Source organism: Prionailurus viverrinus, chromosome B4 (genome assembly GCF_022837055.1).
Source record: "Prionailurus viverrinus isolate Anna chromosome B4, UM_Priviv_1.0, whole genome shotgun sequence".
NCBI classification, from domain to species: domain Eukaryota; kingdom Metazoa; phylum Chordata; class Mammalia; order Carnivora; family Felidae; genus Prionailurus; species Prionailurus viverrinus.
The window spans coordinates 77678211-77747054 of NC_062567.1; the positions used below are offsets into that span (position 1 = coordinate 77678211).

General features: G+C 53.5%; 2 protein-coding genes across 5 annotated transcripts; both read right to left on the bottom strand.

Moving 5' to 3' along the window:
* Window positions 1-685: 685 nt before the first annotated feature.
* ZNF385A (zinc finger protein 385A) lies at window positions 686-21742 on the bottom strand. 4 transcript variants are annotated; one of them, XM_047866033.1, is made up of 8 exons: window positions 21598-21742; window positions 14813-14949; window positions 6961-7071; window positions 5170-5332; window positions 3049-3291; window positions 2519-2688; window positions 2199-2294; window positions 686-2051 (listed from the first exon to the last, which is right to left on the bottom strand). In XM_047866033.1, the coding sequence occupies exons 1-8, from the start codon at window positions 21605-21607 to the stop codon at window positions 1821-1823; spliced, it is 1161 nt and encodes a 386-aa protein (XP_047721989.1). In that variant the 5' UTR covers window positions 21608-21742; the 3' UTR covers window positions 686-1820. The 4 variants fall into 4 exon arrangements, with proteins under 4 accessions (XP_047721989.1, XP_047721990.1, XP_047721992.1 ...); XM_047866034.1 differs by lacking the exon at window positions 21598-21742 and adding an exon at window positions 16048-16138; XM_047866036.1 differs by lacking the exon at window positions 21598-21742 and having other exon boundaries at window positions 6961-7084; window positions 14813-14950.
* Window positions 21743-25371: 3629 nt separating this feature from the next.
* On the bottom strand, window positions 25372-47958 carry ITGA5 (integrin subunit alpha 5). Its single transcript, XM_047866032.1, has 30 exons — window positions 47483-47958; window positions 40969-41099; window positions 39262-39374; window positions 39006-39126; window positions 38767-38828; window positions 38632-38677; window positions 38242-38367; window positions 37965-38009; window positions 37784-37827; window positions 35629-35685; window positions 35397-35449; window positions 34881-35089; window positions 34374-34565; window positions 34101-34146; window positions 33833-33934; window positions 33588-33643; window positions 33294-33448; window positions 32822-32959; window positions 32621-32688; window positions 32089-32239; window positions 31911-32003; window positions 31685-31764; window positions 31487-31567; window positions 31273-31378; window positions 30688-30840; window positions 29438-29524; window positions 29245-29358; window positions 28291-28392; window positions 27573-27695; window positions 25372-26471 (listed from the first exon to the last, which is right to left on the bottom strand). The coding sequence occupies exons 1-30, from the start codon at window positions 47857-47859 to the stop codon at window positions 26388-26390; spliced, it is 3315 nt and encodes a 1104-aa protein (XP_047721988.1). The 5' UTR covers window positions 47860-47958; the 3' UTR covers window positions 25372-26387.
* Between the last annotated feature and the right edge of the window lie 20886 nt (window positions 47959-68844).

The window sequence follows — 68844 nt, forward strand, 5'->3', positions numbered from 1 at the left end:
CATACCTGCATATCTGTAAATGGCATAGCCTCAGTTCTTTAGTCTTGGAACATGAAGTCTCAATGAACTTTTAAGAGACCCAAAGCTGTTCATTTTGCATATGGGGAAACTGAGGTCCAGAGAGGGGAAGGACTAACTCAAGGTCACTATATGGGGCCCAGCAGTGCCTAGAGCTCAGATGCCTAGTCCCTGTCCCAGCGTCTTCCCATGCCTTGCGTGTTCCTGGCGTGGGTTTCCCATCAGAGGCACAAAAGCCCGGATTCTTTCCTTTGTCTGAGGCTGGATCTAGACTTGTTTTCCAGAATCTCGAGACACATGTGCCACAGGAGCGTCTTAGCCTAGGGGAGACTCCGTTTCCATGTCGTTGGCGCCGCCTGGTGGTGGAGTCGTGGAGAATTCTCAACTGCCGCGGCTACCGTCCGGCTACAGTCTTGAGACCTGGACTGGAAATGATTCCCCAGCGCCCAAGTTTACATTAGATCTGGGCGGGAGTGGGGGTGAGTGATATTGGGAGCCTCTGCTCGCCTTGCACAGGCTTTGGATCTTGCCTTCTCCCACCCTTGTCTTTCCGGACCCCTCCTTCAGGCCCCCTTTCCCGTGTACCCTTACCCTTCACCATGCAGACAGATCTCCGGTTGAATAGCTCCCATATCGGCGGGCAAAGATTGAGAGTCTGAGTCTGGGGGACGGAGGGCAACGAATCCAGACTTTATTGTCGGGAAGAAGGAAAAGGGAAGACGTGGGTGGGGGGCCGGGGTTGCTACATTGTCAAGCAGAAAGAGTTGATGGGGACGGGAAGGCCAGTGGGGGCCCGTCCCTCTCCCGTGTCGGCTGCTAGAAGGGCTGACGATACGGAAACCACAGAGGGGTGGGGTGGGGGGAGGGAGGTCACGCCCCCGCCCGAGTTGTGCAGTGGAGGTGTCTGGTGGGAGGGACAGCCATGAGGTCTAGGAGCTGGGACGGGGAAGGCTACAGACTCAGCGAATCCTGCGGAAAGGGGAGGGGCGGGGGCGAGGCTTCTATTGCTTTTTGCTCACAGTTTTGCGGAAGGCGAGGCGGGGGTGGGCTCGGACTGGACACCCCTTGCCCCCCTCGGTACCCCTTGGGCGATGGGTGCTGGTGAAAAGAATGGAATCCAGACTGGGGAGGAAGAAGGTGAGGGAAGGGTCTGTAGGGGCATCTACTTGGTCCCACCCAAGTGCCAGAGATGCCCCCAAGTGCTGCCCCCTATGATGGGCCCAGCTAGACCTGGGGCTGGGGCATGGTGCGGGGCGGGCACAGTGAGGTTGCAGGCGGTAAAACCAAAGTGCTTCTGAGGGACCCAGGATCCCGCCTGCTCCCCTCCCCCTGCGGAGGATGGGGGTGTTCACGGAAGCGCTTCAGTTTGGGGGCAGGGGCCGGAGTTCCAGAGTCCGCTTATTGCCAAGAAAAATCCATTTCTGCCCCCCGGACTCCGACCATGGCTTGTGAACCCCGTTTTGTGCTAGGTTTGGGGGGGAAGGGCTGAATGGACATGGCTTTTGGGAGGGGGGGTGTCTCCAAGGGGGCTCGGGGGTGAGACGGCCCCCCCTTTTCTAGGGGAGAGGGAAGGGCAGGGGGCGGGGTTCCCTGAGATCTGGGGTGTTCCCCCCCTTCTGAAGCCCCCCTCCCCCGCTACCCCTCCCCTTTCCTGGAACCCCGTACCTCGGGGTGGGGGGGAAGGAGAGAGAGAGATCATTCAGGGAGTGCCGGGAGTAGGGGCAGGCTTGGAGCCCGGAGGCCTGGGTCCCGGCTGGAGGTGGGGGGGGAGGTGTTGAATGGGAGGGGGTTCGGGGTTCAGGTCAGTAGGGGGAGAAGAGGATGGGTCCGTGCGCAGTTCGGATGGGCCCGGGTGCCGGGTGGAGCAGGGGGTGGGTGATCGGCGGTCCCTGGAGAAGAGGTGCGGCTGGGGCCGGGCGCAGGGACAGCGGGGAGCCTGCTGCCGCTGCCATCACCGCAGCCACCGCTAGGGGGCTGGGTAGCAGGCCTCCTGCCAGGGACTTGGGCAGCTCCTTGGAGAAAGTCAGAGTGCCCTGCAGCGGGGAGAGGGGCGGGGAAAGGGAGACCGAGGAGTCATTCTGCGGCCCGCAAACCCCACCCCTCCCCGTGCCGACCCGCGTCCCCTTCTCCTCCCAGCTCCGGTCCCCCAATTGCCGAATTCTCCAGCGCCCAGGCCTCACCGCCAGCTCCCCCGCGCCTCTAGGTTTCTTGTGACGGCTCAGCAGCGGGTTGGGCTTCCCGGCCACGCCGTCTCGGTGCCGCCGGCTGGAAATGTGCTGCGGGGTGGGGGTGGGGGTGGGGGTGGGTAGGGAGGAGCAGTGGGTAAGGGGCTGTGAGCCACCCGGAAAGGAGTAACCGACGAGCCGGTAGGCACACCCAAAACACCTGGCCCCGCCCCTTCTGTGGTCCCAAGGAAAGGACCTGAGAGAAGCGCCCTCACCCAAGCTCCCTGTTTGTGAGTAGAGCTCCCTAGAATTCCCAGGAAAGGCCTTGGACCCACCTGTTTCAGTTGGACCTCCGAGTTGACCTTGACATTGCAGATCTCACAGTGGAAGGTTCGGTCCTGGGCAGGGGCCTCTGGTTCCCCAGGAGTGGGGGGCCCCAGACGAGGGTAAGCTTTGATGGGGCCCAGCCCACTTCTGGCCTCCAGAATTGTCTTGTGCTTAGTACCTGGGGCCCGCAGAGGACAGAAGGTAAGGGGTGGAGGAAAACTTCTCCAGGCCTCCTCGGCAGCAAATAACCCACGTTCCCAATTAAAATAGGGGGAAGCATCAAGTGTGTGTGTGTGTGGGGGGGGGGGGTTCCAATCCCCTTGGGACACCCCCAAACACAAGGTAGGTCAGGGGAGAGTCACAGGTCGAGGAGTTAAGCAGACGGGGAACTGAAGAAGTAAGTGGGAGATGATTAGGGAGGGAGATAGGCTGGTAAGTCTTGGAGGGGCCCGGATGTTGGAAGCCAGGGGCGTTAGAGGTGGGGAGCAGGAGTGGGCTGAGGATACGGGAATAGGGGTCGGGGTGGGAGAGTCCTTACCTTTGTTATGAGCCTCAAGCTGGGACAGGGAGTTCACTGCCACCTTGCACAGGGCACAGTAGAGCAGCCGCTTGGCCTTTTCCTCCTCTTCCTTGCTGCCTCCAGGCAGGGAAGCTGGGGCTGGAGTGCCCCCTTCGCCCTTGGTTGTACCCTGACCAGTCTCCGGAATGCTGGGAGGGGATGGGGAGCCAGGCTGTTTCTCTGGGGATCCTGGGGCTGGACCCAGTCCATTCTCCATGGAGACTGTTGTGGGGGGAGAAACATAGGGGTCACCTCAGATGGTTTTTGGAGGAGATTCTTTATGTGGAGGAAACCCACCCCCATTTCCTGGAGGGCAAGGGCCCAGGAGTCCCCACCCTGTGACAACATGCATGCTCTCATGCCCTGGGCCCGAGCCAGATGTGGTCTAGCTGCTGCAGGCTGGGTGTGAGCCTCCAGTGCCTGGCCCATTCTCGAGAAGCTGGGAATGGTTGAGGGGTCCAGCCGCAGTGGCTTCCCCTTCAGGTTGAAGCTGGCAGCCAGCCTAGCCCTGGGGAGAGGCATGGAACAAGGATTCACCCCTCAGTGCCTGCCAGCCAGCCTGGGCTTCCTGCCTGGCCAGCCCCTTCCCAGAGTCCTGCCCAGTCCCCAGGGAGGCATGCCAGAGAGCTCTAGGAAGGGGCAGAGGCAGCGTGAGGAGAGGTCGAGAGAGACAGTCGCAGACACGGCAAAAGGGAAACAGAAACAGCAGAACTGGAGAGGGAACAGGGATGCAGGCTGCTCTATAATTCATGGCTTGATTAAAGATGCACAGGCCCCAGGCCTCAGCGCTGGGTTCTGGCCTCTGTACAGGGGAAACTCTAGCACTCCCATTCTTGCTCCAGCAGCCGATCCAGTTTCCGGGTTGTGAGACCGCAGGCAGTGGGGGTGGGGCACTGGCAGAAAGGGACCTCCTGACCCCTGCACGTGTCCCTTTGCTTGTCCATCCTGTGATCTTTCCCTTTATTTCTCTTACTCGTTTGACATCCTTGACCTCCATTCCGATCCAGATAGCACACCCACGTCTCAAACTGGACAGGGCTTGGTGGTTTACAAAAGTAAGGCAGGTATCATTATCTCCTTAGAGATATCCTGTCGGAACTAACTAAATGAGGTAATATGCATAAAGCACCCAGAACATGAAATGTTATCTACCACCACCACTATCAGAGTCATCCCCATTTTGCAGAGATGTTGCCAAGTTAAAAAAAGGTGACCAGGCTAAGAGCAGCCAGAGCACAATTAGAACTCAGCTCACCTGCCTGCCCTATCTGTGCATCCCTGAGGGACGTATGTGTATGTGTGTGTGTGTGTGTGTGTGTGTGCGCGCGCGTTGACAGTGGGATCCTGGTTCCCAAGCTGCTGATGTGGATGCCTGGTTCTCATTCTATTTGGGGTGGGGCAGAAAGGACAGGCAAGGATAAGGAGGAAATGGGGATGTTCAGTCTTTCTGGAGTTGATCATGACTGATATCTGATGTGGCAATCCCAGCATGAGGGGGGCTCATATCCTCCTGTCTTGATATTCCTTCCTTCCAATTTCTTGGCTGGGAGTAGGACTGAAGATGGCCACCAGCCATGAGGGAGAAAGTCTCAGAGTTGCTTTTTGTAAACCTGGGAAAGACCTCCAAGATCTTAAGGTCTCACTCCCAGGACGCAGACTGGGCCAGAGAGGTCAAAAGATCAACCAAGATCATCCGGGGTGTTGCTTGAGTGTCCTGAGCTCTCAGTCTCCCCAAGGGGAAGCCCAGTGGGCAGGCCCTCAGATATCCTGATTCCCTCCCTGTCCCTCTCCCCAAGATGAAGAGGCCTCTCCCTAGATTTGATGGTTCCCTTTTTCTTGAGGAAGTTTGCCAGGTGGCCTCACCCTAGCCCCTCTCTGAGTCACTGGGCGGTGGGGAGGACAGACAGTGGGGACTCTGTTGAGAGGAGCTGGGGCGGGAGTACGGGTGACAGGATGGAAATTTTGTATCACTGTGTTTGGTTCCAGGACTCACCTTGGGTAGGGGTGGGGGGGTGGGGGTTGAGGAAGAGAGAGATGAGAGCAGAGATTTCTGGGAAGCGGGCAAAGAACAGAGACTAATGTCGGGGTATTCAGACACACCTGGACGGGGGGCTACGCCATCCCCATTTGGGGGGGTGCTGCCTGGGGGAGCTGGGTCTCCAGGTTCCCGGACGCCAGGCTCCCTGCCTCGGGTCTTGGCAGCCTCGATGCCTTTGACTCTTCGGGCGTGGCGATTACCCTTGTAGTGTGCCTCAGCCTGGCTCTTTAGGGATGAAAGAAAAAAAGGGAATCTGAGATCACCTTTCATCCGACCATGCTCCCCACAGAGTTCCTTCAGGTCCTCGGGGTGGTCTCAGGAGGCTGCAGTGAATCTCTTACTATACCAGTGGGATGTAAAGCCATGCCGAGGAGCCCTGGTTTTTCCTGGGGCTCAGACTAGCTTCTCAACCTTGAGTCGCTGGGAACCTGGATCCTCACCTAGCCCAGACTCCACCCTACCACCACACCCAGGGCCTGGCTGCTGACTCAGGCTTCTCACCTAGTTCTGGGTGAGGGAGGGTTACCCCAACCTATAATAGAATTTTAAATGGGAGGGGACCAGCAATCCAGCCAGCTAGCAGTCTCTTGGCCCCCTGGCCTTCTATGCGTGTGTCGTGTCTCCCGGCCTCTGGATCCAGGCTGCACTGCTTCTACACTCAGGCTAAGAGTCCCAAGAGCCCTGAGGCCTGGGCCCTACCCTGACTACTCCCCCCTGGTTCTCATTTTTCCTGAAGCCTCTGTGGACACCCTGGAGGACCCTGGCCCCAAGCCCAGCTCTGGAGATAGAGACAGCAGCAGAGACAGCTGTCAAAACAGAGCCACTTGGTGGGGGAGGGAAGTGGAGGGCTGCCTACTATTGGCCCCCTGCCCCTCTAGTCCTCCACCCTCCACCAGGGAGTGGAGCCAGGGTTGGGAGAGGGGATGCCTGGGGTTGAGGTAACCGAGAGGCCTAAAGCTGGGTTGGTCCTGGTTCCACCCCCACCCCCACGTGCACCTCCTGCCTAGAACATACAGTTCTGGAGCCACAAGGTCACCTGGACAGGGATAGAGTAGAAATAAAAAGTATGGATAGGTAGGGAAAGAAAATTGATACCCCAGGGGTGAGGCAGTGGTGTGCGGAGCCTGGCAGCATGGTGGGTGTGTGCGTGCGCGCGCGCGCGCGCGCGCGTGTGTGGACTGGGTAGAGAAACAGAACGTGCTTTATTTCCCCCTACTCAGCAGAATGAGGCTCTGCTGTTTTTCTCCAAAAGCTCTCAGAACCTGCACCCCACAAAGTCTCCTCTAGGCCCACACAGAAGTCCCGAGGGAGCCTCACAAGGAGGACAGGACAGCTGGGAGGCGGGACACCTAGGTTCTGCGTTTTGGGTGGCTTCTCTCCATGGAAAGTCCCCCATGGGAAAGGACAGACAGAGGAGGAAGCCAGGTTAGAGTGAAGTGGGTGGACCAGGGGAGGAGTTTAGCAGAGGCCCCGGAGGGCACAGGCTCTGCAGGGGAGTCAATGACCTAACTCAGCCCAGTGCCCAAGGACCAGTGGGCCAGAGGCCACTCTTGCACCCAGACATGATGGCCACCTGTGCTCTAGGAAATTCTGAGCCAGGGATGCCTCAAGTCCCCAAGGGAGGGAAGGGTCAACCTGAGAGGACTGGCCGACTTCACGTTGAAATTACAGCCATCGCTTGTCCCTCTCAAGTGCCTTCCATCCGCCCCTGCCCCTCCTACAGTGTCCCCATTCCCTGCTCTTCCTGATATCCCCTTTATCTCTGCCCCCCGCCCAAGCTCCTCTGCCCTCTACTCTCCCGAGATCTCCAGGCTACTGCTGCCCCACCCATTTGGAGCAGCAAGGCTTCTTACCTGCGAATTGAAGCGGATCTGACAGACATTACAGGAAATGATGGGCCGCTTGGTCTTGAGCAAGGGTCCCCCAAAAGTGTGGGAGAGCACAGCCTTCTGCACAGGGTCCATCTGCGGAGGCAGGCTGGGGTGAGCCAGGAACCCCAGCACAAGCTTATGTCCATCATCCCCCACATTGGTTGCAGCTGGGTTGAACCAAAGGGCTCAGAGCCTCGTCCCTATCCCTCAGTTTGCCTGAGGGTTCTGAGCCTCAGTCCCCTGATCCCCTCCAAGCCCAATCCTCACCCTACTAGAAGGGCCTTGAGAGACCAACTGGCCCAGTGCCCCCATCTGACAGAATAGAAGTGGTTGGCCCAAGGTCACACGACCAGTTAATAGCAAAACTGGTACTTGAACTTGGGCTGCTGTCTCAGTTCATCATACCATGAAGATCCAACTCTGCCTTTTTGATGTACAGCTCGGCCAACCCACCAAAGGCCCACTGATGGGAAGTCCCAAAGCACCCTAGATCCTATGGCCTTCAGCTGAGGCCTCTGAACTCTTTGGACCCACTCCGGGGCAAGATGTCTACCAAGCCAAGCGTTTGGTCCCAGGGGACAGACATTCCCAGCTTCCCATCTCTGGGCCCCAGGTTGCCCTAACATACTCCCTAGATCTCTTTAAGGCAGCAGGTCTAAAGGGAGTAAAAGAACTCAGGAGAGAGTACATGGCTGTAGTGAATAATGGGGGTTGGGGAGGGGGGCAGGACCTAAGAAGCTGGGCTGGCCTGAGGCAGTGGAGAGATCTTCTGAACTCTTCCTCCCTTGATCACAGGGCTTCTGGGGCAGAGCTGTGGGGCTGGGCGTGATTAGGAACAGTCTTGCCCCCACCCTGGGTCAGCAGATGTCTTTGCAGTCTCCTGCCAAGAGTTCACATGAGGAAGGGAGAGGATGGGAGTTTCTCTCTGAGGCCTTCAGCTATCAAGGGATGAAGCCAGGGGCCTAGAGGCATGAAAACTGCCTCCCTGCACAGTCCTCCTCCCTTCTGGCCCCCTAGGCAGCCAGGGAGAGGCGAGACTGGAATGCACCCGAGGCTGAAGAAGATTGGGTGATGGCTGGGACCTCTCATAAAAACAGAACGAAATTAGAACTGAAGCCTGGTCTTCCCGGTGGAAGGATCAAGTGAAAAATAGTTTCTGGGACCCGAGGGGTCCTTAGCTCCTCAGCTGCGGCCCTCCCCTATGCTCAGGTCTTCATGGTTCCCAGTAAGACACTGGTGAGAGACAGGCATGTGAAGCAGGGAGAAGAAGGTGGCTGGAATCTGGAAAGTCCACAGATCCTGGCTCTCCCCAGTAGTCTCACTGTCTGGTTGGAAGGGGGCTTTAGCACCCCTGTGACATGGGCTGCCTCATTTGGTAGATGCAGAGGCGGGAGCCATGACCAAGTTCAGATGACTCGTCTGGCTGACAAGTGTCCATCTCTTGGCTTGCCCTTGGCTGGAAGCAGCCCCTTTCAGTAGCTCACTTTTCACCTCCTGGAAGCCTAGGTCCTATTCAAAGAAAAGCCAAACAGGGGAAGAAGGGGTGTGACTGCGGGTGTCTGGGCAGGCTGTGATCAATCTGTGCATGGGTGGAGTGTGAAGGAGTGTCATGTGCTGTGTGCACATCATTTATGTATCAACATTTCTGTGTCGGGGGCTTTGCCGATGCCATGAATGGTCAGGTTGTGCAATCTTCAGCTGTGTGTTTATCTGTGTGAATGTATGATGTGTTTGGCAGAAATAAAGACAGACCAAGTTGGAGACAGGCTTTAATCAGAAAGGGGAGACAGATGCCTGCTCTCAGCTCCCAGTCTCCAGGTGTCAGTCCTCCCTATGCAGAGACACCCCCCTCCCCCTGCCCCAGGGTTCTCCTCAGCCCCTGGACTTCCTCATATGCTGGGTGGGGAATGGAATTCAGCCCAAACAGAAACCCAATCTAGGCCAGGAAACCTAAGTCGATGACAGCACTAGGGAGAGAGGAGTGGGATGGAGAGGGGACAGCAGGGGCCAGGGTTCTGTCTCTGCCCCACCCATCACCCCAGCCTGCTTCCCACAGTGCCCTGAGGACGACCTGTGGGCTGACCATGCCTACATACATCCCAGGAGAATGGTCCCTGCCCCACCTGGGTCCCTCTTCCAGAGTGAAAGCCTTTTCTCTTGCATACACCCCTCCTCAGGTTTAAGTCCATAAACACCAACCAGGGGTTGGGGAGTGGTGAGAAAGAGGGTATCAACCCAGTGCGCCATGGGTCCTTCCCACCCTCTCCTCCAGGAACTGAGGAGACACCAGGCTGAAGGTGAGGGCTCCTGGGCCCAATCCCTGTGCAGGTGGAACGTGAGCCACTGAAGTGCCGCTCCAGGCCAAGGTCAAGAGGCCCTGGTGACCTAGATGAGGGCTCTCTGGGGAGGGGTGGAGGCCAACATCTCCCACAGCCCATCCCACTCCAGAGCCCCTACCCTGGGATCTTGGCCTAGACACTGCCTGGAAAGGGCCACAAAACATTCCTCTCCCACCTGCCCTCCAACAGCAGACATGAAGGGGAATCGCTCCCTAAAGCTGGGGCAAAATGAATCAGGAAGGGCAAGGGGGAGGGAAGGGAGGAAACCAGATCAGGAACAGGAGAGGGGGCCATGATTATATTTCCTTCCATTGCCCTTTATCTGATGGAAACCGCTGCCCCATGTTTGACCACCCCACTTCACCATCCTCCCCCCCACCCCCAAATAAAGGTGAAAAGAGAAGGAGGGTGCAATCTCGGGGATGGGAAGACCAGAGGGACAGGAAGGATTGAAATAGGAAAGAGAGTGAGCCAGGGGGTGTCTAAAGAGCAGGTGGAAGCTGGTGGGGGAGGGATGCTGGGAAAAGGAAAGATGCCGGGATGGGATAAGAAGGATCTAAGCGGCGTGGTAATTTGAGGGTACATGTAAGACCTGATGGGAAGTCTGAAGATTTGGGGGACTCCAAGGATCTGAGAAGCAGAGGTGGGGGTATCCAGTATGGTGGCAGTAGTCTGGGGGTGCCAGCTGGGATCCAGAGATTGGCAGGGACCGCGCCAGTTATGGGGGATGGGCCAAATAACCCGAGGACCGGGCGAAAGGAGAGGTAGCCCGCCCGCCAGGGGCGGGCGGGGATAGGGTGGGGGGGCGCTGCGGCAGCGGCGGGAGCCAGGGAGAGAGGAGGGGCCGGGTGGCTTACCCTGCGGGACCCCGGGGGCCGCGACTCCATGGCCCGGGGTGGCGGACCCGGGCGGGGCACCCGAGCCTGGCCGGGCCGGGCAGGCCGGGGACGCGGCGCTCGTTGCCCGGGTGGCTCGGGGCTGTGCGGCCGGGCCGGCCCGAGAAGGGGAGGCGGTGCCGGCCGGGACCGGAGCCCGCCCCGGAGGCGGGGCCGAGGGCGGGCCGCGGACGGGGGCGGGGCTAGGGAGCCTGAGCAGGAGGAAGGGGGGCTAGGGTGAAAAGAGGAGAGGAGAGGAGAGGGTGTCCGTATCCGGATACTCGTTCCAGGGTGGTAGACCTTGTCCTGGTGAGGGGCTGCTCGGTCCGGCGATCGGGCATTGACCAGGTGACCTCGGCTTCCTCCACTGAGGATTCTTGCTGGGTCCCTTGTCCCCACCAATCCTAATGAACGGCTCTATTTCTCTAGCTCGGACATTTCTCCTTTCTTCCATCCCTTCCACCCTGGCCCTCGCTCCCTTGTTGACAACCCCTTTTCTGAGCCCCCAGACTCGTGTTCCCTCTGCACACGGCCCCTGTGCCCTTTTTACATGTCACTTCCCTTACTAGGGATGGGAAATCGAGCCCAGGTACCTAGGTGTCAGGCACTGCTCTCTCAGTGATTCCTCTGAAAGGTGGAGCTGGGAGGCGCCCAGAGCAGAAGCGACCTCATACTGGGGACAACGTCCCTAACCTCTTCTTCCTATCCCCTCCCCTCGCCCGCCACCTGCTGGACAGCTAGGTTCCCAAAGAGCTTATGTTTCGTGCACTTGCTGCCCTCTGGCGGTCAAGTAGGAGCAGCACTGGGGGCTCAGGGACAGGAGGGCAGAGCCGCTCCCTCCCCCAGACACCTCCTCATCCTCTCCGAATAGGTCTTAGGATTCCCGCTCTATCATCTCTGGTTCTCACCCTCTCCCATTCCGTCTAGGACAGAGAGATGAGTGAAGCAGCGGACTGAGTGTAGAGAGAGGCTGTCTTTAGGAGACAATGAGAGACGTCCAAGGGCAGAGGAAAGCATAATACAGGGAAGGGTCTAAGGGGTAGGAACTGCCCCAGTAGGAGAGAGATCTGGAGGTATTGTATTAGTCCAGAATCCATTAGCCATGAATAATACCACCACCACCACCACCACCACCACCTATTGACTGAGCCCTTGGAATGTGCCAGCCTCTGTACTGAGCTCTTTGCATGGATTATCTAATTTAATCTTCACAACCACTATTCAGAATAAGTACTATTATTATCTTCATTTTATAGACGAGGGAACTGAGGTTTAGAGAGGTTAAATAATTTGCCCAAGGTCATAAGCTAGTAAGTGGCTGAACTGGGATTTGAATTTAAACCTGGGCAGCCTGACTCCAAAGCCATGTACTTAACTGCTGCACAGTACTGCCAAAGGTCTGTCTGCAGCTTTTCTGCAGTCCTCACTCCCCTGCAGAATTTGACACTATTGATGCAGCCCGCCACACTCTCTCCCTTGGCTTCTCCAACTCTACAGGCACCAGGCTGCGTCCCTACCCCCCTCCAGTGGCTCCCCCACATCCTTTGCTGGAGCCTCCTCCTATTCCTACTACCTAATTCTGCTTATTCCAAAAGGCTGAGTCTTGGCCTTTCTCTCTCTGGTCCTCTCTTAAATAAAAATAATAGCAATGACATAATAATAATCATAGCCGCCAGCACCAGACATCCACTTTGTGCTAGCTATTCTGATTATGTAATACGATTCTCGCAACAGCCTTGTGAGTCGGTACTATTACTATCTGGTAAAATTCGGGTTTAGAGTAGTGAAGCCATTTGCCTAAGGTCACACAGCCAGTGCTCTCGGAATGTCAATTCAAATCCTGCCAGTCAGATGCCAGAGCTGGTGCTGCTCAACACCCTGCCGCACTCTCCGAGCTTATCAGGGCTCATGGCTTTAAATAGCTAGTCCTCACTAGAGGCAGTCGAGCCATGAACCCTGGGGGAGTGAGAAACCCTGAACTACCCATGCGAATTGCCTGGCTTTGTGACCTTGGGCAAGTCACTTAACCTCTCTAGGTCTGTGTTTCCTCATCTATAAAATGGGGGAAATGATGAGAGACCTAAGGGCAAGCGTCAATGAGGCGTGTAGATGGGGGAAGTATTCCCAGCACCTTCTGCTCCAGTCGAACTGAATCAATTGGACCCCCTCAAGTGCTCTTTTCTAGCTCTTATTCATGCTATTTGCTTCAGTCTGGAATGTTCTCTAAGGTCCCTTTTAAAATCCTACTAATAATTCTTCAAAGCCCAAATCCTATGTCACCTGCTCCGGGTTGAATCCCTTTTTCCTCTGTTCTCCTTTTCCTGCTCAGCTCTGGTTGGTCCCTTAGGCACCACCTCATTCAGCAAGTCTCTCCTGACACCCCTTTGGACTCCCATACAAGCTAAATGCCTCTGACGCAGCTCTTTTCACCCTACAGGGTAACTGTTAACTTGTTATCTTTCCTACTAAACATGAGCTCCCCAGGGGCACAGGCTGAGTCCTGTGTCCCTGACACCTGGTACAGTGCCCAGCACATAGTAGGTGCTCAAAAATTTTTTTGTTCACTTGAACCATCATTGGTTTCTCTGTCACAATATTTTTAAAAATTTTTTTTTTCAACGTTTATTTATTTTTGGGACAGAGAGAGACAGAGCATGAACGGGGAGGGGCAGAGAGAGAGGGAGACACAGAATCGGAAACAGGCTCCAGGCTCTGAGCCATCAGCCCAGAGCCCGACGCGGGGCTCGAACTCACGGACCGCGAGATCGTGACCTGGCTGAAGTCGGACGCTTAACCGACTGCGCCACCCAGGCGCCCCTTCTCTGTCACAATATTTATAACTCTGCCTCTGTTTTGCGTTCTAGATTGCTGCATACATTTCTATATTTCTCCCCTGAATAGAAGCTCCTTCCAGACTGGACCGTATCAGCAGTGCCCGGGGGGCTCAGTCGGTTAAGCATCGGATTCTTGATTTCAGCTCAGCTCATGATCTCCTGGGTTCTTGAATTTGAGCCCCGCATCGGGCTCTCCAGCTGTGAGCACGGAGCCCACTTGGGATCCTCTATTCCCCTCTGTCTCTGCCCCTCCTCTGCTTGTGCTCTCTCTCTCTCTCTCAAAGGTAAACATTAAAAAAAACCCCAAAAACCCACAAACTCTTAAAATTGAACTGTATTGTGTTTACCCTCACGTCTCTATTTTATCTAAAACAGTGCCTTGCTTATAGTCAGTACTCCATTTTCTCATCTGTAAAATGGATTAAACAATAGCTACCCTATAGGGTTGCTATAAAGACTAAGATATGAAGGATACTTTGTAAACTCCAGAGTGTAGTGCAGATGTTGGTTTGGATTCTTTGGGAGGAGTTTGGAGGAAGCAGCTGTGGTATAAAGAGAACTCCATTTGGAGTCAGATGCTACGGGTTCAAATCATACCTTAGGCACATACTATGTCAGCGTAGATAAGTTACTAATCCCTCCCGAGGGAAACAGGAATAACAACGTCTACTTTGTTGGGTTGAGGTGAAGACGAAATGAGATCAGGTATAGAAATATCTATGGCAGTGCCTGCTGCATGGTTGATACTCAGTACACGTTTGCAGCTGAATATGGTTTGATGGTGGGTTATTTGCGTGGACTAAAGCCGACTTCCCCTGAACCTTTAGCTCTAGCCCACTTTCTAGGACCCAAATTCCAACTGCCTGCTGGACGTTTTTGGCTCAATGTCCCACTGGTTCACCAACTCGCCATGTCCTAAAGTGAGCTTCACAGCTTCACCCCAGACCAGCTTCTTTCTCTAAACTCCTGCCTCTGTCGAGGTGACTTCTCCCTCCTAGCCACAGACGTTTGAATCTTGGAGTCAGCCTTGATTCATCCTCTCTCTTCTCCCCTACCCCCAAATATCAGTTGGTCACCATGGCCTGGGAATATTTCCTTGGAAACAAACCCCTTGCCCTTCCCCCTTCCTATATACTCACACTGCCACTACCACTGGCCTGGTGTGGCCCTCCAGGCTGCCCTTCAGGCCCACCTTGGTGGGACAGCCTCCTCCAGCCTCTGCTCCCTTTCATCCAGCTGTCCCAATCACCTTCCTCAAACACTGCTCTGACAAAGTCATTTTGCTGCTTAACAATGGATAATGGCTCCCTATTTCATACTGTATTAAATCTAGACAACTTTGCCAGGCCTCTAAGCCCTACCCCACTGATCCTCCCCACCCAACTGTGGGTTCCAGAGAGCTAGAATTTACAAACAGGCAGGCTTGTGACCCTGCTTATCCCTTCCTTCTGGATTCGGCACCTGTCACCCCTCCCACCTCCCTGCAGTCACTATCACCCATCTGGGTCTCATTGCTTCTCTAGATGGTGGACTCAGTGAGCTGATTCATATAAAACATGTAGCACAGGGTCTGGCTCAGCAAATAGGAGCTATTATTGTTATTGTTGCTAATAGTATACCAGATAGCCAACAACGCTTGTAACTGACTAGAGACTAGAAGTCCGGGGAGATGGGGTCCTAAGGAAAGATAAGGAAGTAGATAGGAGAAGCAGGGAGGGGTGAGTCAGAGTGAAGGAAGGAGCTGGGGTCTCAGGAGGGTAAGGTGGGCAAGCAGGCTGCTACTCACAGTGTTGTAGTTGCCGAAGAGGCCCAGGGTGGGGGCTGGCTCCAGTGGGAAGGGCAGGATCTGCTTGAGGTCCAGTGGGGGCTGCATGATGGGGGGCTGCCGAAGCAGAGGGAGGGGCCCTGCCCGGCTCAGGCTGCCTGAAGGGCAGAGAAAACATTACGTGGGGCAGGAAGATTGAAGCTTGGGAGCCCCACCCAAACCTGTCTGTCCCACTCCCCGGCTGGGGCCCCCACACTCAGAAGTGTGACCCCCATGTGCACACACACTTCCCCTGCTTGCTAGCTCCGGAGCAATGGAGCACGGTGCCCTATGGGCCCAGGGGAGAGTGCAGACCAGCCCTTCCCTTCTGGGTGGTTTTCACTTCCCCCTTCTCCAGCCTCCCTCCCCCAAGACCTTTAGGCATTTTACAAACCCAGGAAGAGGACAGACCTTCTCTGCTGGATCAGCAGGACTCAGGGAGCCCCACGGCTCTGGCCACTCCCTTCTTCTGGTTTTGTTTTTCCCCAAGGAATCCCAAAGGTGAGGTCTCACCCCAGGGGGGACAGGGTCAGGTGGGTGATTCCTCCCACTGCCCAGAGGGGAATGTTGAGGTCTCGATTTGGAAGAGGGCCGCTGAGTCTCTCAGGCTGCCCAAAGAACTGTGATCTGTCCTGGCTGTTCTTAGTTAATTGTTGACATCTCTGGGGGTAGGTGATAAGTGAGTGGCGTTTGCCCTGGGAGGTGGACTGCCTGGGCCCATTCTCAGAGCCCCTTCTCCCAACCTTCCTGTCTCCCCCCAAACCCCCTTGTCTCCCTGAGAGTGTTCAGCTCCAGCACCACAGGAGGAACCGCCACCCGGGCCTCTGGAAGGGGAATGCCTGGGTCTGACCCCAAGGGGAAATGAAAGTCCAGGCCAGCCACTCCACTACCCACCCTCCCCTGAAACTTTTTCTCCTCCCCTCAGAGCCATGGGAGGAACCTTGCCAGGCTTCAGTGGGAGGAGGCCAAAGGCCCTGAGGACCCCTCTGGGCTTCCGCTAGCCCAGCTCCCTTCTGTGACCTCGCTGTCCACCAGTCAGGGAATCCTGGCTGCCCTTCCCTGCTCTAACAACCCCCTGCCAGCAACAGGGGTTCCCAGGAACAAAGGCAAAGCCAGGAGGCTGCAAGTTTGGCCCCGTCCTCCCTTGACCTTACTGGGGCAGAGGCTACCCCAGGATCCTTCCCTGCTCCCTCCACAGAGACTGCCCCTTTGCATACCTTCAGTTTCTGGTGCCTGCTGCCCCCAGGCAGTGGCCTGGCCCCGGCCCCCCAGGGGCCTGGGCCTGACAGCGTCCCCTTCCCTTGGTTCTGCCCCCTGCCCCCTCCCTTGCCAGCCCCCTCCCCCCCAAGTCCAGTCAGTAGAATCAGCCAATCAGAGTCCTGGAAAAGTGGGGCAGAGGGGAGGGCGGGGGAGCAGGGATTAGGGAATCGGAGGCGAGAGGGAGGGGGTGGGGAGGGCTCAGGCACAGCTGGGGGCAGGGAGCTGGTCCAGAAAGGTCTGGAGGGGTCTGGCTCTTCTGCCAGGGTGGGTGGCCAGGGTCCCCGAGGTCAAGCTTGGGCTCTAGAGGGCTAAGGGTTTGAAGGAAAGGGCAGGATGCTTGGCTTTGGCTCTTGGGCAGCTGGAGGTCTGTACACCCTGTGTCCATTCCCTCCTCTGCCATCTCAGAGTTAAGATGGGGTAGGGGGAGAGCAGAGAGAGAGAGAGAGAGAGAGAAGAGACAGACAAAAGTGAGTGAGAGAGAATGGGGAAAAAATGACAGAAGCCGGAGTAAGTGATTGAGAAAAGGGACAGAGATACTGAGAGAGAAAAGAATAGTGAACAATGGAGAGATGGAAGACAGTGAAATGAGAGAGAAAAAAAGAGACTGCAGAAAAGCTGGACACAGGGCTAGACCCCAGGGTGGAAAGACTGACAGAGAGCAGAGAGCAAGGAAGGGAGCGAGAAGAGAGGGACAGATGGTCTGAGGGGCAGTTTGACCACCTCCCCTTCCTGGTCTGTCCCCTCAGGGCTCCTCCCCCCATGCACAACACCCCCCCCCCCCTCCACCCCAAGCCTGGCACACCAGACCAGGGCAGCCTTAACGAGCCCCGGGCAGCATCAGGAATGGTGAGAGAAACCTGAGCGCTCCCAGAGTCCCCGGCACCCAGCACCCACCCCTAGCAGCTGGTTTGGGGCTGGCACTTGCCCCGCCCCAGAGCAGCCCAGCTCCTTGACCCTTTTCCCAGCTCTAGATTCTCTTAAGCCCCCATTCCCTCAAGCCCCCATCTCAGAAGAGACAGATGAGTTCTGGAAAAGGGAATAGAAGAAAATACGTATTGTGGAGCCGCTATGTGCCAGGTAATGAGTTCTGAGTATTATCACATTTAATCTCTGAGGCAGCTATGATTCTATGGGGGTAGCTGATACTATTTTTCCCACTTGACGTGCGTGGAAACTGAGGCTCAGAGGAGTTAAAAACTTTGGCTCATGTCACATAGCCTGTAAGTATCAGAGCTGGGAGCTAAATCAAGATCTGCTGCAAATTCTTTCACTGCTACATAACCCCCGAGGACTCTAGTGTCACTCAGAAGGGATGGAGGTCCCAGCACAGACTTCCATCTTGTTCAAGGAGAGGAAGGTCCCTGCATCTTCCTGGGGTTGGAGGAAAACAAACAGCAGTGATTCAGTGCCCTATGGCTAGCAACTCCTCTCCTCCAGAACAAGAACCCAGGAGGGAAAGGGGTGGGGGGGAAGGGGGAGGGAGGATGGAGTGAGGCAAGGAAGCAAGGTGGGTAACTGGACATTCGTGTGTCTCCCCATTTTTGGGTCTACTGAGCTATGAGACGAGAAGGGCAGATGGCAGCTCACGGGCCGAGTGGGCAGAAGCAGAGCTCTCTCGTTTCAGGTAAGCCCAAGCCTCAGTCCCTTCTCCCTTTTTCTGACAATACTAATAGTTGCCACTTGTTTTTTTAACGTTTATTTTTGAGAGACAGAGAGAGACAGAGCGTGAGTGGGGGAGGGGCAGAGAGAGAGGGAGACACAGAATTCGAAGCAGGTTCCAGGCTCTGAGCTGTCAGCACAGAGCCCACGAACCGCGAGATTATGACCTGAGCCAAAGTCGGACGCTTACCCGACTGAGCCACCCGGGCGCTCCATAATAGTTGCCACTTTTTGAAGGCTCTTTACATGCCAGTCACTGGACATACACCGTCTCCCTGAGGTTGTCTTCACTGCTCAGAAGCTGGGGAACTAGCTCATTTGGCAAATGAGAACAATAGTACTGCCTCAAGGAGTTGTTGAGAGGATTGAATCTATGTAAATTGCTGGCATGCCACAAAGGGAGCTAAATAAACGTTTGTTAAATGAATGAGTCCTCTTCTTATCAATGAGGACAATCAGCTTTGAGAGGGGGAATTACTTGACCAAGGTCACACAGCTAGTGAGGGATGTGAACCTGTCTGTCTGGCTCCAGAGACAGGGTTTTCAAGCACTACACTTTTGTGGGTAGACTAGGGATGGGGTATTGGAGGGAAAGGCAGGTACATAGTAAGGTCTGGGGAAGCAGGAAATCCAGGGTTTCTGACATCTGACTAGGTGAGGTCTTCGGGCAGGTTTGGAGGGGGTAGGAGATCGAACTGGAGTATGTGCATGCGTGTGTGTGTGTACACATGCATGCACGTGTTCTTGCATGGCACACAAGTCAGGCAGGGCAGGGAGGAGCTGGGGCCTGGCTGGGGCAGGCCACTCCAGAGGGAAGCTCATTAGAGTAATTACCTCCAGCAGATAGAGCCCCACCCAGCTCTGTGGGGGAATTGCCAAATGCTTTATTAAAGACAGTTCCCAATGCACTTTAGAGGGGATGAACTCTCAGACCCTTGGATGGATGTCCATCTGTCTCTTTCTAGGTCCTACCTAGCCCTAGGCCCTTTGATCCCACTCACACCGAGCCACAACCAAGCCACATCCAACTCCTTCCATCCCACTGAAGTCTGGTCTTTTTCTTCTTCCCTTTCCCAGAAATTTTGGCCAGGTCAGAGTCTCAGCCCCTTGGCTGCCTTAGGTCAGGTCTGGGGCCTCGAGCCCTTGTAGTAAAGAAGGGGAGTGTCTGCCTTGAGCTAGCTCAGGGAGGGGTCCTGTCTGGTAAGAACAGGAGCCAGGAGAGGTGTTAGGGTAGGGCTGTGGGTTAGTGCTGGTCTTGGAGGTTGGGCCAGGATGAGAGTGAGACGAGATATATGGTTGGCGTTAGGGTTGCAAGTTGTATTAGGGCCCTAACCCCAGGTGGTGAAAAGCCTGGATCAGCACTGGGTTAAGATGGGGGGATTAGACTCTGGAGCCAAGGGAGGAACTGGATTGGAGACTGGACCGGGATCTCATCTCTAATCCATCTCTTTTTCTCTTCAGGCCTTTTGGCCTCTTCTCCCTCCCCAGCAGTGCCTGAAACTGGGGAATGAGGGGAGAGCCTTGAACTCCTGCGTCTTGGGTTCTTGACCAAATCCCATGTTTCTGTTCCTTTCTGCCTTGATTTCCCTCATCTGGACAGGAGGCAGGTTGAGGGCTGGAAAGGCTTTGAAGTCAAAGATTAAAGGAACAAGGGGATGATTATGAACAACTACTTAAAACATCATCCTTAATAACCCCTGGGTGGATGTAGGTGGGGGCGGGGCCTAAAGGGAGGAGGTGGCCAGGAAGGGAAGAGAGGGAAGATTCCTGGGAAATCTTCCCAACCTGACAAGACAGGGCCTTCTTCAATGCCCCCTCTCCCCATGGGACCCAGTTGGAGAGGACAGTAAGAAAGGCCCAGAACAAGGAACGGAGCCCAGAACCACCATCTGCTTAAACCTGGGCCCACAGTCTAGATCTTAAGCAGGTAGGCCGGGCCCCACCTGCTGGTCAGGGCCACCACGTACATGGACTCAATGGGCCTCAGTATTTGGAAGCTGAAAGCCTACAATGGCATGGGCTGGGGTGGGGGGGTGGGGGGGAGGGGGGTGGGCAAGGCCTGAGCCCTGGCTGGCAGTTTCCTCCCTCTCTCCTTTCCTCACAGAGGGCTAACATGCGTGTGGGCCAGCAGGCTTCCCACCCCTCTGTAGGTGGGCACAAGGAGGGAGTTAACTACAGTGTCCTATCCCATATCGGGCAGATGCGGTGGGGGTCCAGTTGGCAGACCCAGGCATTTTTCCTGTGGTGGGGTCTTGGTCAGGCTTGAGCAGGTCTCGGAGGTCGCCTTTAGAGCCCACTGACCAGGGGAAGTGTGGCTCACACTGGTTTATTCCGGAAAAGCACGATGCTGCCTCTGGGGCCCGTGCCCAGGGTGGAGCCTGCGTCCAGGGTGGGGCCAACATGCAGGGATTGCACACGTTGGAAGAATGTGGGTCCTGTGCTTTGGGGACCTGAGTCCCAGATGTGATGGTGAGGGTCACTTTAGGCTGGGGATAGTCTTCATAGTTGGGTGGGGAGTCTCTTCTTTGCTGGAGATACTCATGGGAAGGAGGCAGGCACCAGTCATTCACGCCTCTGTTCCCTCATTCACTGAATAGGTATAGTGGAGTGTTAGGTGGAGCGGGCAGACGTAACATGGTGAAGGAGTGAGGAGGTACAGGAGGAGGAGAGAAAGAGAGAGAGGAAGGAGGGCAGAAGGGGAGAAAGACCACTAGTGGGAAGTCAACAGGGATCAGACGAAAGAAGGGAAGCCAAAGAGCAAACTGCAGAGGGACCCAGCAGAGGCCGGGCAAGCCCTCCATTGGGAGGCAGGGAGACCACAGGTGTCTGGGCCCGGTTGTGGGGGGGCATCTCCCACCATAAACAGGGCCCAGGAACCGGCCCAACCAGGGCAGAGGTCAGAGGTCACAGGACACAGCAGGCCGGCCTACTATTGTGGAGGCAGGGGCCTGGAGCCCCTGGAGCTGAGGAGGAGTCCAGACGCACAGCTAGTCCCTCTCCTCCCCCACCCAGGGGCTCCCTGGCGATGTAGGTCATGAGGATGGGGTGGCTGTGGCTGAAGGGTTGTCAGAGTCCCGCGGGGGCTCCCCTCCCCCATCCTTACTCTTTCCATTGCCCCTTGTCTCCTGGCGCCCCTGGCCCAAGGCAGGGGTGGGGGTGGGGGAAGAAGGAAGAAGAAGGAAGCTGGGAAGGAAGGGCCCAGGCAACCAGAGCAAGGAGAGAGCGGGGCAGGTCCCGGCGTGTTGGGGCAGGATGGCTGCGGAGACAGGATCCGAGCCGCAGGGGCCCCGGGAAGGACAGTTTCCCACCCCTGCTTCTACCCAGCCCCCTTATCTCCAGCCCTCAGGTTCCCACCTCCCACCACACACACCTCGAAGCTACACCCACCATCTTCTCCCCGCCCGCCCCCCACTTCCTCCTTTCCCTCTTATCCTGGGCCCAGAAGGATGTCGGAGTGTCTGAGCTAAGGGTGGGGGAGGGAGAGTGTGTGCGGGGACGGGTCAGAACCTTTCCCTCAACTCCACTAGGCCAGGACCAGCCCTCTCCCCCAGCCTCTCGTAGACCGTCATATAATATTCATGAGCCTCATGAATACGCAATATCCTCATTATGGGGCGGGGGTCTCACTCGGCTCTGCTCTCTCTTTCACCACTCCCTAAATTACCCGGGGAGACGGCAGCGTGGGGAAGAGGGGAAGAGGGGACCCCCAGATGTGGAGCCAGATGAAGGGGGAGGGGGAGCCGGTCGCTGACGGGCGGCCGCAGTCACCGCGGTGCCGGGAGGTTGGGGGGGTGACCTACTGAGAGGGACCCAGGAGCCCGGAGCCCAGAGCCGCAGAGGCCACTCACCGAGGATCATGCTGGGGACCCAGGCGCCCGGGGTTCCGCGTCGCTCTGTCCCGGGGGCCGTTCTGGCCGGGCTGGGGGTACAGGGGGAGGAGTCGGGGGAGGAGCAGAGGCCGGCCCAGGCGGAGCGGGGGCGGAGCCCGCAGCAGGTGAAGACGGGAGGAGGGGGAACCCGGGCGCCCTGGGCTCCATGAGGGGGCGTCTTGACGGTTCCTCGCCCCTTCCTCTCCTACTGGCTGCCCCTGGGTCTCCTGGATTTACCGTGTCACTGCAGCCAGGGCCGGGGGAACAAGACATCTACAAGACGGTGTGAGGTGACGGAGGAAGCTGGGAACTAAGATGCCTGGGTTCCTGGGAAGGGCTGAGTCTGAGGGCAGGAAGTCTGGTCGTGGGCTGATATAGGGTGGGGGATGCCTCAGTCCTCTGGGGAGGGATGGAGCCTGGGATGGGTGTGACACCTGGGTCCTCTCCGGAGTGACAGGCTGGGCAGGGTCGGGGTGGGGGGAGTGCAGAGGATGTTAAGGTCCTTTGTTTCTTTGACTTTGGAGCAGGATGCCTGGGGGCTGGGTTTCAGGGATGAAATGTGGGGCTGAAGATGGGTCCCAGGTTGATCTCTGTCTGGGGTTCAAATGCCTAGGTCCTCAGGGAAGGTCTGCATGAAGAGAGTTGCAATCAATGCACTCAAAGAGGTGGAAAAAGAAGCTTGCCACTGAGATGATTTATTAGGGCCATCAGAAGATGATGGAGGATCCAGAATTGAGGCTCAACCCTGTAGAGAGGACCTGAATTGGGGTGGGGATGGGAGCACCCATCAGGCATCAGGGTCTGAACCCAGGGCATTCACCAAGGTGAGTGTGGATTGTAGAGGACTAGTGTGTGTGGTGAGGTGGAGGGGAGGATGGAGAATAGGGACGAATGTATGGGCTGGGGAGTGTCGGGGGGGGGGGCAGTACAGGACACTGGATGTATTTTAAGGACCAACAGGGGACTCGATTAAAGGTGGACAACTGGGACCCCAGCATGAGGCTGGAGTCTGGGAGTCTGTGAAGTGTCTGGAGAAGATGCAGCTGCCACAGCCTGGACCTGTCTGTACCTGCCCCTAGAGGGAGGGCGGCAGGAGGACTTCCCAGAATGCCACACGGCCAGCTTCAGGCCAGCCCCCGCGCCAGAGGGAAAGGAGGTGTAACTGGGAAGTAGAACGCTTGGGATATAAGGAGGGTGGAGGCAGGGAGGAAGAGGTTGGTAGAAGGGTGTTGAGACTGGAGTCTTGGAACAGTCAGGGAAGGGGACTGGGGACTGGCATTCCTGAGTTCAGCAGGGAAGTTGGGACTAGATGGCTAATTAAGGTACAAGAACTTCAAATTCCTGATTCTGAGCTTCAGCAGTCTCTTGCCTTTACCCCACTGATCTGGTTTGACAGAAAGATGTTCCAGCTCAAGGGCAAGAGAACGCTGGGAATTCCAATGCCTTGGTCTTGTTCTGATCCAGAGGCCGAGATTTCAGGGGACTGTGGCCTTGCTGCCCAACTGTGGCCTTGGGGGAGAATGTAGGGTCTCTGAGCCAATCAGAGGAGGTCTTGTTCCTCCAGCTCCAACCTGCCACCATGTTGTTCAACTCTAGTGTCACAAAGCCTGCTTCTCCCCAGGCCCTGTTATCTAGCCTCCCCCCACCCCACCCCTCACACCTTTCCTTTTCTCTTCCCATTCTTTCTCCTCCTTGGTGAACTCAGAAAAAAACAGAGTCAGCATCAGGTGTGGTTGATTGGTGATACAGACCCCCTTTGCCCTCTGATTTGTCCACCATCCCATGCTGTCTCCAGGGACTCTGAGTTAGGGAGGTTACAGAAGAGACCTCTCAGAAGAGGGGGTTGCTTAGCTTACTAAGGTGAGGCAGCTGGCTGGAGGGCGGGGTGACCTTGCAGGCAGCTGGGGGTGGGGGCAGTGTGCGGGGTGAATTCATTATTGATGAGCCCTGCACCCCGGGCTACTAATGAGCCCAGGCTGGTTGCTCTAATTGATGTCAAGAAACTTGAGACCCCCAGATCAGCTTCCCGCCTGCCAGCTGCCTCTCCTGAGTCCCCTCCCCCTCCCTGTACCCCCAGCTGCTGTTCCCTTCCCAGGGCCTCCTTTCCATCGACACACAAACAGATAAGGATAGGGCTCAGGCCTCCTAGCCCCCTACCCTCATGTCCCTCTGGATCACTCAAGTCTCAGGATGGGAGGCAGACATTCTCTGGAAGGGCTGGGAGCTTTGGAAGGGAAACAGACCAGAGCCTGAGCATTACAGTTCAGGGGCAGAAAGCCTGGTGCTAGATTACAACTGCGGCATTTCTGAGCCCAAGGAATTCCTTCCTTACGTCGTTGTGCACCCTCACGAGAGACCTTGTCACTCTCTGAGACTCAAAGGTACAGGCACTACACAGACACACCCATGACCCAGCTGAGTGGTCACAGAGCACTTCCCCTCCTCGTTTCCTCCTGCTGATGGTGTAAGAAATCTCAGATCTGCCCCCTGGAATTTGGATGATGCCAATCCCAGCCCTCCGCCAAGAAGGGGAGTATGAGATTTCCTTCCTTGAGAATTCCCAGTGTCTTGTTATGCTTCAGCTGCAATCCTTGGAAATACTGGGTAGCTCTTGGCCTCACTAGGTCTCTTCCTCCTTATCAGTCCCTCTTCATTTATGGGTTCTGGGAAGAAGTTCTAGGGTACAGAATTATCAAGAAGTCACGGATTGGCGTGTGCAGCAGCCTTGGTCTCCCAGGAGAGATATTTTTAAGGTGATGTAGGCACTGCTAGGCAGGAGCCTAAGTTAAAAAGAATAACCCCGGCAATGGGGAAAGAGAACGAGATGGACTTCACGCACTCTCCATCCCCCAAATTCCCACAAATTTGTGGCTATGCTGCCCTCTGGTGGCTGAAGTCTGGTCTAGCATGACATGGACATCTGCCTCCGACAATCCATTAGAATTTCTTCACCCCTCTCCTTCCTCTTGTGGCACATTAGGACAGGCCTTGAAAAGACAGAGGACCCCGAGGGGCTCCCTTACTTTGATTTCTCTTCAAAGACCTAAACCATGTTGGTTAAGAATGAGGGCTTTCACAGTCAGACAAGGCTAAATTCGACTATGCTCTCGCCCTCGCTGGGTGACCTTGGGAAAGTTATATAACCTCTCTGGACCTCAATTTTCCCTCATGTAAATGGGGTTAATTGTACCCACTTCACAGGATTATGGATAGAGAAACGAAATGAGATAAGGTATGCAAACTATTTAACACCCTCTCTACCTACCAGTATACAATAAGCAGTGATAGCAAAACAAAACAGAACAAAAACCTAACTGGCTTTCTTCTGATTTCGTTTTGTGGCTTTTTCTCTCAAGCCATTTCGTTATTCTGATTTAGGGAAGCCCAGGTGAGCATTCTGGACCATCGTCCTCCACCTTCAACTTGGACCTCCCCCTTTGCACTCTTCCCTAATGCTCAAACCCAAAAAGAAGGAATTCTTTCCCTTCTCTCCGGGAGGCGCTGGGAACCAGATCTGGTGGAGCTGGGTGACGGGCAGAGGAGTCAAGTCCTCCATTCACCCCTTCCATCATCACATCATCTCTTTCACCTGAGAGAAGGGAACCCAAAAAGTAGTTCTATAGTTCCTGGGGGTCATACTCCTGGCTCCCAGTGGAAAGAAGCTGTGAAAAACAGACATTTCCTATCCACTGAGCCATCTGGTTCCAGGATGGGCTTGGAAAGAGTGGGGTAGGACACAAATTCCGGCTCTGGTCAGTGGGGGCACCGGGCCGGGTTTATTGCACTTGCAACAGAGTTTAAATAAGTCCCGGATGTCCGGAGCTGAGGTGAGGGGGGGTTGGGCAGGGAGAGAAGGGGCAGCGTCAGTGCAGCTGGTGGGCAGAACCCAAATCCTGCAGGCCCAGGACAGTGGGCTCCCCTTTTTCTGGGGGACTGGGAGGGCCTGCGTCTGGCCAGGCTGAGGTTCCAGATCTGTTGCCATCATGGCCCCTTCAGGGTCCTGGGCAATTCCTGACTTCTTCTGAGTCAGAGGTGGATTGGGCCTCCAGGCCCAGGTCTGGAACAGGCTCAAATGTAGTCTTGGATCGGCTTGGTTAGGTTACCAATGTCTGAGTCTGAGTCCCAGATCAACCCCAGGCCCCAGGTTCGATCTGGCCCCATTAAAGTTCTGAGTCCCCTTGGAGCTGGTTCTGAGCCAGCATCGATCCTCGTTTGGGATCTGTCCTGAGCTGGGCCTGGGGCACCATCCACGGTTAGTGTTTCCTTGTCGGCCCACCAGGGTGGGGGCTGTCCAGAGCTTCCAGGTCTCACTCCCCAGGTTCCAGGTTCTTAGCTGGGGGGCTTCCTGTGGATCTCTGGCAAGGCTGAGAATAGATCTTTGCAGGCTGGAGCTGGACAGTAAGTCCTGGTGGCACATCTGGCCCAGATAACTGGGACTGGATTCCCCAGGTCTGGTTCCAAGTTGTTTTCAGGAAACTCTCTCCAAAATGCAAAGGCTGCAGGGAGGCTGGGGCCTCTATCCCTGGATCTGAGTTCCCCTCTCCATGAGGAGGGCTTGTGTAAACGAGGGTCCTTCACAGTGCATGGGGGGAGGGGATCCCCAGCTCCTCACCTCCCGGCTCTGGCCCTTCAAGTATGTCTCTGGGCTGGGGAGAGGAGCTTCTCCCTGGCCCTCAGCACCTTCAGGAAGCGCCCAGCCCCCTCCCTGTCAGTAGACTGAGGGTGGGGGGACTGGGCCTTGAGGCTTGGGAGTCTGGGACTGGGAAGAGTCAGGCATCAGAGGTGGCTGGTGGCTTGAGTTGAGCTTTTTCCATGGCGGTGCCGTATGGGAGGGAGCGTTTGAAGAATCCGAGCTAATGAGAGGGGGGGAAGAAAGGAGAGTTTAGATATTCTGGCTTCCATTTCTCCCCAGATCTTATCCTAAGCAGAAATGAAGATCATTCTAGTGCTTCTAATCTCCCCATCTTGGGAAAGTGGCCTAAATTCCTGGCTGTTAAGACTCCCTCTCCAGGGGTGCCTGGGTGGCTCAGTCAGTTAAGTGTCCGACTTTTTTTTTTTTTTTTTTTAGTTTGAGAGAGAGAGGTCACAAGTGAGCAAGGGGCAAAAAAAGAGAGAAGCAGGGCTCACGGGGGCTCGAGCTCACCCGATGTGAGACTGGAACTCATGAACTGTGAGATCACGACGTGAGCCGAAGTTGGATGCTTAACGACCGAGCCACCCAGGTACCCCAAGTATCCGACTCTTGATTTTGGCTCAGGTCATGATCTCACAGTTTGTGAGTTCGAGCCCCGCACTGGGTTCCATGCTGACAGTGTGTACGGCTTGGGATTCTCTCTCTTCTTCTCTCTGCCCCTCCCCCATGCGCGTGTGCACTCTCTCCCTCTCTCTTTCTCAAAATAAATAAATAAGTAAACATTAAGGAAAAAAAAAAAAAAAAAAGACTATCTCTCCAGTAGGTTCAATGGGCCAGGAGGGCTAATGCTGGGAGTGCTTTTGGTATACGGGGTTCGTTCATCAGTGCTGTGAAATTGCCCCCAGTTAGGCCAGGGCTGGCGAATAGTTTTGAATTCAAGATCCAAGTCTGACTGCTTAATAGTAGCTGCCTCTTGAGAAGGATTCTGAGGCCACTTCTAGGGTATAGTCAAGTGGTGATGGCTGCCATTAATTTTTGTAGGAAGTGATATCACAAATGCCACATATTTGCCACTTGTGAGTAACATTGCTTTTTTAAGTCTAGGCAAGCTTAGCAGCCTGGGTCAAGAGACTCTTTCTGGGCTAGGGGTTTAGAAGGGAAGCATCCGACAGGCAGGCTCAGGATGGCATGCCTGTGGCCAGGGCAGAGGTAGGGGCACGTGGCCGGAGAACTGGCCTGGAGATAGATGCTTGGGACTACGTTGGGTTAAGGGCAGAACCTGACGAGAGGGCGGCCAAGTCACGGGTAGGATGTGGCTGACCTTGTAGAGGATGTAGATGAGCAGACCTAGGAGCAGGAGGCCAATGAGGATGGCTAGGATAATGATCCACAGTGGGACACCGTGGCTGCCTTCTGCCTTGGTCCACTGCACAGCCGTGGCCACCTAGGGAAAAAGTCAGGAGAGGTCACTGAAAAGTCCTTAGTTCTCCCCACCCTACGCTTGGCTGCCACTTGCCATCGGACCAAGACCCACCTCTCACCTCCCATGTTGGGCTAACACAATTCTGGACGTTATAAAGTTTAAATTCCTCAAAGGTGCGTCATTGTCTCTTACTTTTGGGTCTTCACCCCTGCTGACTCCCCCTCCCCAGAGAATATACCTTTCCTGACTAATTAGCTTGGTAGTTCCTGTTTATTCTTCAGGTCTCGGCTGAAACATCACTTCCTCCAGGAAGCCTTTCCTGACCCTAAAAGACTGAGTTTCACTGTCCCCGTGATGTGTTCCCTTAAATATCCTGGCATTTGTCACACTGTGTTCTCATTGCCCACTCGACTGTGAACTCCAGGAGTGAAGATACTCTGTCCATCTTGCTAATCGTTATATCTCCAGGATCCAGCCCAGGCTCTGGCACCTAGTAACGCTCAATAAACATATTTTACAATAACGAGGCCGGCCCCCACCCACGTCCCTGTTCTAGTGCCAGGCCCAGTACTCCAAGCCCTAGTGTCCTTGGCCCAGACCTCTGGCCCAGGTTTACCTGAAGTTCCTTTCGGGGAAGCTGCTGAGGCAGGATTCGGTAAGGCATCTTCAGGGCTTCATACACGGCTTCACACTGCAGGCTGAAGGGCTGGTGCTCCCGCTGTGGGTGGGGACAAGGTGTTCGGGGAAGCCCCCCTTAGGATCTAGAGGACACAGGGGCTTCCCCATGATCTGGCTCAGGTTGTGATCTTTCCTATTTTCGACCCATTCTCTCCTGAATATCTGTGTTCCTTATATGAGATAACAGATGTGTAATTAAATAGGTGTAACTAAATAATGTATAATTAGATGATGGCATGTTCAATAAAAAGGTTTTTTGAGGGGCGCCTGGGTGGCTCAGTCGGTTGAGGGTCTGGCTTTGGCTCAGGTCATGATCTCACGGTTTGTGGGTTTGAGCCCTGCTTTGGGCTCTGTGCTGACAGCTCAGAGCTTGGAGCCTGTTTTGGATTCTGTGTCTCCCTCTCTCTCTGCTCCTCCCCCGCTCATGCTCTGTCTCTTTCTCTGTCTCGCTCTCAAAAATAAATAAACATTAAAAAAAATATATATATATTTTTTTAAGTTTTTTGAATCATTGATGGGGTTAGACAGCCAGGACACTGCCTGGCCCACAGCGTTTGCTCAGTAAATAACTGCTCTTTACTATTCCTACATCTGCTTGCCTCTCCACTATGGATTCATCTTCCATCTCTGTTGTTTTTATCATTCTCTGCATGCTGGTCTCTCTCCAGTTCTCCCTCCTCTGAATGGGCCCGGAGAGGGAAGCTGTCACTCCCAGTGTGGCCACCAGGTGGCACAAAGGACACACAGCCCAGTCTAAAGGAGGGTGAGGGATGGGAGTGGGAGTGCCTGGGTCCCATTCACCAAATGAGTTGGCTTAAGCACTAGGGAAAGGGAGGGGAAGATCAGGAGGCTCTGAAGGTCAAGGGTCAGGGCTGAGGTAAGGCTCCCTCACTTGCAGGAAGGTCTTGGCCCACACTCGAAAATGCAGTTGCAGACTTCGGCTCTCTTGCCGGTGTAGTGGCCCGAGCTCACAACGCAGCCTAAAACATTCTGCCTCGGGGCATCTCTGGGAAGAAAGGAGAGGCTTGAATGTGGAGTTCTGCCCTTCTGGTGGCTCTGAGAACCCAAGTCCCAGTGTGACTTACCAGGATCTGAGGTCCTGAGGAGGCAGGGCTCCGGCCTGGAGCTTCCCGTCTCTGTAGCAGGTGGTGCTGGGAACCCTCAGGATCCAACTGGAAGAAGAAAGAGACCATTAGGGACCACTCTTGCCCCATCACAGTGTTGAAGTCAGCCAGCACCTGGGTTCCAGAGCAGCTTCAACCTATGTTTTTTTTCAACCTGTTCTTTTCATCCATCCAGTGACCATCTCCTATGGCAAGGCAGCAAGCTCGGTGTTGAAATACAGACACGAACTAAACTTGGTCCTTGGAGTTTACAAGATGTGTAAGTAAATAGTTAGGTTCCCATCCCTGCCTCAGGGCCTTTGCACTGGCTGTTCTCTGCTTGGAATGCTCTTTCCTGAGTCTTCACAAGCAGGTTCATCCTTGTCTTTGAGGCTTCAGTTCAACTGTTACCTTCTCAAGAGATTTTCCCTGATGACTTCATTAAAAGACTCTGGTCCCCTGGCCTTTCCATGTTAACATTGCATGTCGATTACTTTTCAGTACCTGTTAATCTTTCCCTTTTTAATGTGATGTAATATAATATAAATGTAATTTTTTAAAATGTTTACTCATTTTTGAGAGAGAGAGAGTGTTAGCTGTGGAGGGGCAGAGAGACGGGGGTGGGGGGCATAGAGAGCCCGATGCGAGGCTTGAACTCACGAACCCTGATATCATGGCCTGAGCCGAAGTCGGGTGCTCAACTGACTGAGCCACCCAGGCGCCCCTCCCTTTTTCATTTTATTTATTTATTTATTTATTTATTTATTTATTTATTTATTTCATTTTAATTGTCTATTACCTTCTACTAAAATGTAAGCTCCATGAGAGTGGGGGCCTTGTTAGTTTTGTTCGGTGAGATATTTCCTGAGCCTATAACAGTGTTCAGTGTAGACACTCATTTAATTAAATGTTGCCAATGGGTAAACAAACTTTAAACCAGGCATTAGGGCCCAGGGAAACAGGTCTGAAGGGGCCTTCCCAGAGAAGGTGGGACAGAGATGGGCCCTAGAGGTATGCCTGGGCCGGAAGGAAGGGAAGGATATTCTAGGCTGTGTATAAAATGGTCTTTTTCCCTCCTACAGCCTTGAGGTGTCTGTGGTCCTTCTGCCCCTTGTTCAGTGACCTCAGTCCTCAGCTTCAGGCACATCCTGGTTCTTCCAGGCCTCCAGGGACCTTCTTCAACCCCCCCTAGCCTTGGTCCCTCTCCCCATGCCAGTCTCCAGGCCTCTCACCTCCAGGCCCTGTGAGTTGGGGGGGTGACTGGTGGTGCAGTTACCAAGTCCTGTAACCCTGGTCATGTAGAGAAGTTGCTGACCTTCCAGAGCCTGGGGACAGCTGAGTTCCAGCACACCCCGGCTAATGGAGCTGGGGCCCAAGTTGATGAGCTGAGGAGAGGAGAACACAATCATCCTGAGAAGGGAAGGCTTCTGCCCTATTGAGACCCTGGGACACTACGGCCCGCCTTTCCCTCCTGCATGTCTTCCACCTCGGAAGTGAAGGAGGAGATCAACAGGTAGAGAGAAAATCCTCTCCAGCCAACACTCTTGGAGATGGAGCCATCCTTCCCTTCCAAGTCACTTAACTGGCTGGTCTCTCCTCTGGCTTTCCCTCACAAGGACCCTGTCCAGGCCTTCGCCTCCCCCTCCCCCTCCCTCCTCTCTTCTTTTCAGTCCCTCTCTCTAGTCCCAGCCATCAGTCACTTACAGTGAGTGGCTCCCCTTTCCCTGTCATTCATTCTGGTCCCACCCCTCCACTCCCAGCAGCCTGCTGGGGAACCAGCCCAGTGCCTCCCCGCCCCCGCCTTGACCGTCCCTCACCTCATAGACGTGGTGGACAGCAGGACCCACATCTCCCTCCTCCTGAGGCTGGTCTCGGGGATGCCAGTCGCTCACTGGGAATAGCACTGCCTCGGGTTTGGAGACACTAAAGAGGAGGGTGGTTTAGAGGACAGCGGAAGGGATCCCATATGCACCCTTTCCTAGAAGTATCTCCCCTCCCAGAAAGGCCCCATTTTTGCCCCGGGGAATTTACCCGTTAAGGGAGACCTGGGCCTGAGCCTCCACTGAGAGCCTGAAGGAAACCACTTCGCTTTGGGAGTTGTTGAGATTCTTGCTGTGGGATGGAGGAGAGACTGAGGCAGTGCCGGAGCCCAGCTAAGGAGAATGCCCCCTGCACCAGGCCCCGCCCCCTGCACCAGGCCCCGCCCCACCGGCCCCACTGGTTCCCTACCTGAGAATCTGGAAGTCAAACTGGATGGTTTTCTTTGTGTCCCGGAGATGAGGGACTGTGAACCGCAGCCCCCCCCAGATCTGCGGGACAAGGAGGGAGGACAAAGGAGCCTGTCAGACTGGGCATTTGCCTCACCCCAGTTCCAGCCCCCTTCCCTATTCCACAGCTGTGCTCTGGAAAGGCTGGTCACTGTCTTCTCGGATCCTCACTCCTGTGCCAGACTTACACTGGCTCCTGCCTTCATGGGGTTTCCCAGGTCACACACCAGCAGGCGGCTCTGGTTCACGGCAAAGTAGTCACAGCTCAGGCTGGAGAAGTTCTGGAGGTGGGGTGGGTATAGGTAAAGCTTTGGTGCCCCTCTGACGGGGTCTCCTCCCAAACCCTGCCTCAGAATCCCCTCTCACCCCTGGGTTTCTGACGAGTCCTGAGTACTCAGCCTCTGGAGGGGCTGTGACCCGAAGCTCGGCCTCATAGGCGCCGCCCTCACCCACGTTCTGGGCGTGGAAAGTTAGGTTCAGGGAGTTCTTGTCACCCAGGTACACGTGGTTCTGCTCCCTGGAGGGGGAACACCGGGTAAAGGACACTGGGAAGTTAATCCCCAAATCAGGACAATGAACCATAACAAGAATAAAATAATAATAATAACAGATACCATTTACTGCGTTCCAACTCTACGGCCAGAAGTAGGCCAGATGTTTTATGTAGATTATTTCATTTAGTCCTTCCAAAAAGGCAGAGAAACGGATGCTATTATTCCCACTATACAGATGAAGAAGCTGAAGCTCAGAGAAGTTGAGTGACTTCCTAAGGTCACACAGCTTGCTAGTATGTCCCTATTCTACCTTTGCAGGTGCCAAGTGCTTCCAAACGCCACATGTTCTGCTATGCGACCTTGGCATCTTGGAATCCCCCAGCTTGCTGTTGGCCTTCACTTACCCAAACACTTCCAGCTGTAGGTCTGGCACACAGATATTGTCTTCTCCACAGTCCAGCAAGATCTGAGCCTGGGGAGCAGGTTAGCCTTGAGAGGCGGACTTTAGACCTCCTCCTGGGCTGAAGGCTCCCCGCTCCAGGGCACTGCCCCCAGGTGCCCAGGCCTCTCTCCTCCCGGGTCTCATCGCTCCCCCATCTCCTCACCTTGTCCTCGATGCGGCTCTTGCTCTGGTAATGTAAGACTGGCCGGAGGCCATGGCTGTCCACAGGGGCTTGGGGGTCCAGGGAGAAGTTAAGGGCGATATGAATCGGGGAGAGCTTGTCTCGGAATTCTGACTCGTTCTGGGGGTGGGGAAGAGGGTTTGCTGTGTCAGGGGGCATTGGGGACTTGGTGGCCCTGCTCCTCAGCCTCTCACATGTCTCTTGGCCCATGCAGGGCCCTCAAGAATCCAGGTGCCCAAACTTGACCATCCACTTTGTTTCTGAGGCCCTGACAGCCTGCTTCCCAGTTCCTCTGACAGAAGGGCCCCCTTCCTTGCCCCCAAAGTCCTAAGCCTCTCACTGGACTCTCCTAATCTCTCTCTCTCTCTCTCTCTTTTTTTTTTTTTCCAAGAGAGGCCCCAGTTCTCTGTGACGCCCTCCCCAGGCCAGTCTGTTCTCCGCCCTTGGGCCATACCCTGAGGTAGATCTTCATCTCTCTGCAGTCCTCCCGTGCCCCGTTCTGGATGAGTAGGGTCTGGGTCAGGGTCGCCTGTCTGGAGGCCAGGAACAGTGCCCGCCGTACTCCCCCCTTCTGCTTCTGCCAGTCCAACTGGAGTTCTACTGTGAAGCCTGCAGCCAGGAACATATGTTCAGGAGAATCTGTCTTTCCCTCCTAACCTATTCAGAGAGAAGGGAGGTGCCAAGGTCCCCTCCCCCTCCTCCCCACCCCCTTTCCCAAGGCCTAAGAGATTCAGACAGTCTCTCTCACCAATGGAGTCAGGAACATGTTTTCCAGAAGCATTGAGGCAGAAGCTAAGGTTGATGCTGGAGGAAGACCAAGAGGAAAGCTGGTGAACGGGCACCCTAGCCTCCGGCTCCCCCCCCCGCCAGAAAGACCCAGACTGGGGCACCTCCTTTCATCCCCTACCACAGACATGGTTTCTCTGCCCACTCCCAGGCCCAGACTGAGGTATTCCAGACTCAGTCTCTGTAATCTCCTGGGCCCCTGCTCACCAAGCCACAGGGTTCCCCTCCAAGCTGCAGCTACGCTCCTCTGGGTTGAACATGGCAGGGAAGATGGTGAGGGAGGCACTGGTAGAGATGATGGGGCGACCCCTGCCAAGAGTGGATATGGGGTCAAGAGAACTAAGACTTCTCTGGAACCCTGGGCACAGGAAGCTGATGCCCAAGCCCCGGGAAGCCAGTGGCCTTTGTACACTTTCCCAGCCTTAGCCCATCTGAGACGTTCCCCAGTTCCCATTTCTCCCCCTGGAATTCATACCTGTACACCACAGCCTTGTCCACACCAAAGGACCCCACGATCAGATCTGCAAGAAGTCCAGAAACTACCCCTTACAGCGAGCCCCACATTAAGGTCCTCCTTTCCTAACCCTCTCTAGTGTCATTGCTCAAAGGAGGCCGAGGCGAGGGGACAGCACCACCTGGTGGCGTTATCCTAGAACTGCACCCAGGAGCTTAGGAAAATGCAGAAGTGAAGGGAAGGGTCCGGGACCAGGAGAGTTCTCAGGTGAGAGGGGCCTGGGACACTACTCACCAGGGTATCCGTTGCCATCCAGGTCTCGGCCTCCTCGAAGGGCAGAGCCAAAGAAGTTTGGCGTGTGGCCGGCTGCCCACAGGGGCAGCAGAACCTGGGAAGGCTTAGAGCCTAGCCCCGCTGGGCCCCCAGGGAATATAAACACCACTCCCCGCTGGGTGTCTCCACCAAAGGGAGCTCCAATCGCTACATCTGCAAGACACAGAACACACACTAGTCTGGAGGCCAGGAATCCAAGAATCCAGGCCTCCAGAACCAGAAATCTCTACCGCCAGATCCCAGAACCCAGGAATGTTTTGTTTTTTGTTTTTTTTTTTCCAATCTGTCATTCCCAGTTTTCCAATCTCTTCAAGCCCCAAGACCTAGACAGTGGGGTTAAAGTCAACACACCTCCTAGGAAAGTCACTGGGGGGTCTGGGTATCTTAGCTGACAGCCGCCCTCTCCCCAAACCCCTTCTGACTCAGGCTCCAGACTCCTCCTCAGCTCCTGGGGCCTCTGGCACTTACCATTGTAGCCATCCTGGTCCAGGTCCCCCAGGGGCGTCAAGGAGCTGCCAAATCGGCCAAACTCATCATGGCCAGTGAGGGTGAGGGTGGGGGTGGGCTCCATGCCAGCCGGGTTCTGCAGGTAGATGTAGACCCTGCCCACTTCCTGAGGCCGCCCATCAGCTGTCCGTTCCATGAGCAGAGGTGCCCCCACCAGCAAGTCGTCCAGCCTGAGGGAAGGGGAAAAGCTAGGCACCCTGATACCCTGCCTTGCCACCTCCCCAGTCCCAGTGCCAGGACATCCTAGGCCTCCTGGATCCCAGGCTCTTGCCCACCCAAGTGAGAAGACTTGAGATCTTGTGGTCTTTTAGCTCTCAGTTCTCTCCTTGCTCCTGAGCAAGGGGATGACAGCACAGGAGGAGAACCCAGAGCAAAAGCCTGAAGAAAAACTCTCCTTGGATTTTTCTGTCCTACCCCCCGCTCTTCGGTCTTGGATCTGGGAAGGGCATCGTAGTGTGCCCTCTTCCCACTACTCACCCGTCCCCGTTGACGTCTGTGGCAGCCACTGCATAGCCGAAGTAGGACGCCATCTGGGGTGGGGGTGGACACAGAGGCAGCACTGGGTCAGAAGTAGGAGGTCACTCAACAGGATCAGCCGGGACTGTGGCTGGGGAGGTCAGAGACTCCAGGGAGCCTGGGCTCACTGGCTTACGCCTGGGACTTGGTTGGCAGAGGGCCAGGCTGGGTTGTGTGTGGGGGCTGTCCTCACCTGTTCCCCTGAGAAGTTGTAGAGGGATCGGATGTCTGAGCCATTGAGGATGGTGACCTGGGGATGATGAGATATACCCATTGGTCCCGGACTCCCAGACCATCCCACGGGTAGAGAACAAACAGGTACAGGATATTCAGGGGGAAGGCATTTGCTGGAGACACAGACCGCTTGTTTGTTAATTCCCTCCTGACTTTGCTCTCACACCCCCATCTCTGTGCCAGGAAGCTCCACCACAAGGCACCCTCACTATTTTTCTCCATCACTTATCAACTAATGACAGAGGTTACGTTTGTCTGTCTGTTGTCCATCTCTACCCACTAGAATAGAAGACCAGCGGGGGCAGGAGTTTGGTTTTGTCCTTTGCTTTCTCCCCAGAGCCTGAAGTCGTGCTTGGTGAGCAGCAGACAGTAATTATTAGTTGAACGACTGAATGCACCCTGAGACCTCAGGCGTCCCTCATCCTTCAGGCCTCCCAAACCACAAACAGCTCATGTCTCCCTTTGGTCCCCCCTCAGTGACTGGCCCCACCAGTCCCTGGTCGCTTGGCTCCTTGCCCCCTTCCCCACTCTCGCTGCTCCTACTCTGGGGTGAGTCCTCTCCCAGACTGCTGGACGGCCCCCCGGCTCTCTCCCTGCCTCCATCACCCTACCCCGACTGCCTCAGTCGGACTGATGGTCCCAGAGCAGATCCAGGAGGGGCACTTCTGGCTTGGAAACCCAGAGTGATTCCCTGCAGCCACTGCCCAAATTCTCAACTTCTCGACTGGTCCTCTGATGGATGCCCTGGGGAATCTGGCCCCAACTAATCTGTTTTTCCTCAACCTTTCCTTATTCCCTTCATGCTCAGTCAGCCCACGAGTCTGCTACAATGGCCTGACTTTTTTCCTTTTCTGCCATGCTCCTGTCTAGGATGCCCTCTTGCCACATCTCCACAGATCCTTCATAGAACCTTCTCTGATCCTTTGCCACTACGTGGATGGAACTAGAGGGTGTTATGTGAAGGGAAATTAGTCAGAGAAAGACAGATGATATCATACGGCTTCACTTATATGGGGGACAAAACAGATGAACACAAAGGAAGGAAAGCAAAAATAATATAAAGACAGGGAGGGGGACAAAAGAGACTCTTAAATATGGAGAACCGAGTTCCTGGAGGGTTTGTGGGAGGGGGGATGGGCTAAATGGGCAAGGGGCATTAAGGAATCCACTCCTGAAATCATTGTTGCACTAGATGCTAACTAATTTGGATGTACCTTAAAAAGGAAAAGTAAAGAGAAAAAAAAAAACCTTCTCCGATCCATTCCTGCCCTAGAAAAGTAGGTTATTCCTTCCTCTTAACTGCTATATCCTCTTAACTGCTTTTCTGAAACTTCTCATCGTGCAGAAGGAACACTGACTTTGGACCAAGACGGATCTAGTTTTAAATCTCTCTCCAGCCCCTTACTAACTGGGTGATCTTAAATCACTTACTTGGTCTCAGAGCCTCAGCTTTCTCACGTGGAAAAGGTGTATCGTATTATCTACCCCCAGAAGCTTGTTGTGAAGAATACACATCATGAGAGGACAGAGCCTGACGCAGCGGCGAGCTTGTGTAATAGTAGATACACCTCGGATTATAATTGTATGTGTGTTTTATCTTACATACTTGATTAGAAGCACCTTACGAGATGGGGTACGGTGTCTTATTCATCTTCTTATCTTTGACCTGGCCTTCATAAATGTTGTTAATTGAATGAACTCCTATGGCCGTCTTATCTGTGTCCTTTCTAAAGCGCTTGTCACGGTCTAATAATAACAGCTACCAATTGTATACCGCCTCATAGTTCACTAAGAACTTTCACAGGCGTTATCTCATTTCATCCTTACAAGAGCCTCGTGAGGTCAGAACTATTATTATCCCATTCTACAGAGAAGAATGAGGCTCAGAGAGGCTAAGTAGGTCTGGGGATTTTGTGGAATGCAGCGGGGGATATATGAATAAATAACAGAATGACTCATTCAGAGTAAACGCCAGTACTTGAACCCAGGTCTGCCTCCAGAGCCCGTGTTCTGATCCACTTTTTGAACCCTCACAAACTGCCGTGCATGGTTCTTTGTGATTAACCAGGGGAGGGGAAGGGGAGAGAGGGAGGGAAGGTCAAGTTGGGTCTTACATAACCATAAGTGAGGTTCCCTTTGGGCACGCCAGCGACAAAGTCTGCAAAAGAAGAGAAAGTTGTGGGCTAAGGGAGGGGAAAGGGAAATCCGACCAGCAGGGTGTCTGGGTTCCTGTGGCCCTAGGTCCTGGGTCTCCATTCGTCCCCTCCCTTGGCCCCCACCTGGAGACACACTCACCTTCTGTGTCATCACCACTGAATTCACCCACAGCCACAGAGTATCCTGGGGGACAGGATGGGTGGATATTAGTATCCCTGGGGGGACCCCTCTGCTGTGGCCAATCCTTCAGTTCCTTCCCCAACCCTACTGGGCCTTCCTACACAGCCTGCACACAAGTAGGCAGGGGGACATAGGATGCCCGAATGGAAGAAGAGAGGTGGGGAGGGGGGTGCAGGGGTTGGGACAAGACCACTGGAGGTTCTTCCCCCCTATTTCCTCCCCGGGGCTCGCTCACCCAGGTAGCTGTCATCGTAGATGGAACTGGCCTGGCGGGTCTGCAGCTGCCCCTGAACCAGGTTGATCAGGTACTCGGGGTAATAGGATTCGGCAATCTGTTCTTGGGTGGCCGACAGGATCTGGCCTGGGGAAGGGGGTGAGGAGCTGGACGGATGGAGGAGGAGGGTGGCAGGGAGGGGGGCGCTGGGAGCTGATTGGGTGGGATTGCAGAAGTCTGGTTCCAGGAAGGGAAGCTTGTGGAGGGTGGTGGAAAAGGGTACAGAAGTCTCAAGGAAGGGAGAGGAGAATCTGGGCAGGGAGGGAAGAGGGAAGGACGGTGACCTCAGACTGGAAGAGGGATGAGAGGCTGTGTGCCAGGGGACTAAGGGACAGCAGAGGAAGGACTTACCTTGCCAGAAGTAGCTCCCTGGTCCACCCAGGACCACGCGCCCAGTCTGTGGAGGGAAGGAGAGGAGTCCACATCTGGTCCTGACCCTCCTGGGACACCACCCACAGCTGCTTCTCTCCCAGCCCACACTCTTACCTTGGTGAACTCGGCACTGAAGCCCCCTTGGCAGTAACCCTGTCCTGCGGCCCAGCTGAAATCTGTGAGGGGAGAAGGTGGTGGGAAGGAGCCCAGCACAGACGGGTCACACAGGAAAGGAGAGAGAGCTGAACCAGAGAAAGGATCTCCCTGGACCAGACAGTGATCAGAAAGGCTAAGCGGGGTGGGGAATCACAGGGAGGAGGCAGACACAGGGCACATGCCCCTCCTTGCCCTACCTGAGCGGCAAGGTGCATACTCCAGAATTCGGGTGAAATTGTCCGTGGAGAGGTAGCAGGTGCCCACGGGATCATTCAGCGGCTCCTTCTCTGTGCGCCAGCTATATAGAGGAGCACAGGCCTGGCGGGGCCCAGGAGGAGGGGGCTTCAGGTGAGTCCAACAGGGCCTCCCCCACTCCCTCAGGCCTCTGCTCCATTCCCCTGGTCACACCACATAACACCACTAAGAGCCACTGTCAGCCTGCTGGGCCCTCACCAAAATGGAGGAGCCGTGGGCTCGAACCGTCGCTCCAAACCACTGCAAGGACTTGTACTCCACAGGCTCCTCTCCCTCTGGGCTGGGCAGTAATGACTCCAGGAGTCGAGAGCCTTGGAGAAGTGAGAAAAGGGAGTCATGCCGGGCTGTGGATGGCTGAGCCCTAGAGCGGCCCCCACTCTCAGTCTGGGGGTGCCCGGGCACTTGCAAGCCCTGAGCTCCATGACTCACTGGGAGGAGTGGGGAGGGGGTTTCAGAGTCTGCTTTGTGTAGCCTGACTCACCCCTTCCCTGACACGTGTGCATCCACGGGTGCGCACACAGAACCTAGAGTTTCTAGAGTTGCTGTCCCCTGGTGCCCCTGCCTCCTCACCCAGCTGGGACAGGGACGCTTGAAGTGATGCGGGGCCACGGGGGTGGTAAGTAAGAATGGCTGTTTCCCGAGAGGGCAGTCCTCTGGCTATGCTTCTCTGTACCTGGGTCGGTGTCTCTAACAGCACCTTGTCCCATCCCTTCTTTTCTGGCTCTTTCTCACAATTCTGGATCTCTGTTACCTTATGTCTCTCTCCCAGCATCTGTCTATCTCTCCAAGCCCTATCTCTGCTCTCTATAGTACGGTTTCTTTCTTTCCTTTGATTCTCATCTGTCTTTCAGATTTAAAAACAAAAGTGGCGGGGCGGGCAGGGAGCCTGGGTGGCTCAGTCGGTTGAATGGTGGAGTGCATCTGACTCTTGATAACGGTTTGGGTCGCGATCACACAGTTCATGGGATCGAGTCCTGCATTGGGCTCTGGGCTGTCAGCAGAGAATGCTTGCGATCCTCTCTCTCCCTCTCTCTGCCCCTACCCTGCTCTCTCTGTCTCTGTCTCTCTCTCTCAAAATAAATAAATAACTAAACTTAAAAAAAAAAAAAAAGAATGTGTTTCATGATCTTATCCCTGTCCCTGCCATCGTCTCCGTGTTTTTATCTCTCCTCTTTTTGTCCCTTTACCCCAGTCTTTATCTCTGGAGCCAGACTGTTCAAGTTCATGCCCTGGCTCCACTATTTACTAGCTGACTTTGGACAAGGGACTTAACCTCCATTTTGTCATCTATAAAATGGGGCTAATACCTCACACGGTACTGAAAGGATTAAGTGAATTAAAGTGAGTTAAGATATGCCGGGCGCTCAGGACTGTACCTGGCACAGAGCAAGTGCTCTTGAAGCGTTCGTTAGCTGTTATTGTTTATCTTTCCATCTGTCTCCCTCCCAGCCATCTCTGCATCTACTCTGGGCTTTGAGCTCCCTGAGGGCAGTGGTTTCATCATGTTTCAGTCCCCTGCAGCACCAGCACGGTGCCTGGCGTGCACCGTCACTTAGTCAGTGCTTAGTTAAACGGACTGAAAAGTCTGTGTGACTCTCCCTGTCTTTGTGTTACTGCCCTGGCCTCCCAGAGTTGTGGGTGATTCAGGGGAAATGAGAGCCACATGTTTCTGAATCATGCCCGCCCTCCTTGGGCTGGGCTGGACTGGGAACATGGTGTGAGTGCCACGGGAGTCGCTGCACGGCTTCTACACTGAGCTGGAGCACCAGAGCCTGGAGGGAACATGGCCTGGCCGTGGAACTGGACAGGCTCCACCCCTCCCTCAAGGCACCCTTCGGCCCGCCCCCAATCCGCAGTACCACCCCCAGTCCCTTCCTGAGCTTCCCCGCCTACCAAGGAGGTTACCTTTACTGTCAAATTCAATGGGGGTGCAGTGTACCGGGCTGGTGCCCCAGGGACAGAGGTAGACGGCACCACCCTGCAGCACTCCCGGCTGGCTGGTGTTGGCCTTGGGAGCTCCCACCAGCACGCTGACCCTGTGGAGGCGAAAGGAGAGGCGGTTCAGAGTGACTCCTTCTCCAGTCCCCCCAGGCCTCTGGGCCAGGGGCTGGCCGGGGGTGGGGTAGATGCCCCCTGGGTTGTATTTATATCTCAGAAGATGCCACAGATGCCAGAGGCACAGGCTGGAGTCAGGCGGTCCCCATGTGGCGCTGTCACTAACACAACAACCACCCCCCTCCACCACCTTCCCTTGTTATTAAAGAGAGGAGGAAGCGGAGTCAGTTCTGAGAAAGGAATAGGGGCACCAGAGGGCCCGAACCCCATCTTCTCCATCTCCACTCTGGATCTGCCGGCATCGGATATGCAGCCCCTGGAGCTCCAGGGTCCTCTCATCCTCTCACCTAGCCTCTACCCTCTCGTCCCAAGCCAAAGTCCTTCTCTGGGCCAAGACCCAGGCATCGGGCTGCCCAGCCCTGGGGTGTGTAGGAGGAAAATGTGAGTCTTGGGAATCAGTCAGTAGAAGTGGAGAGTGGAGCTTGGAGGATGGTGAGGACAGATTCCCCTGGGCTCTGGGGTAGAGCTCCCCATCTTGGCTGGGTTTCTGTTCAGCCCCTGAACCCCTTTCCCGCACACCATCCCTAGGAATCTGAATTCAAATCTTGCTCTCCTGGGGTGTTAGCTCTGAACACGGTGCTTCGAGACAATGAGGAGAAAGTTGCCTTTGCTGGGGGTCCTATGTAATGGGGTGGTCAGAGTTAAGTTCCTGGGCAATCTTCTCACCTTCGACTCTGCCTCTATCATTGTCTTTGAGGTCCCTTGTCTCCAAGGTCTCCATGCAGCCATCAGCCCTCTTGATTTTCTCCTCCAGGGTCTCCCACAAGGACTGCATCTAGCAGCTGGGGGCAACTGGACCTGGCCCCTGGGCCGGTGTCCCTGCCAGTCTGGCCTCTACTCTCCTCCCATACCTGCCTCAGACACTGCTTCTCAATCTCTCTGTCCCTCTGCCCTTATGATTACTTGCTTTCCTCGTTTTGGTTTTTTAATCCTCTCTCTTGATCTCAAATCTTGTGTTCTTCATCTCTACTGGTTTCTGGCCCCCTTCAGCTTTCAACATTCCCAGTGTCATCCCTTCCCTGATATTTGGGTATGTTCCCTAGCTTTTCTTACCAGGAAAGAGCCTGAGTGGGTTAGTATGGTAGAGGTCCCAAAAGCTAGGGGTGTCTTCCAAGAGGACCAGGAAGGGCAGGGGTGAGTGGGGTGGGGTTCAAGAGGAATAATGGATGGAAGCAACGAGGGGGCAGGACCATGGTACTGAAGGGGGAAGTGAGGAGTGGGCAGGGAGGAAGGGAGGATGAGAACAGAGGAGGGAGAAGGCAGGGTCCAGAGGAACAGGAGTGGGGCCAGAGAGGAGAGTTCCTGGAGTGAAGGGGGGTGGGGTGCGAGCCCTGGTTACCCTGGGGACAGGAAATGTTTACTGCCTGTGGCTTCCTGTCTGTTTCCAACCTCTCACTTCTCCGTTTGTCTCCCACCCGCAGGGCCCCACCCCTCTCACTCAGGCATTACATCCAGTTGAGGGGGGTGGGAGCTGGCGACTTGGAAGGCAGGGACCCAGTCAGCTGCCAGGCCCACAGCTTGGTGGCAGGCAGAGAGTGAGTGCATTGTCCTGGGGCTGGGTGAGGAGAGAGGGGTGCAAGCCTCTCTTAGTAGGGGCAGCCCCAGAGAATAGCTATGATACAGGAGGCAGTGAAAAGAGCACTGGACCATGAGTCAGGAGTTCTGGGTCAGGCACCAGCTCAGTGTGGACTTGGGCAATACCCTTTCCCTTCTCTCTCCGGGTGAAGAGGTTGAACAGGTTGTCTTGAAGTCTCTTGGAGCTCCAGCACTCCCTTTCCAGGAGAGCACAGGGCTGCAGCCAAAGGACCCTGCTCCCACTCCCAGTTTTCCCACACCCCTTGCTCTTGGGGAGCAGCTGAGCCTGAGTGCTCCTGGGCTGGCTTGTGGAAGAAGCTTGGAGCCTGGCAGGGTTAGAAGGCGAGAAAGACCTTACAAAGCCTGGGAAGCCCACAGGCTCGTGAGCCAGGGGTGTGTACATTGTAGTTGTGGGAGGGTTCAGGAGATGTGGTGTGCAGGCAAGGGACACAGACTCAGATGCCCGTCCCCACTCCATGACTTATACCTGCGGGTGCAGTGGCCCTTCCATCCCAATAAACAGTGCCCTCTCCCACGTGCCAAGCAAAGTGCCTGGTGTCAGAGTAGGCACGTCACCGAGCTTATCGCTGTTCTCCCTCTCCTAGTTCTTGCTTCCTAAATCTGGCAACAGTTGGGCCCTCTTAGGGGTCCAGGAAGGTAACAGCGGAGCGTCCTTGCGCTATTTTCAATATTTCAGAAAGCCTAATGGAAATCATGCATTTACCTGATAAGGTGGCTGGGCTAATTAAAACCTCAAGGGTATCTGCTTTGGGCTATAATTATATCAACTGATGTAGGGAAGCTGGTTATATCTCAAATTGGTTGAAAGCTCTGATTGGCGGCTACCGATGTCTTCTTGTTCTAACTTCTAGTTGATAAAAAAAAAAAAGACAACAGGGAAAAGGAATGAATTATTCCTTATTAAATGCAGTTTGGCAGATAAACTCTTCCAAAATGCCGAGTTCAAGGGAAGAAATCATTGCCATCATTTCTTTTGAAACCTCAGATCCCTGAAATTCTAGAGTTGGTTCTCGGAGACACGGACCACCACAGCTGCAAGGCACCAGAGAGAGCATCCACTGGGTTGAAGACTTCCTTGCAGATGCCTTCCTTGCAGACTTCCTGCCACATGACATTTGAGGAGGCCAGTTTGGTCCTGACAGTCCTCCCCATCTTCCTTTAGAGCAACCTCTTTTTCCTGTTTTATACAGAATGCCCTGGAAAGATATTGTTTGATTTTAAACAAAAATACAGAAAAAACTTGTTGTGGTTTTTTTGTTTGTTTGTTTTTTGAGAGAGAGAGAGAGAGAGAGAGCGAGCACACTCAAACAGGGGTGGGGAAGAGGGTGAGGGAGAGAATCTTAAGCAGTTTCCAGACCCAGCACGGAGCCCGATGTGGAGCTCAATCTCACCAACTGTGAGATCATGACCTGGGCCAAAATCAAGAGTCGGACGCTTAACCGACTGAGCCACCCAAGTGCCCCCAAGAAGAAACTTTAATTACAAGATTGCTGACCTAGTCCCATGTTCTCATTTTACCAAGGAAGTTAGGGAACATGGCCAAGGTCACTCGGAATCCTTCCTGACAGAAGAACCAGAAGCCACGAATCCTCATTCCTAAGCCAAGGTTCTGGTCTACCCTGTTGCCAATTTACCCCCTTCTCTCCCCTCTACTATCTCCCCAGCCAGGCTTCTGATTAACCAAGTTCCTGTTCAATACATGGTTACTGTTTGACTCTGTTGGCCTGGCAAGATTGGGGGCGGGGAGTGTCAAGTGGATCAGGGCCCAGCTCCTGTAGGTCCTATAGCAGCCCTGGCCAGGCCCCAGGAGGACATCTACATCCCCCAGTGTGTTCTCAAGAGATATGTCCGGCTGCTTGGTGAGGAAGAGTTGTGGCAGTACCAGAAGAGAAAGAGAGCTGGGTTAAGGCTGAGCATCTTTCCAGCTGGTGACCTGGGCCAAGTCACTTCTTCTTTCTAAGCTTTGGATTCGCTCCCTATAAAATGATGGATTGCCCTTGAATGGTCCCTAAGCCAATTTCTATAATTCCTGAAGCATCGGCTTTATATGTGCATATAAAATGGGGTAATAGTGTTTCCTCTAAGGCAAAGATTTTTGTAGCCATCCGGTGGAAAAATTGATATGACAGTGTTAAGGAATGTGAGGGACCATTATTACGACCACTACTATAAACAAATACTAGAAGCAAGTAAGAGATTGGGGGCGGGGGGGAAAGTTAGACAAAGAACTAGGTGATATCCAAGGAGGAGAAAACCGGAAAACAGAAAGCGACCCTGTAAAAATCATGCCTCCCGTGTACTGATCACCTTCTATGGACCAGGTGCCTTTTGTATATATTGTCTCATTTAGTTCTCAGAACAGGTTCATAAATTAGGTGTCTGATTCTCGTGAAAACACTTCGAAACAAACACAGAGCTTAAGTAACTCGCCCTAGGCCACACAAAGAACAAGTGGTGGGGCCAGGACGCACGCCCAGCTCTGCCTTACTTAAAGCTTGGCCCTTTCCTGCCACATAAACCTCTCTTGTGCTCACCCTGCCCTTTGATGCTGTTTCAGGGTTCCTGTGAGAGGGGTTGTAGGGGGAACAAGAACACTGAGGCCCTCCGTCTCCAGGATGATGGCCCCAGGTGGGGGCTGTGTTTGTCACCACTGGGCAGGAAGGGGTTGCAGGCCCAGCTGTGGAGGGAGGGAGGTCACTGGGGAGGTGGATTGTTCAGAGCCCTATTCTAAGGGTGTATTGTAAGAGAAAATGAGAGGGGAGGAGTGCAAGCTGGACACCTGGGTTCTCTTGGGAAGAGAGATGAGCAGGAGGGGATGGGGGAGGATGAGAAAGCGGGGTCCCGGTTTGGAAGACTGCTTTAGGGCCTGTAGGATCAGGCCAGGGGCCAGACAGACACCTAGGGAATGGGAGTGTGGGAAAGTCCAGATGTTTTAAAGGAGTGTTGGAAAAGGGAGATGACACTTTAGCTAGGTGGGGGTGGGGTATGCGCGAGGTTAAGAGCCAGACAACTGGATTTACCCTGATATGGGGGAGGATCCCATCCCCTCCCTGCCGGGTCTTCTCTATTCCATTAGGGTTGTGGTAAGCAGTTTGAGGGGGCCTGGGGGAGGCCAGGCCTGGCAGAGACTCCAGGCCAGGGTGATGCAATGGGGTTTGGGCAGGAGGCCAGGGGGGGTGGGGTGGGGGTTGGGTGGGGACCTTGAATAGCGCAGAACCAACAGCTGGGGCCTAATCATCTTTCTTTTTTCCCATCCCCACATTCGTTCTCCAGACAAAGAAGAAATTTGTGTGCCCCCCCCCCGCCTTGAATTAGCTAGATTAACCCCTTTCCTCCAAAAATTAAAGAAAACGCATAGAGATCAGTTAACTGTATCCTATATAAAAACAGCTCACCTCTGACAGAACTTCTATCAAACCCTGAGACATTGGGGTTGGGGTGGTGGTGGCCGGGACCAGTGGAAAGCTCAGAGCCCAGAGACGGAGAAGAAGGAGGATTTCCCAGTTAGCGTGGAGGATCAGGAATCTGGCACCTGGGAGTCCCTGGCCGGGCCCAGGGGCAGCTAGCTACCTTCTCCTCTTCCTTCCCAACCCCCCACATTTAAACAAACACTCCTGTTCCCATGTTGCCTCAGATCTAACTCCGGTTTCCCTAAGTCTATGGGCTCCCCACTTTCCAGGCGGTCAGGTCCGGTCTGCTTGTCACCCTGCTGAGCTGGGAATGAGGACCCTCCTTTGAGATTTCTCCAGTCCTTGATGTCCTATGTTATGACGCTCTGGGGCCCAGCGAGCCCGCGTCTCCCCAGCTTCCGACCCCAGCCCTGGAGTCCGGTCTCAGTCCAGCTCCAGACTACAGGCTACAGGAAATCGGCATTTCTCTTCCTCCCAAGAGCTAGAGGAAGAGGGAAACCGCCCACCCCCCTTCACGCGCGCACACACACCCCTCCCGACACATCCGAGCACCCGCCCTTGGCCGAGCCCGCCACAGCGCCGGCGCCCCCAGTGCCCGGGTCCCGGGACTCTCCTCAAGTTCCCGGGTCCCCTCGTCTGAACGGAGATTGGGGGTGGTGGGCGGAGTAGGAGCCCGAGGAGAAAGGGGAGGGAGCCGCCATCCCCCTCCCGGGTCTTTCCTAGTCTGAGCGGAGGGGGAGGGGAGGATGGGGCTGGTCCCCATTTAACCTCCGGACCCCCTCAGTCTCAGATTCCCCTCTTACTACACACAGCTCATTCTACCACGACCCGTCCTCCCTCCGCACAATGGCCCTCAGGAGTCCCGAGGTCCCGCAGGGCTCCAAAAAGCCCTTCCCGGCCTCCGCGCCCCCTCTCCGCCCTCATCCGCCCCGGGTCCCCGCAGCTCACAGATCTCAGCCAGAGACCCGCTGCTCTCCATTCGTGCGTCCTCCTTTTCCTTGGCCCCGAGACCCTTGCCCAGACCTCTCCAGCTTCCAGTTTCGTGTCTTCTCCCCACCCCACACATGTCTCCCCACTGATCTCAAACTCCAGGCGCCCAGCTCCACGCCGGCCACTGTCCCCTCCCTACTCCCGCGCGGGCCCCCAACTCTGGCGCGGGCCCCCAACTCCAGCCCTAGTCCTTCCAAACTCCGCCTCTCAGACTCAAGCCTTGGTCCCCTCCAGACTCCAGCCGCGCCCCCAGTCTCCAGCCCCCCACCCTCCCAGCCCCCATCCCGCCACTAACCCTCCTCACTCACCCGTCCGTCCCCGGCCGGTAAAACTCCACCGAGAAGCCGAAGAAGGAGCCCGGGGGCCCAGCGAGCACAGCTGGGGCCTCCGCGTCTAAATTGAAGCCCCCGACCCTGGGTGGCGGCGGCAGCAGCAGCAGCAGCAGCGGCGGCAGCAGCAGCAGCAGCGGGGGTCGGCGCCGGGGGCCCCAGCGCAGTTGCACGGCGTGGAGAGGGAACCCTGGTGCCCGTCTCCCCATAGCGCCCGCTCTTCCCTGTCCTGGGGCCACCGACCCGGAGCCGCTTCCTAAACCTCCCAGAGGCGAATGACTCAACGCGGGGAGGAGTTTGCCAAACTCCCGGCTGAGCCCTCCCCCCGCCGGCCGGGGGGGCGAGAGGGGGGGCATTCCTGGGTCCTTGGAACGCTGAGCCCGCGCCCCCCACCCCGAAGGGGCGTGGGGGGGGGGGGCCGCACCTCTCCACTCCCCTTTCCTTAGCCCCAGCTGGAGGCCGGTTGTCTGGACTGGGTCAGACTGGGCGGGTTTGGGTTTCCCCCCTCCTCCTCTCTGCTTTCCCCTCCTTCCTCCCCCCTCCTTTCCAGATGTACAACGTAAACGCTCGGAAAAGGAGTCGGAAAAAGGGAGCGGAGAATTTCCTAATGAGGAAAGGAATCACCTCTAAAGGGAGGAGGGAGTCTATATATGTGTGTGGGGGGGTCTCCCTCATTCCTTCAGGGAGGAGACTTTGGGGTCTAAAGAGACAGGAGACACCTCTGGCATCTAGCCAACTGGGATTCCCCTTGCCTTCCCGGGCCACTGGGTGCCTGGGTTCTTGCCAGCTGGATTTGAGACTCAGGAATTGAGGTACAGAGTGCTCCCGGGCAGCCTGATCTGATGGGGACCTACCGGGGCTCCTGGAGTACTGACCCCCTCACCCCCTCCTCCAAGCTGCTAGAATTGAAAACCCAGGAGTTGGGGATCACTCACCAGGAAGATTCTACTTCAGGTCACCCCTTTCTTGGTTGTAGGGTATGGAAACCTCTTTTGAGACCCTCCCCAGAAACTGGCAGTTGACCAAGAGCCTGGGAGTGGTTGGGAGCGGGGGGTGCTTTGGGCCCCTCAGTGACTTCTTGACCAAACTGGCCTGAAGAATTGTAGAATGGGGTGGGGTGGTTGGTGGTGGTGGTAGCGTCTTGCAAACGCACCCAACCTTTAGGTTCTTTAAGCTGGAACCCAGAACCCATTATCTCCGGATCCCCTGTGAATATAGAGGAAGAGACTCTTTCTCAAGGGAAGGCAGTGACCCCCTGCCCACCCCTTCCCCCAGCCCTGGCTCTGTGTGATGAGATCACCTTTCAGGATTCTAGTCTTTATCTTAGTCTGGGGGAGGGGGACCAAGGGGCCTTGATTTTCTCCTAAACTTTCCTTCCCCGCCCCCTTCCTGCCTTTTTCCTCCAGGACTTCTCCCCTTCCAGAATAATAATGCCCCAAATCAAACCCTGCCTCTTCTCTTCCCCAGGCCCCTGACCCACTCTGGCCTGGGGGACTCAGAATGAAAGTACCCAGAGTCAATGCTTTTTCCTTCCACACGAGTCTCCTCCTCATTCTGCTACTCTACTTCCTGTCCCAAATCACCCAGCTGTTTTTTTAAAAGCCCCTCTCCAGAGCCAGCTGCGGCCCAAGGGAGAGGCCAGCTGCTCCGACTGTGGGGTGATGCCGGCCCCCATCCCACCCTCACATCTTCAGGTCCTGACCCTTTGTTAGGCGAGGAACCCAAGGAATCTCTGTGTCAGAATCTTAAGCCCACCACTGCTGCAAAGGTAACCTCTAGGTGAAAACTGCCCAAGCCAAGGGCTGAGAACCCCCTTTGGGAAGAGAGGGACTGCAGCCTGACTGCTGTATAATCCAGCAAAGCACAAATGTATGAATCCAGCTCTCTCGTGTTTTTTTTTTTTTTTTTTTTTCCAGCCCAGGCACCAACTCTTTAGATTTTTCCCAGGATTTGGGAGCTTGGGGTGGGGGCGGGGAGGGGAATAGGGAGGGAGGTGTGTGACTCAGCTCCTCCCAGGAGCCCTGGTGGGGGACAGGGGACATAGTGTCCTGCCCCAGTCCTCCTCCCCACTCCACACCCCCAGCCTTGGCCAACTCAAACAGGCCCCCTCCCTGTCCATTCCTGGCTCCTGTTTATACCGGGAGCCCCTTAGTCATTCTCTGGCTGGCTTTTCTACTCTCCCCAATATCCCTCCTCTCTTGGCTCTCTCTGCCCTTATAAGTCCTCTCCCAGTGGCCCCAACACCTCCTGCCTTTCCTCTCACCATGCCTGCCTTTGCCTGGCTCTGCTTTCCTCTGCTTCCGGGTCAGGCCTGGCTTAGGGTTCCCTCCTAGTTGGAACGGCTTCAGCACAGCCCTCCAGGTCTGGAAGCTGGCCTAAAAAGGTCAGCCAGGAGGGGGTCAACCTAGAGGTTATCAGCCCAACTCTCTCTTTCAGAAGAGGAAATGGGTGGCGACAGATGAAGTGACTTATCCAAGGTCACATGGCTAGCAAGTTAGTGGTGAGTCTAGAACTTAAGTGTTTTGACTCAACCCAATGCCCTCTCTTCTTAGGCAGCTGACCTCTAAACGTTCTGTCTCCTCTCCGCTTTCTCTCTTTTGTGTATGTCTCATCTTGTCTCTGGCCCAGCCTCTGTATCTTCAAGTGTCTCTGTTTTCTCTCTCAGATCTGACCTCTCTGGTACCCTCTGTCCCATCATCGCTCCGTAGGAATGATTTGCTGTGATGACGGACACTTATTAATCACAGTCTGCTTGACGGAGGGGCAGAAGGGGTGAAGGGCAAGGGCAGGACACTCACCAGGCTCCTGCTGTCACCAGCCTGCCTGCCTGAAGGCTGGAGCCTGAGAACCAGAAGAGTAAATTTGCAGAGGTGGTCAGGGTAGTGGTGCAAGTTCTAAAGCCAGGAGCCGTGCTTAGTTTCAGTGGGATGGGAGAGGGCTGGGGAGTATTGATAAAGGTTTATTTAGCATGTGCTCTGTGCCTGGTCCTGGGCTTGACCTTTAACTTGTCTTTATCCTACTTAATTCTTCCTAACTCTTCAGCATTGAATGTATTATGATCCTCATTTTATTGTCAAGAAACTGAGGCCCACGGAGTGAAGTGACTAAGCCAAGATCAACAGAAAGAAAGGGGCAGAAGTAGAATTCAAATTCAATCCCAACTGATTCCAAGGTCGTTGCTTTTCCCACTGTACTGTCAGTTTAGCGCTCTAAACTGGGCTGGTTTCTGTGGGGGAAGATTCTGGAGCAGGGATCTTTAAGCTAGAGTCACTGTCCCCAGGGTGTGGTAGGGGGAAGATGGGGTACACAATCCATGAATCCTCTGAAACTGGATGGAAGTATGCATGTGATTTCTCTGGGGCGAGACTCAGTTGTTTCTTTTAGATTCTCAAATGCCTGGAAATTCTGAGAACACTGAGGCCGGGTGTCCTGATTTCAAGGAGTAGATTCAAGCCTTGTTGGGTCTGTACGAAGCCCGTTTGGGTGGTTTGGGCTGAGTGAGGTCTTCGTGAAATAAAACTCCCTCACTGGTGTGTGGTATAACACACACAAATGGGTTGTAGGTACCCCAAGACAGATACCGATCCCCTCAACCCTTGTAGCCTAGAGAGACCCGGGACTGCCAGAAACCCCAGGCTGGTGGCTCTCACTTACCCTGGTGGACTGTGCAAATATCATGTTCTCGAGGTCGCTTGATACAAACAAGAATTGGAAGAGTTTGCTGGACAAAAGGGGCCAGGCCAGAGGAGTTGGGTGGTTTATGACTCCTGGCTTTGGCCTGGGGGTCCTGCTCCTTCTGCCCTATGGTGGGGTGATGAGTGGGAGTCATTCTCAGAGAGGGATGGAAGGAGAGATACTTAGGAAGTTTATGGAGCTGCAGGGGGCTCTCTGGAAGGAGAGTGGAAGCCCAGTTATCTCAGGAGTCTGGGTCCAGAGCCTGCTAACACCGAGGCACTGCTCTGAGCTTGTGTATTTAAGAGAGAGCAATTGGAAAGGACGGGAGCAGGCCATGTGAACCCTTGGGCTCTGTCACTGCCCTGACTCAGGTCTCAGTCTAGGGGAACTGATGGCTCCATCATCTGTGAGTCACCACCCACCACCCCCACTCCCTGTCTGGTGGGGAGAACCCCCTCCCCCATGTCCTAGACCTAAAATAAACCCAGACTACCCGCCCCTTTCCACCCCCACTTTGCTCAGAGCACGGGAGGGGTAGATGAGAGATGTTTGCTAGAGTGACAAGACCAGTCCTGGGAGATAAGATGCTTGAGTTCTCTTGGTGCTCCAGGGCTCTGAACCTAGGGCTTGAGACTGTGACCAGATATCAGTTTGGTAGGAACCAAACTGGGAAATTTCCCAAGCTGGGCTAGGTTAGGGAGAGACAGAGGGACAGGAATTAGGGGGAAGGGCATTGATGGGAGAGGAGCAGGGCTGAGGAGACACTGGGGTAAAAAATATAAGATCCGGGAGTACAAAACAAGCAGATCAATGGGAAGGAATTTCCCCCACCCCAGCTGGAGTCTTCTCTTCCAAACCCTCTTCGGTTTTCTATTCTTTTTTTTTTTTTTTTTTCCTGGAACAGAATTCTACAGAAAATGTAACAACCCCAGATAGGAAGTTAAATGGGAAATACGATTCTCTGGGGTGTCCTAAACGTTGACCTCATTTTATTTGCTCACCCACCCCACCCCCATTACTTTCCATCTTTTTTCTCTTCCTTGCTGCCCTGTACTTACCTCTGGACAGGAAAGGAGTGCCTGAAGCTTCTGTGCTTAAGGGCCTGGGGGCTGGAGGAGAGATCCATCCGGGGTGGGAGCTGTGGGCGGGAGCAGCAGTTTCCTGGGATGGCCTTCCCAGATGTAAGCACATCTGGAGCCCATCAGGGAGGGACCTGGAACACCAGGATTCCCAATACACATCCGATCGGGGCTGTGAGGGGCTGAAGATGAGCCAGGCGGTCCCTCCCACCTCCATAAGTTTGCCTGCCATTTCCAGCCCTCTCCTGGGAAGGATTACCAATCCCAGACAGGAAGTTAGGGCATTGGAAGGGGCTGGGAGCCGGGCAAGAGACTCCTGGGATTTGCACCCCAAACCTGGACATACTGTTTCATTAACTTCAGCTCTTTCTGGCTACACAGACATGACAACATCCTTGATCAGGCAGGCATCAGGGTGTGTGTGTGTGTGTGTGTGTGTGTGTACAGCACAGGTATGCCATGTGTCCTTAACAAAATAATAAATTTACGGTGGCATGAGGTTGGGGTTGGGGGCCAGCATGTGCCCCCTGCTTGCTTCTCATGAAAGGACAGAAGTCCTCCTCCCCATGAGTCTCTGGACCTTTTGCACTCCTCACCTCTCCACCCCTAAACAAACACACACACTCCTTCCTTGGCTGCAAATTCCTCTCCGTCCATCGTCACCTTGTAATGAACACATTTGTTTTCCAGGGATCACATACAGGGCTAAGAATAGGTCTATCCCTTGCCCTTCCTTTCAGAGAGATCTAACCTGTTGGGGTGCTGAATTTGGGGGTAAATGGGGCACGCAGTGACCCCTGCAAGGGGGTCCAGGTGTCGCCAGCAGCCAGCCCTGAAGGGTAAAACAGAAAGTCTCTGGGGCTGAGACTCAGGAACTCACTGCTATGGAGCACTCCTGGGGAGGCGGGGTGGTGCGGGCAGAGCCCTCTCCCTTTCTGCTACAGCTATAGCTTGATGGGGAACTTCCGCAAACCTTAAAAGATTCTTAGCCAACTTCTGGACTCCAAGGCTGTGGTTTGCTGAGTTGAGATAATAATATAATAGAAGGTAGTGTTGTACACAGTTAACAAGCGCAAACATATATCAAGCTTCCTGCCTTACCTGCTGCAAGGGTTGAATGGGCTATGCCCTTTGAGCCTCTGTCCCTTCTCACCTCTGACCTCAACCTTTGATTGGACTTCAAAGCCCCAGGGGAGAAGCCAAGGGGAGGAGTTCCCTGACCTGTTGGCATAGATCCCTTTCAATAGCTATCCAGCAGCTCAGAGGCTGGGCACCCAACACCTCCTTGCCAAAGTCTCTGATCTAGCCTTGGCTAGGGGGTCCCAGCTGACAGAACTGTGGGGTTAGGAGGTTGGGGTTAGGGCTCATGTCCTCAGGTCTCTAAGATAGAGGTGTGTGCGTGTGTGTGTGTGTGTGTGTGTGTGTGAGATAGAGACTGATCTGGGAAGAAGGGAAATGGGGTTTGGTAGAGAGCTGAGTGACTAGGGGAGGAAGGGTTGGAATGGAGCTCAAAGCTTTCACCTTGGGGAGATCAGCCCTTTCTTCAGACCACACCCTCACACCCAGCCAGCCACGGCTGGCTGGCCACACCCCCACAGCTGGCTGGGAAGAGATCACAACCCTACCCCCCCCCCCCTCCACAAGCCAATTGCTTACAGATGTGCCACAAAAGGGGGGTGGTGGTGTTGGAAGGAGGTTGGGTGGATGGAGGTGCAGGGAGGGAAGGAGGGGAGATTCATGGAAGGGAGAGAGGGAGAAGTTGTGGTCAAGGGGAGGAAGACTGGAAGAGTTGGAAGGAAAGAGCTGGAGAGGGAGAGGGGAAAGAAGGGTCTCCTTCCCCCTGCAATTTGCCCCACTTTCTGCAGGCAAATTAATCTCCTTAAACCAAAGCTCTGATGATGTTGCTTCCCAGCTCAAAACCTTCCACGGCTCCACTCTTTTAACCAGTAAAGATGTGTCTACTCTAAAGTGCTGAGAACCAGGCAAGGCACATAGGAAGTGTGGTTGACCCAAGTCCGCCTACATTTTGAGTGCTAACTATGTACAAAGTTGAGTGGGCCATGCTCGGGGGAATAATAAAGGAGAAGGAGGAGGAGGGAGAATCAGACTATGATGGAGAATGAAATAGGAGCAAAGGGGTAGACAGAGAGGGGCCACGGAAAGAGAAAAGGCAGAGCGACTGGACAGCAGAGCCGGTGAAACAGAAGGGGTGGAGGCAGCGAGAAGGAGGGTCCTGGAAAGATGGTAGGAGGAAAGGGGAAAGGGCCAGGAAGGCAAGAAGTAGGGGGAAGAGGGAGGGTGTGGAGGGAGGGAGGAGGCATGGCAAGTGGGAGATGATAGAACTGGGGGACCATCCCTTCCTCCTGCTGGGGCAGGAACTCTGCTGGCCACCAAGAGGCACTTTGGAGTGGGCAGGAAGCCTGCAGGCTGCCTGGTCTGCTCCTCACCTGCTCCCCATTTAGGACCTAGCTTTGTCTGTTTCTTGCCATTTTGGGGTCCTTGCATTGACTATTCTTTCTCTGGTTCCCTGTCCTCCTCACCCCCACCCCTTGGGTACCAATTTCTGAAGTCGGCTTCCTCTGAACTCATCACACCACAGGCCGGTCTCCTGCATTCCTCTTCTATGGGTTTCTTTCCATGAAGTGTGTGGGCAGGGGTGAAACAGACCCGGAGGTGCTTTCAGCTCTCGTCTGCTCTCCACTCAGTGTCTCTCCTCCTCTGATAAATCCGTCCCAGGCTGAGACATTTGTGTCAGAGGTCCCTCTGGCTCCTTTCCTGCTCCTGAATCCCTGGGGTGGTGTTTGGGGGTGGGAGGAGGGGTAAGGTCCGAGGTGGAAACTCTGACGCTGAATGCAGGCCCCCAGCCCCACTCAGACTGGCTGAGCTCATCTCTCCAAGCAACCGCAGCTGGACATTTTCCATGTGATCACCTCAGGGATGGGGGCTGGGTTCCAGAAACCCAGACAGAGCTGACTGAGTTTCACAACCAGCAGGCTGGGGGATGGATCACCCTCAGGTGCTCCACCTTACCTCTGCTGTGCTCTGTAGGGAAAGCCATGGAGAAGCAAGGCCAGAGGAGAAATAGGCCTGGAGAAGAGTCAACGCTGGGATAGATCTTGGGCCCAAGTTGGCCCAGGTTTCCATATCCCTGCGTGAATGTTCATCGTTTGTGCTGGCTGGGCTGGGAAAAGATCCTGTGTGATGTGAATGTTTATGTGAGGTGAGAATCTGTGTGTGTGTGTGTGTGCGTGTGTGTGTGTGTGTGTGTGGTCTGAACACCTGCACATGTGTCCGTGTACGCACATACATGGGTGGGGGGCATCTCTGTCCTGAGTGGTCAACAGGCCACAGTTGGGGTGTGATCTCTTGTCAGTGCAGGGGGAGGTGAGAGAGCTGCCTGAGGGATGAGAGCTGCCTGTTTTCCCCACCGCCCCACCCCTTCTCTAGCCAGTGGCCTTCTCTTACAACCATAGATAACCGGAAGGAAGAGAAAGCAAGCCATAAAACAGAAGGAGGAATGGGTCACTTTCTTCCTCAGTGGAAAAAATTGGGGCAAGGGGCTTCGGGGACTGGCTGACGTGGGGCTGATCGGCCAGCAGTGGATGCAGGGGTTGCTGCGAGAGTAGCCCCTGGCCTCCTGCCACAAAGGCTGCGGAGCTGGAAGCGGTAGATGGTGTCCAGCGTGGGTCTCCACACCCTTTTCCCTCATCTCCCCCAGGTCCCGAGATGTTGGGACACTCTGGAAGAGGTGGGTGGGGGGTGTTCGGTGGGGAGGTAGAAAAGAGAGTGGGCAGGAAGCACTTGGCTGTTTGTTCCCTCTCTTTCCTGACTCCTTTGTGGCGGCAGACGGGCTTCCTTCCTCCCCAAGCCACCTTGGCTCCGAGCTCATTTCCGCTTTTATGCCCTTAGCGAAGCTCTCAGGCTGGCACAGTGGAGTTTTTCCAAGCTGAGTGTTCTGGGAACGGGGACCCCTAGAGGAGTGGGAATAGGGGCCGAGGAATGCAAATGAGATGCCAGTCCAGCCCTCTCATAACACGTTTCAAGGTCAGTAGCCCCACTTGAATGAACTGTGGGAGGGGATCATTGGCCAGAAGATGGGAAGCCCCTGCACCAAGCAGGGACCCAGGTATTTAGTTACCTGGGGCCTGCCCCTCCTGCAGCTTGGGATGTGGAGACAGCAGGGGTGAAGAGACACCCCCACCCCCCCTGCAGCCTAGCTTCCTTCTCTGTATCCCTACTTGGCTGTCCTTGCCTCGGTCTGCCCTGCCCCACCTCCCACCTCCATCCACTGCCCTACAAGTCAAGGAATGTAAGTTTCCTCTCTCACTCTCTCATTGATTAGTCATGGGCACCCCGATCCCCACGGGAACTGTTACTCACCCTTGGGCCCCCCCTCACTGGCAGTGGTCTCCCCAGAACTGGCTGAATTCCTGTAGGAGGAGCTCACAGTATTGGACATGGAGGGGAGGTAGTGAGGGTTGTGGGTGGTGGGCAATGTCCTAGAGACAGCCAAAGCAGGAGGCCCTCCGTCTCCCCAACACATGCATGCGGGGAGGTCCTCCTCCTGGCTCTGGCCACTTTAATGGTCGCGGAGGTTTAGGCAGAAGGGGTAGAACTGGGGTAGGGTCTGTGTGCTGTGACTGTGTGGAGAAGGGCCCAAAGCAACTGGGCATCTAGTCCCTTCACTGGTGCTGGCCAGGACAGAGCCTGGGGCCCGCTCTTTGGATTTGGCTGAGTGCCCAGGCCTGGCCTCTGTCTCCCAGAATTAGACAGGGGCCTTCCCAATAAGGAGCCTCCTAACTCTGGGTCTATTCCCTTGCTGCCCCCACTCCCTCTCCCCTCTAATAGCTCCTCTGCCCTAAAATGGCCACGTTTTTTCCCTCCTTTCCTCCTTCCCTCCCCCATATCCAGTTTTGGGCCCCAGGGGAGGGAAGGGGGCTTGGTAAGCATTAAGGACTGCCCAGGGGCCATATGGACTGGTTTGAAGGAGGGTAATGGGATCTCAGGAAAAGAGGGGAATCAGGCCATATGACCCAGGTATATATAGGGGTGGGAGTAGAGGCAGGGCTTCCTAGGGTTACTGTCTTTTCCTATAATAATAGCGTATGCTACTGTTATATATACTATATACGATTATACATATTATAATACACACTATGTACTATACTATGAGAGCTTTACACATATTAACTCATTTACTTGGCACTGTCACTGTATGAGGGAGCTGCTGTTGAACCTGTTAAGATGAGGGAACTAAGGCACAGAGAGTTTAAGTAACTAGTCCAGGGTAAGTGGAAGAGCTGAGATTCAAACCCAAGCGATCTGGCTTCACTTTAGGAGAAACTGACCCACTGGCTTTGTGGAATACTTGGGCCTCACTGGCCGAGGCATAAGGAATGCCCAAGTGACTTATAGGGTGATGCTCACAGAAGCTGCCAGTTAAATGTGACCCATTAAGGACCCTTGGGTATTAGCATGGGTACAGTCTAAACACTCCCAGAGAGTCATTGGTCCGTTAAAAAAAAACAAAAACAAAACCCAACAAGCGTATTGTTGAGTGACACGCAAGTGATATGCAGGTTAGGACAGAAGCCAAATAAATGTGACTGGAGGGCTGGGGTGGGGGTGGAGGGTTGTGGGGATGCTAGAAGGGGCCCCAAATAAGATCTAGGCCAAGAGGGAAGAATGAAGAAGAAACCACAGGTGTGTGCGGAGGGACTTCCTTGAGCCCTTTTCTGGCCTTTGCTTTGTTCTAGGCATTAAAAAATAGTGACTTATTCTACCTACTGAGGTGGAGAAAGGAAGAGGAGAATGAGAATTCTTCTAGCTCTGACAGCAGGCAGGGATCCTCTGGGATGGATCTAGGTATTTGACCTGGAAGTTCCTGCTTGAGCAAGACTCTGCTCTTCTCTGGTTCTCAGTTTTTTCTTTCTTAAACCAAGGAATTGAACTAGATGGTCCCTGAAGTTCCATCTCCAACACATTCAGATGCCTATATAAGAACCCAGTGGGGGAGGGGCGCCTGGGTGGCTCAGTCGGTTAAGCGTCCGACTTCAGGTCAGGTCCTGATCTCACGGTCGGTCCATGAGTTCGAGCCCCGCGTCGGGCTCTGGGCTGTCAGTTCAGAGCCTGGAGCCTGCTTCGGATTCTGTGTCTCCTTCTCTCTCTGTCCCCCCTCTCTCTGCCCCTCCTCCACTCACACTCTGTCTCTCTATCAAAAAATGAATAAACGTTTAAAAAAAAAAAAGAACTCAGTGGGGGAAAACCAGCGTGGGGGTTGGAGTCCTTGTGTGTGTGTGTGTGTGTGTGTGTGTGTGTGTGTGGTGGAGGGGGGGGCAGGACTAAACAAACACTTGGTAACTAGGATGAGCTCAGGGCTCTGAGGGAGAGACTCTGCAGGGGGTGACGGGAAGGAAACCAGGCCAGGCCAGGCCAGACCCCAGAAAAGTGAATGGAGGATGGACTCATTCATTCATTCTTTCATTCATTTAACCATGTACCTTCAGAAATTAAAACCTAGGAATCTGAGCTTCCCATCCAAGGAGGCTCTAATGCGGCTAGGAGCTCTAGATGTCTAGGAGGGGCAAACTTTCAGGTTCCTCCCCAATTTTTGAGGTATTATGGGAAAAATTAGCTAAGTACCAGGTACAGATCTGAGCATTATGTGTATATTACCTCATTTAACCTCAAAACAATCTGATGAGGCAGCTGTTTCTATCTTTCAAATAATTTCCCTATTTAATCTTGCCAACAACCCTCTAAAGTTAACAAAGCCATCTGACTGATGAGGAATCTGAAAAAGCAGGAAAAGGCAAAATTAGATTTCTTTTTTTTAAAAAACATTATTTATTTTTAAATATTTATTTATTTAGAGAGAGAGTACAGACGAGCAGGGGAGGGGCAGAGAGTGAGCGAGAGGGAATTCCAAGCAGGTTCCACGCTGTCAGCACAGAGCCCCACGTGGGGCTTGATCCCACGAACTGTGAGATGAAATCAAGAGTCGGACACTCAACTGACTGAGCCACCCAGGCGCCCCCCAAATTAGATTGCTATTAGACGTTTCTAAGTGGTAAAGGTGGGAGACCCTGGAAGGAGTTGTGGGGATTCTCACTTCCTGTGAAGATCTTTTCTGCTCTGGGTTTCAGGATTGACTTAGCTGAAGGACAGAGGGGTGTAATTTGGAGCCTTTGACAGACAGGGAATGAATATGCACATTAAGGTGCCTGACAAGTCACCGGTTATGGCACCTTGATACCTTTGCCTTTCGAGATAGAAGGTATCATCATAGAGTTGGGGAATTACTTTAAATTGGCCACAGGAGCCTGGGAGGCCAGAGGCTGAATTCTGAGTGAACTAGCTGGCCTTTGTTTCACCAACTAACTACTGGCTCAACAGCAGGATAGAAGGGAATTAGATATACAGAGGGACTTCCCTATTGTTTGGGTTGATAGGGGAATCTTGCCTCCTGTGGGCGATTGTAAAGTTAATAGATTGTTCCATCACCGGTCAGCAGGAGGTGGGGGTGTGAGTGGTAGCGGGCGGTGGAAGGGGGGATGGTAGTGGAGGCGGAGGCTCCCCCGGATGACCTCTGACCTGTTCGAAGAGCCTGAGATTTCTGAGGGGGAGGAGGAGGAGGAAATTTACCAAAAGGGCACTTTGAGGGGAGGAGGGTCCACGTGTTGGGCTCCAGCCTGGGGTGAAGTCAGAGACATAAATCACACCTCCCAACTGCCCGTTTCCGCTTTGAGCTCGGTTCCCAGCCAAAAGCCGGGCTATCCTGCCAGAGGAGTGAGTGTGGAGACGGGGGAGGGACCAAGGAGCTGGAAGCCAGTGGTTGGGAATGGGAATCAGCTGGGAATGAGCATCTGGTCTCATCAGAGTCATGAAATGGGCTCAGGGTGAGCGCTGGTAGGGCCGGGAGCCTGGAGATCTTCACAAAACTGCGCTCTGGTAGATCTCGCTCTCATTCTACTTGGGACACACCCACCGCCCCACCCAGTCTGCTGAATTCTCCTTTCCCACAAACCGCACCAATGTGGCTCAGACCCCTACAGAGACACACCCCCACTCTTTTCCCATCCAGCTGTTGCTCACTTTTGCCAGAAAACCCCCGATCTTCCTCCGATGACCGATGACCGATGACCCGCCCTGAGAAAGGAGGGCAGCCTGGGAGATAAGTGTATCCTGGATCTTCATTAAAGGTCTAGAACCATCCTCCTCTAGTGATCCAAAAGCCTGAGCTATGTCATTTTTTCCTCACAGGGGACGGGTCTGGCGGCTTTTCCCTCTCACTTTAGGAGAACCCTGGGGTTGGCTCTCCTCTTGGTGTGCAATGCCTCCTCGCCAGGAGGTAGAGCGGGAGGCCTGACACTCAGTGTGCCTGTTGGGTGAGGTAGATGTTTGAGGGCAGGAAGTTGAGAAAGCAACTGAGACAATGGCGTTTTTTCCGCTGGCCGGGGTCCAGGTTGCCGGGTCCTGTCTGACCCTAGCAGCGCCTCCTACTTCTTCCTTTGGTCAGCTTCCCCCTCAGGGCTCATTTGTGGGGAGAGATAGGAGAGGCAGTGTTCCAGTGGAGGGAAGGCCTCTTCCCCCTTTTCCAGGTGACTGTTCTGGATTGACCAGAGATTTGGGGGGCACAAGTAACCTGGTCCAGCCTGGGACCGTGCCATCCGCGCCTAGTGTTCTCTTCCATGTAAAGGAGTTTGCCGTGACCTCTCTATGGTATAGCTAGAAGTACATCTAAGGGGAGAAATTATGCTTCATTTTGGGCTATGTTTGCCCCATTCTTTTCTCTAAATTATCTGTTTGCATCCCCATTAGACTGGAAGCTTTACTGGAACAAGGACTGTGTGTCTGTCCATTGATTTGGCCTTCAGACTAGCATTAGGAAAATAATATATATATATATATATATTTAATTTTTTATTGTTTATTTATTTTTGAGAGAGTGAGAGAGAGTATGAGCATGGGAGAGGGAGACACCAAATCCGAAACAGGCTCCAGGCTCCGAGCTGTCAGCACAGAGTCCAATGCAAGGCTCAAACCCACGAACCGTGAGATCATGACCTGAGCTGAAGTCGGATGCTTAACTGCGCCGCCCAGGCGCCCCAATATATATTTCTTGATATGCAAAGTGATAACATGATGATACAGGAGGAGGAGAGGGAGATCTTGGGAATGCTGGAATATATGTTTTCCTAGAAAAGGGGAGGGAGTTGGGCCACAGCTACCAGGGCCACTTAAATGGGGATAAATTGATATTGAAGCCTCCTTCCACCCCTACCTGTTTGGATCAGAAAAAGCCTCTTCCCGATACAACCTCTAAGTCAGTCTCTTGAGGCTCAATGATTCGGTATTGTTTTACTAATGTGCTGAATTTATCTTTAGTTTTCTCCTGTGATTCCAACATCTGGAAGGCACTCATCAAGGTCTGCACAAACTTCCCCAACTCCTTCTAACTCTCAGTCACGCTCCTCTCTTCTGAATTCTTGCGCTCATAGTCTGGACTACACAGTCTAGCATTTAATTATACAGGGTATTTATAAAGTCCTTGTGAATACATTTAGAAAGTGAGTACGTTTGGATGTATATATGATAGAAGCAACGGTAAATATTTTATGAAAGCATATTCCATATAATTTTTAATGCTAACGTTTGCTTTTTGTTAATATGCTTTTAATCTGTACAGAAAAGGCATATGTTATACTGGAAAGATAACCTGGGTTCGAATGCTGCCTCCCTCACAGCAAGTTACTTGACATTCCTGGGTCTCAGTACCTTCATCTGTAAAGCAGAATTCACACCCTCCTTGATTTGTTGGGAGAATTAAAGGAGCATGGTGCATGTACCATCACCTGCTGCAGTGCGTGACTGCAAATATTAAAACCTCATCCAATCTGGCTGATGAATCTGAAATCTATTCAAAGTCTGATATGCTCTTTGAATGAAAGGGGATGTATTTTATTGGTCAGTTCTCAGCACAGACATTACTTCCTCCTTAATCCTCTCCCAGTTCCCTAGACTTCTAGTCATTACACTGTATCTTCTTGTTTGTCTTGCCAATTGTGAGAAATAAGCCCACTGACCCAATCAAAGGAGGGACGCGAAGACTTGGGAGCACAGTGAAGCCAGGCTTTCGTCAACGTTCCTGCAAAAGCAGGTGTCTGATGGACAGGCATGCTCGGCCAGTCACAGCAAGCAATTTATCTCCTAGTATGCAAGTCCCGCCCCTGGTTCCTCATTGGCTGAGTACTACAGAAGTTACAACCTTACCCGGGTGTCGCCTATGCCCATATAAGGCATAGTAGTAAGGTAAACAATAGTCTGATGAGGGGACCCTGGGTGGCTCAGTCGGTTAAGCATCTGACTTCAGCTCTGGTCATGATCTCGTGGATTGTGAGTTCAAGCCCCGCATCCGGCTCTGTGCTGACAGCTCAGGGCCTGGAGCCTGCTTCAGATCCTCTGTCTCTCCCTCTCTCCATCTCTCCATCTCTCGGCCCTTCCCCCTGCTCGTGCTCTTTGTCTCTATCTCTCAATAACAGATAAACGTTAAAAACAAACAAAGAAAGTAGTCTGATGGGAGCAAATGTACATTTCCTGAGGTGACACAGTCTTTCAGTCCTTCCTCCCTCTGGTCTTTGACACATGCTCATTGCAAAGCCCACGAAAATAAGCCTCTGAAACGGAGAGGGTAAGAAGAACCAGGAAGTGAAGTGTTGAAGGGATTGGGACTCCATTATGGGGGGGGGGGGGGTTCATATATATTTCCAACAGGTTGTAAACCTTCTGTTAACTAGACAGCACAGCTTTTATTTGGTATTTCTGAAAATGAATCAATCCTGTCTTTTCTCACACCCACTAAACTCAGTTCTGTGAGGCAAGGGTCTTGTTTACTTCAGTTTTTCCATTGTCTAGCACATTGCCCAGTTCAGTAAATATTATTTGAATAAATTAAACCTTTTTGCAAAAGCAATGGTGGGGTGCCTGGCTGGTACAGTCAGTAGAGCATGTGACGCTTGATCTCAGGGGTATGAGTTCGAGTCCCATGTTGGGGGTAGAGTTTACTTGAACAACAACAACAACAATGGTAGGGGTGCCTGGGTGGCTCAGTCGGTTAAGTATCTGACTTCAGCCCAGGTCATGATCTTGAGGTTAGTGAGTTCAAGCCCCACATCAGGCTCTGTGCTGACCGCTCAGAGCCTAGAGACTGCTTTGGATTCTGTGTCTCCCTCTCTCTCTGCCCCTCCCCTGCTTGCACTCTGTCTCTCTCTCAGGAAATGAATAAACATAAAAAGAAATTTTAAAAACCCAAAAAAGCAAAGGTAAACATAACAGTGATATTACAAAATTAATTTCTGAACTGTATGACAATTTTTTAATTAAAAAATTAAAACAAAAAATTTATGTTTATTTATTTTTAATTTTTTTTATGTTTATTTATTTTTGAGACAGAGAGAGACAGAGCATGAATGGGGGAGGGTCAGAGAGAGGGAGACACAGAATCTGAAACAGGCTCCAGGCTCTGAGTGGTCAGCACAGAGCCCGACGCGGGGCTCGAACTCACGGACCGCAAGATCATGACCTGAGCCGAAGTCGGACGCTCAACCGACAGAGCCACCCAGGCACCCCAATTTATGTTTATTTTTGAGAGTTAGAGAGACACAGAGCTTGAGCAAAGGAGGGGCCAAAAGAGAGGGAGACACAGAATCTGAGGCAGGCTCCAGGCTCTGAGCTGTTAGCACAGAGCCCCATGTGGGGCTTGAACTCACAAATTGTGAGGTCATGACCTAAGCCGAAGTCAGACGCTTAACCGGCTGAGCCACCCAGGTGCCATGACAAATAATTTTTTTAACAAGATAATCTTCTAGCAAGATAGCACTTCTTGCTATCGTGCTTTTGATATACATCCAATTCTTGAAATGTATCTGGAGATGTGATCTAATGGCTTGTTAAAATTGTTCACTTGAAGCTGTCCCCACAGAACCAGATTTGCAGGTATGGCAGAGACCACTGTCTCCCAACGTCCAGTTTCTTCTTCTTCTTCTTTTTTTAGTAATACGACCCTTCCACTCTGCTATCCACACTGAAGTTTAGCAGGATACATGGCTGTTGGCTAGATACTACTCTGCCCAGCCTTTCTTTCTTTCCTTTAAAATAAATTTCTTTGGGGGCGCCTGGGTGGCGCAGTCGGTTAAGCGTCCGACTTCAGCCAGGTCACGATCTCGCGGTCCCTGAGTTCCAGCCCCGCGTCGGGCTCTGGGCTGATGGCTCAGAGCCTGGAGCCTGTTTCTGATTCTGTCTCCCTCTCTCTCTGCCCCTCCTCCGTTCATGCTCTGTCTCTCTCTGTCCCAAAAATAAATAAACGTTGAAAAAAAAATTAAAAAAAAATAAATTTCTTTGAAAGTTTATTTATTTATTTTGAGAGAGGGAGGGAAAGAGAGAGAATCCCAAGCAGGCTCCGCACTGTCACTGCAGAGGCGGACGTGAGGCTTGAATCCATGAACCATGAGACCATGACCTGAGCTGAAATCAACAGTCAGACACTTAACCAACTGAGCTGTCCAGACGCCACCCCCTCCCCCCAAGCCTTTCTTATAGTAGGAGTGACCACATAACCAAATTCTGGTAAATGGAATGTGAATGAACCAATGCGTGTAACTTCTGGGTCATATTCTTAAAAAGGAAAGCTGATTGCCCTTGGCTTCCTCTTTCTTCCTTTTGCTTGCTGGGACATCGTGACAAACTAAGTAACCACCTTCCACCAAGCCATACAAGACTTCTCCACTAGTCACGGACTACCTACCCATCTCCTTCTGGTTTATTCCTTTATTTGAACCATTCTGTTGGTCTCTTTGTTACGGCAGCATGGCCTATGTTTTTTGAAAAAAGATTAAGAGCACCATGAAATCATGAAATCTCAGCCTACTTTGAAGAATATTTTTAAGGAGTTCAAAAATCAAATTGAGCCAGTTTCAATGAAAATAGAATCTGCTGAGGTCTAATTTTATTTTTCTTTTCTTTTCTTTTCTTTTCTTTTCTTTCTTTCTTTCTTTCTTTCTTTCTTTCTTTCTTTCTTTCAGGGCAATGGCAAAAGGGTCTAGTTTCTTTTAATGGCATTTTGTGAAAAACTATGGAATTTGATCTATCATGAGCATACTCAAATTTCTTGCAGGCGGGGGCACCTGGGTGGCTCTGGGTGGTTAAGCGTCTGACTTCAGCTCAGGTCACGATCTCGTGGTTCATGAGTTAGAGCCCCCGGCCCAGCTCTGTGCTGACAGCTCAGAGCCTGGAGCCTGCTTCAGATTCTGTGTCTCCCTCTTTCTGCCCTCCCCCCACTCATACTCTGTCTCTCTGCCCATCTCTCAAAAAGAAATAAACATTAAAAAAAATTTCTTGCAGGCGTTTAAACATCCAACCTCTTCTATTTAGCATAATATATTATTTACGATAACCTTGAAATCCTCGATGGATTATGGGGTAGCTAGCCTCCAAGATAGCTCAATGATCCTCATCTCATGGTATTCATGCCCTTTCTGTGTTCCCTTCCTACATGGCTTCCTACAATACAATACTGTGGAAGCGACATATATGACTTTCAAGGCTGAGTCATAAACAGACATTGCAGCTTCTACCTTGGTGTGCCTCTTGGATCACTTGCTTTGAGGGAAGGCAGCTGCCATGTCATGGTGACATTCAAGCAGCTCTATGGCAGGACCCATGTGGTGAGGAACTAGGGCCCTCCACCAAGAGCCAGGACCAACTTGCCAGAATTTGAGTTTGTGCACATGAGTCACCTTGCAGTACAAGGTGACCAACCCTAGCCGAGCTTTCAGAAAACTGCAGCCCCTGTTGACATCTTAACTACAACCTCATGAGAGACCTTCGGCTCAGAACCACCTAGCTAAGCTGCTTCTGAGTTCTTGACCCACAGGAACTGTGTGAGAGAATAAATGTTTACTGTTGTTTTAAGTCGCTTCATTTGGGGGCGGTTCGTTATGCATCAATAGGTACCGAATGCAGATTAGAAATTCCTTGAAAGTAGGATTCATGAGTTCTACCTATTTTACTTCAAGTTACAGCATCACCTCCCTTCCTACTTCCGCCTTAGAGATTAGAGCATACTGAAATATCTGGCAAAATATGGGAGGTGAAATGACATTCCCCTTGAAATTCAGTATGACACATCTGAATGAGGAAAACCAAGATGTCAATTGGTCCATTCTGACCGTTTTTTTATTTCTGAGGGTATTTACGAGTCCCCAGGGTGGAGGTGAGGATAAAGGAGTAGAACTCAGGTCTCAGGATGAGTATTGTTATTTGTCATTCTGGAATCCCCCAGAATTCTCCGTTCTCAGTTCGGGAGTGGAATATGTTCTTAGGCCTGGGTATATAGGGAAGCTTTGGTAAATGGGGAGTTTCCAGTATCCTATGGAAACTTCCAGCATCCAGAGGATACTGGAAACTCACCTGGACAAAGGAAGTGAGATAGTGCCTGGGGCGGGGGAAGGTGAAGTGTTGGCTCTCTTCACAGGATCACTTCAGGCACGAGTCCTTGCCCAGGGACCAGGTGAACATTGCACAGGCAGCCAGAACCAATGGCCAGCCCACTGTGAATCTGCATCAGCAGGAAGGAGCTTGAGTGAGGAGGGGCAGCTCTGTAGGCAATGGAGCAGAGATCAGAGACAGACTTGCACTGGGCCCAGACTCAGTAGGTAGCAATACAGTTGTCCCTTCTTATCTGCAGGGGATATCTCCCTGGATACCTGAAACTTAGACGGTACTGAACCCTATACCTACTTTGTTTTTTCCTATACACACATACCTATGATAACATTTAATTTATAAATTAGGCACAGTAAGAGATTAACAAGAGCAGTAAGACAATCATAATGACATATTGTGACGAAAGTTATAAATGTGATTTCTTTCTCAAAATATCTCTGTGCCTCCTTCTTCTTACGATGATCATATGAGATAATGCCTCCGTGATGAGATACAGAGAGGTGAATGACATCGGTTACTACTGACCTTCTGACATCTTGTCTGAGGCTCCTCTGCTTCTGGACCGCGGCTGACCGCAAGTAACTCAAACTGTAGAAAGTGAAACTGCAGACGGTGGGGGAGGAATGCTGCACAAAGGATATTACCTAGATGAGCATCACTTTATTTTTGACACAATAGTTTTAGATTCTTTGAGTTACAAGGTTGACTAGGGCCTCCAGCCTTCTCAGTACACAGAAGACTAGGAGGTCTGTGGACTTCACATCCCTGTGGCGGTGGACGTCCAGTGTGGGAACAGAGGTAGCACGAATAGGGACACTAGGAACTCAGAACTTTCACTTCCCCTCCCCCCCCACCCCCTCAGTACATGGTTCCCTTAGTTTAGACACAGCTTATGCCTGGGGTCACACAGGGTTCTGTGGGTGCTATATGGGTCACCCTCAACAAGGGAAAGTCAATCACTGCTCAAAACTAAATAGCAGATATTAGAGGAGGAAGATATTCTAGATACTGTCTAGTCCAATGTCCTCGTTTTACAGATAAGGAAACCAAGGCCCAGAGAAATGAAGTAACTTGCCCAAGGTCATACAGCTAACGTGGGACAGAATCCAAGTATCTTTATTCCAAGTTAGTTCTTTCCACCATGCCACGTTTGCCTTCCACTCTACGAATTCCCGTGTATCCCACTCCTGTTTATCCTAACACTCAACCTCAAGTTCTGGATTATATTCAGAAGGTCCATTTCTAGACTTTTCTTTTCCAATGGAAGGGCAAAGATGAAGAGCTTCTGCTATGGTTTTCAGATAGAATGCTACCCCCTTTGCCCACCTCCCTTTCTCCTGTCGCTCTCAGTGACGAACTGAATCTATTTCTCCATGTGCAGGAGGTTCTCGCAGAAGTTCTGGGCTCCATTCAGTCTGTGGCAGGGGAAGCGGATGGGCACAATGCCCTGGGATGCCCTCCAGTTTGGCAGGCTGATCGTATCCAACTGATGGTCATGGCCTGGTGCCCACTGGTAGGGAGGGTGCCCACCCATGCCTTTACTTGGTGCCTGGCATATCCACAGATGCCACATGGCTGGCGGGATACCTATGCTGCATCTTGTCTGATTTGCTGGTCCTGGTTTGTGTCACTTTTAGATTTGTGTATACATATGGCAGAATTTTAGAAGCATGGTCTCTCCATGGGTTTAAGATGCTGGCATTTCTAGACCGGTAGGCAGGACACCTCACTGCCAACCTAGGACCTGTGTTACACAGCCCAGACCTGGACGTCAGGAAACTCCTTCAAATGTCTCTGTGATCCCCTTCTTCCAATCCTTCTGCCACCTTAGAGTTCTTTGTATCCCTCCTTCCCAGCCTCGTATCAGAAGCTGAGAGGTCCTAGTGTGAGGTCAAAGTCTCCAAGAAAGGGAAGGAAGAAAACGGGGTGTAAATAGGTTTAGGTAAGTGGGGACTGGGAAGCAACAAAGGTACCTTGCTTATTCTCTCTCTCAGGCTTCAGAAGACTCTGGAAGCTGCTTATTGCCCAGTATTTTCCACTGCAACCCCAGGCAGACTTAGACTGCATCTCTACCTGCTGGACACC

Excerpts from the sequence above, each read along its gene's own strand:
- ZNF385A (XM_047866033.1), bottom strand. Across the intron at positions 3,292-5,169 it reads TGGCGTAGCCCCCCGTCCAG|TCTCCATGGAGAATGGACTG; the intron begins GTGTGTCTGAAT and ends CCCCCACAACAG. Across the intron at positions 2,052-2,198 it reads GAGGCGCGGGGGAGCTGGCG|GGCACTCTGACTTTCTCCAA; the intron begins GTGAGGCCTGGG and ends TCCCCGCTGCAG.
- ITGA5 (XM_047866032.1), bottom strand. The coding sequence starts at position 47,859 with ATGCCCCCCCTCTCGCCCCCCCGGCCGGCGGGGGGAGGGCTCAGCCGG. Across the intron at positions 32,689-32,821 it reads AGAGCCGCATCGAGGACAAG|GCTCAGATCTTGCTGGACTG; the intron begins GTGAGGAGATGG and ends CCTGCTCCCCAG. Across the intron at positions 31,765-31,910 it reads CCATGAAGGCAGGAGCCAGT|ATCTGGGGGGGGCTGCGGTT; the intron begins GTAAGTCTGGCA and ends CTTGTCCCGCAG.